The 72,089-nt window shown below is 31.7% G+C and overlaps 6 protein-coding genes across 12 annotated transcripts in view; 5 read left to right on the forward strand and 1 right to left on the reverse strand.

Moving 5' to 3' along the window:
• Positions 1-5,396: 5,396 nt before the first annotated feature.
• On the forward strand, positions 5,397-12,362 carry LOC143082983 (protein mono-ADP-ribosyltransferase PARP14-like). 2 transcript variants are annotated; one of them, XM_076259044.1, is made up of 7 exons: positions 5,397-5,657; positions 6,477-6,618; positions 7,291-7,452; positions 8,248-8,620; positions 8,910-9,058; positions 10,000-10,171; positions 11,929-12,362. In XM_076259044.1, the coding sequence occupies exons 2-7, from the start codon at positions 6,532-6,534 to the stop codon at positions 12,216-12,218; spliced, it is 1,233 nt and encodes a 410-aa protein (XP_076115159.1). In that variant the 5' UTR covers positions 5,397-5,657; positions 6,477-6,531; the 3' UTR covers positions 12,219-12,362. The 2 variants fall into 2 exon arrangements, with proteins under 2 accessions (XP_076115159.1, XP_076115160.1); XM_076259045.1 differs by lacking the exon at positions 6,477-6,618 and having other exon boundaries at positions 7,292-7,452.
• Positions 12,363-14,306: 1,944 nt separating this feature from the next.
• Positions 14,307-30,332, forward strand: LOC143081694 (uncharacterized). 2 transcript variants are annotated; one of them, XM_076257434.1, is made up of 9 exons: positions 14,307-14,450; positions 21,799-21,932; positions 22,485-22,609; positions 23,082-23,455; positions 23,990-24,043; positions 25,066-25,204; positions 27,526-27,641; positions 28,536-28,608; positions 29,613-30,332. In XM_076257434.1, exons 1-9 carry the CDS (start codon positions 14,388-14,390, stop codon positions 29,795-29,797), a joined length of 1,263 nt encoding a protein of 420 aa, XP_076113549.1. In that variant the 5' UTR covers positions 14,307-14,387; the 3' UTR covers positions 29,798-30,332. The 2 variants fall into 2 exon arrangements, with proteins under 2 accessions (XP_076113549.1, XP_076113550.1); XM_076257435.1 differs by lacking the exon at positions 14,307-14,450 and adding an exon at positions 18,244-18,367.
• A 4,828-nt stretch (positions 30,333-35,160) lies between these two features.
• Positions 35,161-42,465, forward strand: LOC143081695 (uncharacterized). Its single transcript, XM_076257436.1, has 7 exons — positions 35,161-35,261; positions 35,663-35,752; positions 38,085-38,133; positions 38,758-39,263; positions 40,823-40,924; positions 41,468-41,756; positions 42,232-42,465. The coding sequence occupies exons 2-7, from the start codon at positions 35,675-35,677 to the stop codon at positions 42,441-42,443; spliced, it is 1,236 nt and encodes a 411-aa protein (XP_076113551.1). The 5' UTR covers positions 35,161-35,261; positions 35,663-35,674; the 3' UTR covers positions 42,444-42,465.
• A 3,120-nt stretch (positions 42,466-45,585) lies between these two features.
• Positions 45,586-54,047, forward strand: LOC143082985 (uncharacterized). 5 transcript variants are annotated; one of them, XM_076259047.1, is made up of 7 exons: positions 45,586-45,669; positions 48,216-48,398; positions 49,464-49,596; positions 50,306-50,811; positions 51,432-51,533; positions 52,022-52,310; positions 52,704-54,047. In XM_076259047.1, the coding sequence occupies exons 3-7, from the start codon at positions 49,527-49,529 to the stop codon at positions 52,937-52,939; spliced, it is 1,203 nt and encodes a 400-aa protein (XP_076115162.1). In that variant the 5' UTR covers positions 45,586-45,669; positions 48,216-48,398; positions 49,464-49,526; the 3' UTR covers positions 52,940-54,047. The 5 variants fall into 5 exon arrangements, with proteins under 5 accessions (XP_076115162.1, XP_076115166.1, XP_076115163.1 ...); XM_076259051.1 differs by lacking the exons at positions 45,586-45,669; positions 48,216-48,398 and adding an exon at positions 47,898-48,108; XM_076259048.1 differs by lacking the exons at positions 45,586-45,669; positions 48,216-48,398 and adding an exon at positions 47,899-48,077.
• Positions 54,048-56,768: 2,721 nt separating this feature from the next.
• On the forward strand, positions 56,769-64,752 carry LOC143082986 (uncharacterized). The gene is made up of 7 exons (XM_076259052.1): positions 56,769-56,912; positions 57,586-57,723; positions 58,519-58,564; positions 60,901-61,412; positions 61,866-61,967; positions 62,745-63,033; positions 63,509-64,752. The coding sequence occupies exons 2-7, from the start codon at positions 57,667-57,669 to the stop codon at positions 63,721-63,723; spliced, it is 1,221 nt and encodes a 406-aa protein (XP_076115167.1). The 5' UTR covers positions 56,769-56,912; positions 57,586-57,666; the 3' UTR covers positions 63,724-64,752.
• A 5,314-nt stretch (positions 64,753-70,066) lies between these two features.
• Positions 70,067-72,089, reverse strand: part of LOC143084197 (uncharacterized) — a 6,590-nt gene continuing 4,567 nt past the window's right edge. Inside the window, exons 4-5 of the mRNA XM_076260609.1 lie at positions 71,650-71,826; positions 70,067-70,330 (exon numbers count right to left, since the gene is read on the reverse strand). Coding sequence (XP_076116724.1) covers positions 70,120-70,330; positions 71,650-71,826 — 388 coding nt within the window. The 3' untranslated portion in view covers positions 70,067-70,119. The remainder of the gene's footprint in view (positions 70,331-71,649; positions 71,827-72,089) is intronic.

Raw genomic sequence — 72,089 nt, forward strand, 5'->3', positions numbered from 1 at the left:
CATTGGTCCAAATTGTCTCTATGGTGAATTCTTGACTAAGGAAATGAAATAACAATAAACAACAATTAGTTCCATTATTGTCAGCCTTTCTATATGTTCTAGCTTTACTTTTGTTCATTCTTTGTATGTAGACTATCAAAAGATACCCCCTAAAAATTGAAACAATGGCCGTCTTTTCCCTCAGAGCTCTTCAGCTCTTTGATTGGATAGTTGTAATGCAAGCCTTTGTAATAAAACGTTGTAAGTATGTAAAATTTGTATGGAATACCATTTTTTCTGTGTTTTTGTGGCAATCATGAATGATGCAGAACTGAGAAATTCTGAATCACACGTGACAAGTCCATACACAACATGAGTTCTGATAATGAATGATAGGTTCATTTAAAATTTTTAATTTAAGAAATTCAGACATTTATTTGATTGGGCTGATAATATAAAAGCAGTCTTTTCATGTTAGAATAATAATTTAATGCAATGAAAGTGTGAAGCCCTGTCAGACTGTCTGCATAGACAGTCTGTATCCTTAATGCTACAAACATTATATTATTATTAGTACTTGCATTTGGTCTGCTTTATCAGTATGAATGTTTTGATAAATACTGATTGTTCAATTACTGATGAGCCTTCATCTTAGATAACTGTCTTAGAATAGGCTATAAGATAAAGGTTCTTTTTTATTATTCTAATCTGATATACTCTTTACTGTAGGATTAAGAATGCCTCGCAGAAAGAAATCAGCTGGCCTTGGAAGAAGGGTAAAGTACAAGTATAGGCAAAGGGAATAGAACCATGAAATATGTAAGTTTAGTTGAAATTTATCATATTCATTCTTACATTCTTGTGTTATAGTAGTCTCAGAGTACATGCACTTGGTCTGCTTTATCAGTATAATTTTTTTATAAATACTGACATGATTGTTTAATTTCTAATGAGCCGTAATCTCAGATTACTGTCGTAGAATAATGAATTTCATATGGAATAAAATTGATAAAGGTTATTTATTTAATTCTAATATTATATTCTTTGTTGTAGGATTAAGAATGCCTCCCAGGAAGAAATCGATCATTGGAAGAGGGCAAAGTACAGATATAGGAAAAGGGAACAGAACCATAAAATATGTAAGTTTAATTGAATGTAAAATAAAAATGTGTTATAGTAGTCTCAGAGTTATTATACCACTGTCCCAGGTTATGGGAGGGTTGGGATCCTGCTAACATGTTTAGCCCCGCCATTATTTATGTAAAACTATGTGCCTGACGTCACAAGTCATGAGCCTGTAATTCAATAGTTGTAATTTGTTTATGTGTTACATGTACATATTTGTTTTTTGTTCATTTTATTATAAAATAAGGCTGTTAGTTTTCTCATTTGAATTGTCTTACATTGCCATATCGTGGCCTTTTGTTGCTGACTTTGCGGTATAGGCTTTGCTCATTGTTGAAGGCCGTATGGTCATGATGGTGACCTATAGTTGTTAATGTCTGTGTCATTTTGGTCTTTTGTGGACAGTTGTCTCATTGGCAATCACATCTTCTTTTTATATTATGAGATCTTATAATGATAAAGGTTCTATACATTTTCATTGATAATATTTTTGTAGGATTATCCCAGAAAGAAATCATGCATTGGATTTGGAAGAACATTGAAGTCTACTGGACAAAGTGAAGAAAAAAAAATTATTATTTTAGAATTTCATTGTCATATTGTTATGCTTGTCTCAGTATATGGAGAAATAAATATTTATGTATTTTGATATACATGTTTATTCATATGTCGATGATTTCTAAGACTGAATTGCAGAAATTTACAAACATGTTCAGTCTGAATGACAGGTCAATTAAAAAACACACAAGTAACCACACATCTTGATATATTAAAGGGAAAGCCACTTTAAGCAATACTAATACTATTAAAAGAGGAGATGTTGGTATATTACAGTAGAGAAAACGAATAGTCTACATTAACAAAGCAATTTACAAAAAATCAGATATGGCAGACATGAACCACACCCAACCACTGAAATACCACTGAAATACAGTATGCTGACTTGAGACATAGGTGAAACAACACAATCAGAACTAACTTTAAACAAGTTGTAAAATGTTTCATTTCGGGATCATCAGACTGACTGTACATGAAATATTCATCATTGACAGCTGAGTTGTGAATTGAATTTAACTTGACAGAAAGAGTGACATCCTCTATACTATACTATACTATACTATCATATTTTATATTCTTGTTTAGATCTGACCTTGCTACATCTTTATACATTCTGCAATGTTTTTACTTCTCAGAATTTTAACATGGAAAACTGTCAGCAGATTGCTCTTTGTTTTGGTTAACGAAAGAGGGTCCATATTCCTCGTGTTGAAAAAATCTCGTTGTTTACACACATATAATTTGTATGATATTCTGATTATTTAGGCATGCAACCTGGAAGCTTTCTTCATATAGAACATCTTGTGTCATTTAACCTGGAACTGCACTAAACATTTAATGGTATATAACTAGATTTGTTACACCAAGAAATACACTTCTTCAGTTGAGGCGTGGTAATATTTGGAAATTGTCAACGAAAACAATGTGATATTACAAATTAAATTGAGTTTTAGATACTTCATGCAACCTCAATCACTAGGGTACAAAAACCCCATATTCGAGAAACATTTGCCACAGATGCTCTCATGTAGCTTAGAAATTGAAATTTGACAATTCTTCACCATACTTTTCATTGATCAAATTGAAAAAAGGATTGTCATTATTAATTCAAAATTGTTTTTGTTCTAGACAATTGCTGTTAATATAAAGCTTTTCGTTGTAAATGTTGCCATTAAACATAAGATTTTGAAACAAAAATATACTATTTCATCTATTTATATAGTTCACTATGGTATGGGTTTTGGACATTGTTCTAGGCAGTTCGATTTCGGAATTCCTCAAGTTTACTTCTGTGTTGTTTGGTCGCTGGGGAGAGTCTTATTACTTACCTTTTATCTTGATTAGAATGTTCTTTTTCTTAAATGGCCATGGAAACCAGAAACGGAAGAATAATATAAAAAAAGAAGATGTGGTATAATTGCCAATGAGACAACTGTCCACAAGAGACCGAAATGACTCAGACATATACAACTAAAGGTCACCGTACGGCCTTCAACATTAAGTATTGTCACACTCGGGCCACTGATATATATAGCTTGACGTTTCGATTGACAAGCACCTGCGGTTGCTGCAACTTTGTAGTTTTTTTCAGTCTTTGCAGCAGAGACGTAGTCATCGTCAGATTCAATATTTAATGCTGTATAATAACTCCGTTAAAAATCAAGAATTGAGATCGCTTTCATCCAAAGATTAAAAAAAAATTCATTGTGAATTTGATAATAAAAATGACGGCGATTTTTGAGGAAAATTTATTCATAATTTTAATTTGTATGGCTTATGTGTAAACTGGCCACATGCTGATTGATACTTCGACATGATTGAAGATTGAAACAACAGCAGGGGTCCAGTTTAGCTTATGTGAAATTATAACCTCTTTTCTGATCTATTACCCAAGGAAATTATTCATTTGACTTTTATAATGAAATTTTGTGTTTCTACTGTAATTGCCGCAAAATACATTGTTTGCAAAATCTTTATCTAAATTGATTGAATAAGGAAATCTTTGAATTATCATTTATTACCGACTATGAAAGGCATCCTTATTAGCTGAATCTTTAATAGAAAGCAATGACTATATGTGATCAGAAATAAACCGCACCACCTAATTATCAAATTGAAAATTAAAAAAAAAGACACAAGAGAAAGGGGGTTGAAACCGAAAAAAAATATGTATCTTCTGTATTATTATTCTCTATTCTTTAAATTGTAACACCGAATTAGTTTCTAGTCTTTTTTCTTTATTTGACGGTCCATTTTTCTCCATTCTCTACATGTTTTTGACTATTGTAAAACCCCATTTATACCCTCCTGAATCCTACCTCCAGTGCAACGACGGTAATTGACAAGGTTTACTGCAATAAATATGTAACTTGGATACTCGTAGTCAGCTGTAAAAATACCTTGTACAAGTATACCAGTTTCAATTGCAATAAACGGAGCCTCGTGTATCTTGAGGGCAACCAGCTGTGAAACAAATTCATCTCCCATGCTATTGAGACTACCTGTCTTTACAGGTAAAATCAAATATTTGTATATTAGATACAATTAACGGACCTGTAGCAAAACAATGTACCTAACTTTAAGATGGATAAGATTAATCACATTTGCATTTTCGCCGCATAATTACAATTTATTAACGATCTATAAACTGATTAAAAAAATATCTAGATATGAATAGTGATAACAAAGATATTAATAAATTATTTTCCTTTTCCCTCTAATTCAATTTTTTTTTATAATTTTTTTAATTATATCCGATACTGAAATAGACAATTAGTAGTCTCGGTGATTAGGTGGTGATATATGTCGTCTGCTACTGTTAAATACGAAACTACCGTTAAATACGAAACTACGTTATATTAACGTATCTGAAAAGGTGGAGACTCATACTACACGATAAATCGGTAGTGACCAATCTCTGTGTTATAGTAGTCTCAGATGTAATGTATCAACATCCAGCGTTTCTCACGCAAGTAAAGTTTGAACCAACTCAATACCACACTATAGTTAATCTCCATTAATCTTCTTACTCAACAATAACTCTTTAATAGGCAAAAATGCAGATATAACCAAAAAGTTTGCTGACCAATGTCAGAAAATTCTTATATACAAACAATAACTACATTCTTTGTTCACGTTGTTCTATCGTAGTAGAAGATTGATTCGCCTTTGCAAGTAGTTTTAAAAATTCTTATATATCATGAAAGGTAAATACCAAATGCATGATCGTTTTAAACTTCAAATACAATAAAATATGGCTGGTGCGGTATAATGTTTATTACCAATAGATAACGTTTCAACCTTGCAATACTTTCTTTGTAAAAGAAAAGCTCTTATTCATCGCGTTGGTCTATTTTTTCTTTTTTTGAAAAAAAAACCAGGGTAATGAGTATCACAATTACCAATTGTTAATGAGCCTTTTAATCAGTAGTATTATTTCTGTCATACCAGTCCAATATGCGGTTCAAATAGAACAAAAGAATTCGACCTCTTGTGTTTAGAAGGTAGAAAAGTGAAATGAACTTTGTATACGGTTGCCAAAATGTCACAAAACTTACTTTCCGTAAAGTCATTATAGATATTTGCATTCACGTTGTTTAATTTTCATATTGTACAATTATTAACAATACAACTTGCAAACAATCATAAGTCAAGCAGGAACAGCTACAAAAATCGAAATGTTAACTAAATTTTGATCACGAATAATCAGTTGGTTTTTATATGTATGTACAGATAAGGAGACGGAAGGTTTTTCTAAATTTCAAAAATACAAATTTGAAAAACACAAAATTTGTTGAATGTCATTTGTAGAATGACTTGACGAAGCACAATAACATTTTATGTTTACTTTCAATCAGATACCAGGGACACAGGGTGCATCATAGGTAGACAAAACGATTACTTCCCGCCACAAACAACATATACTTCGTCTATTGATGAAGAATTTACACCTAGGATCGGGTTTATGGATGCTCCTTTTGCTACTGAAAGTGCTGGTAAAATATATTTCAATTTGAATACATTTACATATTTATATTTTTGTGTTTAGATATTTAAATCGCATGATTGTATAGTCGAAATGTATTAAGATTTCCACAATCCCATATTTGTAAGTATAATATCTAAAATGCAAGAAGGGTGTTTTCTCATTTCATGTAATTGTTTGGTGCAAAATCCTTGTGTGAATTAATGAATAACGCTTTTATGCTCCCTTTACTGTTTTCTATTTCATTTGTTCCAATGTTACAACGAAGAAAAGTGGAAGATCTAGATCATATTTTATTACATTTTGTACCTGCTGCATTGTAATATTGGCAAATAGTATGCCCTCCGGAGGTCTTTTGGTTATGTAGGCTGTCTAGTTGTGGTCCCCTTGATCGAAGTGATACATTTGCGTATAAGACCAAACTAAGTGGCATTAATTTGACACAACCCAGTTCATAAAAGGCTTCTTCAGTTGAACAAAAAATGACAAAAAATATTCCCAAATATCTAGGTGAAATGAAATGCATTATTGTTTTAACAAAATCAAACCTTTCTCAGCTTTCTGACTGCATTTCTATACATTTTACTTGGGCTTGATACGGGTGATGTGTGACGTCGCCAAAGTCACGTGATGACTGCTATAGTTGGATATGTAACTAAATTTTTATCACGAATAAACGAATTGGTTTGTATATGAATGCACAGATAAGGAGACGAATGGTTTTTCTAAATTTCAAAAACACAAATTTGAAAAACACAAAATTTGTTGAATGTCATTTGTAGAATGACTTGACGAAGCACCATATCATTTTATGTTTACTTTCAATCAGATACCAGGGACACAGGATGCATCATGGGTAGACAAAATGATTACTTCCCGCCACAATGCAAACAAAATATACTTCGCCTATTGATGAAGAAATTACACCTAGGATCGGGTTTATGGATGCTCCTTTTGCTACTGAAAGTGCTGATAATATATATTTCTTTGAATACTTTTTACATATTTATATTTTTGTGTTTAGATATTTAAATCGCATGATTGTATAGTCGAAATGTATTAAGATTTCCACAATCCCATAATTGAAAGTATAATTATATCTAAAATGTAAGAAGCGTGTTTTCTTAATATTTAATGTAATTGTTTGGTCAAAAGCCTTATCCGAATTGATAAATAAATCTTTTATGCTCCCTTCCTTGTTTTCCGTTTAATTTGTTCCAATGCAACAACGATGCTGAAGTTGAAGATCCGGTTTATTACACTCTACATTGTACGTTTGATAAACAGTATGCCCTCCGTGCATATGTCATTTGTCGTTTAAGTTGTTTAGTTGTTGTCCCCCTTACGTATATTCCATTTACTCGTTTATTGAATGATGTTAACTTTACTGATAACAAATGCGCTTCTTGTGTATAAACTGCGAAATCGGATTTAGTGGTAAGAATATATTCTTATATTCAATTTAAACGATAATGAAAACACTTGAAAGAAAACAAAAGAAAAGCATCAAATATAAATATTAATACATGAATGTAAATAAATCATTCAACAAGATAATACACAATAAGATAATACACAATAAGATAAAAGATTTTAAGTAATGTTCTGAAATAATTGTTATGTCTATTATTCATATATTGACAGAGACTAGAGATCAAAATGAATACGATTATCTTAGGAGGTATCAGTTTGAACAACCAATTCAGGAGCCGTTATATAAAGAGCATGAAGCACACAGTGAAACGCACAGTGAAACGCAAATAACAGAATATGAAGTCTTAGTTCAACAATTAGAAAATAGTCAGGTTTGAACACTCTTCTTTATACGACGATCAAAACAGTTAGAGCGATGTTGCTTCAACGAGGCTGCTACATGTAACTATTTCTGTATAACAGCGGTTGTAAAATTTGTCATTTTAAAGACCGATCTATATTGACCATACATGTACAAGAGGTAATCAAACAAAAAAATCAAAATCAAAATCAAACACAACAAAACACAACACAACACAACAGAAATATTGTTTCTATTCTACAGACACAAATCACAATCAATTCCTGAGAAATTAAGGTCTTTTCACGTATAACAAATAAATTATTAGCATAGTTTGGTCAGAATGGAGACGTCAACCCCAACACCTTGTTCATTTTTTTCTTTGAGTCATCGGTTTGTCTGTCGTTTTCATATTCAATTGTTGGTCAAATAGTTATGAAGTCTTCACGTCAAGGCAAAAAAAGTAAAATAGCAATACCAAGCAAAATTTATATAGATAAGAAGGCATGGGTTTCTCTATATAATAAGCAGATAAAGTCTTCAAGTTTGCTCTCAATCATTATGAAAATTATTGCTTTCTTATTGACCTACCTGTTCCTTTTTTTTTCTTGTTTGTGTGATAAACGATTGGTTATAATCCCACTGAAGAATATCCCACTCCTCTGTTTATTCATATGAACAATTCATCTTGGTAACTAGTTACTGGACTGGTTGTAGTTAAATGACTGTATGATTAAGAGTTGGAATTATTTACTAAAATAAAAATATATACCACACTGATTCATAACCGTAATTTGAAATTAAATACTTAGTTTTCTTTTTTCAGGGTTTAATGCACTGTAAGGCAGATGGGAATGTTGAAGTTCTCAGACAATTGAATGGTAAAATAAAAATATCTGGACCAAAAGACGTGGTCTTTAAAACCAAAAGTTCAATTGTATTGTATTTGAGGAAACTTGAAAAAGCCGAGGAAGTTTCACAATATGTAGAATGGGGATTTTCTATTAATAGAGGAAAAGTTAAACCTTTCGATAAAATTCTTAACTACGAACTAGAAACAAAATATAAGGACAATGTTCAATCAACTGCGTTTGACCATTACGGGACATTGATGTTCGTGGACTACACTTCAATGCATATCTGGTACGATGGTGATGACGCATATAAATACAAAATTTCAAGAATCATAAAAGACTCTGGTGAGATAAAAACGTTTACTGAATTTTAGAAGTTGTTCCTATACCGCAATGTTTTGTTTTTTTTCGGATAAGATCAATTTGACACACGAATCTCTCAATTGATATCTAATGTTATTTGTTCGTCCATTTTAGATATTATAACTATCAAGCGTCAAATAAACCATTGCACATCATCGAACAAACCATCCCACTTCAGTCTGACCATTGCACTTCAGCATCCCCACCACACCTCCGAGTCCTACATATATATAACAAATAAATGCATAACATCTTTCTTTATGTAAAACAGTTTCATTTAATGTTGGTTTTCCATCGTCCTGGACACATATGGAACTTGGGGTTCAGTGTACAGAAGAAAAAGTAGACAGTGGAGACGAAATATTTAATTTTATTCAAAAAAAATTCTGGAAGGCCGATAGAAACATCAAAATTTTACAGGTACGAATATACGAACCAAGGAAGAAATTATTGTTATTGATTAAAACAAACACACAAACAAGCACAGATAAATCGACACAAACATGTTTCTTTAATTTCTAAAGCATCAAAAGGGGAAAATGTATGTAAGATATTAACAAAACTTTTCTAAACAAATTGAATAGTTACTGCGAGCCATTTCTGTAAAATTAAAACACATTAAAACAAAACTTTAGTAAATGGTAGCAGGAAGGAGCAATTTGACTAATGGGATTGAAAAGAAGAGATATGGTGTATCAATTCTTGACTTGTCGGAGCAAAAAGGAAAGGACCCTCGCTTTCATTGATGTTCATTACGTAAAGTCACAGTAAGGTTTTCAAAATTGAGTCACACTCTCTGCAGGTTCAATAAATGTCCCTTCACGGGATTTGAACGTGGTTCTTCGCTCCTTTTGCACACAGTACTTGCGTCGAATAAAAATGCTTGTAACATAATGTTGGTTATGACATTTTACATATCTAGCTTCAATTTTTATTTTGTCAACAAAACATGTTTTTAAATTTCTCTTATGTCTTGTAATCAACTCAAAACGTTTGTTATCTTGAAATATTGAATATAACAATTCAATCATTGAGGCCCTTAACGTCCTTACTCCTTTGATATATTCCATATTTTGATCTTAATAATCCTCTGCTTCAGTTGAAATCGTATATTTTTCACTCACATTTGAATCATAATCTAGGAACGCTGAACAATTTCTCTGAAGCTTACACAAATCATATTCGAGCTTTTAACATTTCTGTTGTCAATTGACAAAAAATGAACTTACTAATAGACTAATTATAATTATACTAATTAGAAGGCATTTTTCATTTATTGATTGGCTTATTTGTTATCTTTACCTTAAATGTTATATGACTGTAATAAGGAACAAATAACATCTTTTTATATTTGTTTTCAGATATTACGGGTTCAAAATCGACACTTGTTTTCACAGTTTAATGTTAAACAGAAAGAATTGCAGCAAAAAAATGGTACAGACTCAGAACTGTTGCTATGGCATGGTACTTCGAAAGATTGCATTGATAAAATCATAAATAATGGTTTCAATAGAAGCTATTGTGGCAGAAATGGTAATAATATGTGTCTTTCTTGATCTTATTCAAAAATTACTAACGATTTAACTTTTTTTAATAAAAAAAAAATCAGATAATTAAAAATTCTATGATAATACTGCAGAAATTTACCCAAAGGGACTTACTACTACACTGATCTTATGTAGACTTGTTCTGGAACTGTTCAAACTATTTTGAGACAAACGAGTTCTGATGGCAATGTCATACATGTATGTTACTAACAGGGTATAATGAGTTCAGAAATCTTGGATTATAAACAGTTATTATTTCTAGTGAATGTCGACTTATATAAATTCATACAGGTTCTACATCGAATTGAAATGACAGGAAATTTGATCGTAAATGATTCTTGAGATTTACTGTGCGTAATGGTGTGCGTGTGATTATTCTACATTGGTAAGATGTATAGGGGGAGGGATATCACAAAACAGTTTTAGTCCTGTCGCATTTTTGCGCCTATCCAAAGTCAAGACCTACTGGCCTTTCCCAGTCTTGTGTGTGTGTGTGTGTGTGTTTTTTTTTTTTATTAAATTGGATTCCGCTGAACTTGTTCACATTTTGGTTTAAGGGCAATCTGAAGCCCGTCTCCAGGTGCGGGATTTTTTCGCTTCAGCCGGCAGGTCATCAAAATATTATAATAGCACTAGCACTGTGAAAAAGCGTATGACTATAGCGGTATTATGTATTTCTGAAGTGTGATTAATTTTCTTATAAAATCTCGGAGATGCTATGTTCCCTTGGTATCAACAATTAGTAGTTAGTCATGATTTATCTATCTTTTATATTAATATAACGCGCAATTATATTAAAGAAATGGTTTCGTGTTTCATAAATTGGTCTGTATGTAAATCGTGGTACAACTTATTAAAGGAATAAACATTAAAAAAAAACAAGATGTGATATGATTGCCAATGAGACAAGTGTCCGCAAGAGACCAAATGACACAGACATTTACAACTATAGGTCACCGTACGGCCTTCAACAATGAGCAAACCCCATACCGCATAGTCAGCTATAATAGGCCCCGATATGACAATGTAAAGCAATGCAAACGAGAAAACTAACGTTATCATTTACTAATCATAAGGTTATTATTTACTAATCATTTTTGCTTTATAATGTATATTTCTTTTGAGATAAACTAAAAGCATATCAGATTGATTCGTATTCCGACTGTACAAACAATGCTCCTCTTATAACAAATTTTATAGTTTTACTTACATGAATCCTTAATTATTATAATGATTCAGAAAGGCTAAAAAAATAACACAAAGTCTTAATGAATATGTTTGATGATATATGCAAATATATAGATGACAAACAATTCAGAACTTTAATATTCTAGTTATAGACAATTGAAAAGAGGTTCAAGGGAATATGGCTAGTATGCTCATACCACATCTTATTATATATACTTAGATATATTGATATATATATATATATATTGGATGATACTGATAAAAGTGGGATGCTTTGTCCTCATATGGAATTTATTTAACCGTTTTATATCGTATAAGGTCACTTGCACATAGTTTTACGAAATCTATCTTACAACTATCTTAGTATAGGTGGATCATTAACATTACTTTAGAGTGTATTTTCAGGCTAAGTTTTGTACAGTAACAAATATGTATTATCAAACAGTAACACCGTTGCAAAACAAAACTGCATTTTGAATTGTTACTATTGTGTCTCTTTCTGTTAAAATAACAAAATACAGCTTCTTGTTTTATTGGCAAACTTTCTTCTTTTAGGCACGGCCTATGGCAAAGGAGTCTATTTTGCAGTAAAGTTGCGTTTGTCCTTGAAATACACATCAACATCGTCTGGAATTGGGCATATGTTTTTAGCTACAGTTGAAGTTGGTGAGAGTTGCGAAGGATATCGAAATATGCCAGTGTTGCCACCACGCAGAGAATGTGCAAGTCATATCACTTACGATTCAGCATGTGATGATCCGTATGACCCTTACATGTTTGTGTTATTTAATGACATACAGGCATACCCGTCATACCATATTGCATTCAGATATCACAACTGGTAATGATAGTCACCGTTGTCATTTTATCGCTTTTGTAACTTACAATGAATTTTGCAATATGTTTAGCACTCTTATAATTTGATAAGGACTTGTTGTTTCCAGATATACTTTTCATTGATTGTGTTATTAAATAACTGAACAAACCATTGTGATAGTGTTCATATTTATTGTCACCGATCAACGCAGTTATGGTACTGTTAACTTACCTTACAGAAAACGTTGAATATTGTAACCATTATATACAATTACAACAACATACTTCAATCGATGAGACCAATTCTTCAGAATAATAATGTTCACACTCATGACAATTCTAAAATATGTGGAACATTAGAATGTGCATATTGCCCATATTTTTTTTCCCGAATGATCTGAATGTTTGCTTTTCGTAATATTGGGAGTCGTTTTGTAGCTTTGAAGATTAGATACTGACGTAGAGGGTATTTTTAACCCCCCGCACCTTTTTGTGGGAAATTTTTTATTGATAAATTAGGGCCTCAACAAAACTTAACTGATGCGGCCCCTTTTTGCGCAGCCATCAGTGCCCCCCCCCCTTTTATGCGTTATGAAAATATTTGGATGCGCCACTAATATAATACAATATAACGTTTGCATGTCTTTTATCCCCTCAACAACTCATATAACTTATTTTCTGAAATAAAGAATCACAAGATCAAATTGGTACATATTGAGAATCTCACATAAGATAATAATATTCAGAGCTGTATCCGAGCATATTTTTTTTTTAGAGAGAATATATTATAAGTTATAGGTAAATGAATTGACCCATGATACTTCAAGTCAACTGTAAAATAAAATAAAATGTTTGTAGTTTTAAAAATGAAAAAGGTGTGTGTTGTTATTATGTTGATGAATTGTTGTATTGTTTGATTGTACCCTGCTGTGGGGATGGCTTATATTATGACAAATGGAGAAAATTATTAGTTGGAGTAAAAACATGCTATTTTTCAAAATTTCTTAAAAACAGTGTATGACAATACAAATAAACATATTAACTACGGAGCATATATTTTTTTTAAAGTTTGAATTGTAGAGATCCATAGTTTTTTTTATCCAGTATTTGCATGATATAATACACAGAAGTGGATGAAACTAACTGTCATAAATAATATATAAATATAACAAATTAAATTCAATTGGAAAATGTATCAAAAACAAAGAGCAAATGGGCCTACTCCTATGAATTGATGGTGTAAGGGTTCTGTCCCTAATGAAAATGGACCGCTTTACTCAACAGATGCCGCCAATGAATTTTAAATGAATTAGTACAAGCATTCGGATCCAACCTCCTTTTCTAAGGTCTACTATTTTCAGCTGTGTTTTGTGAAAATAACACCACAATTCATACGCGTATAAAGTTATCATTCAAATATATAATAATAGGAAATTATTTCTATAATATGTTAAGCCCTAACTTGTTTCGATCGAATACTATAGTCAAATTGTGCTTGACACTGTGCAATCAGCACAGAAACATTCAGAAACACCAATAGCAACTGACGTGGTTCCTAGATTGGAAAAAGGTATTGTACATAGTTCGATAGCACCAAATCCTCCAAATTTATATTGTTGTATCTTAATCTAGACATGACCGGGTGGTAGTTTGTAAAATCCTTACAAAACAGTTCAAATGTTAGACTAAAAAGCAATAATGTAGAGCACTTGTTCAGCATATATTTGAAATCAGTTCAACTTTTGTCATGTGCTATGTGTTTATAGATATATAATTTAAATATAATTGCTATATTTATCATAGAGAATTTCTAAATTAAAAAAAAAGTTACGATTCGCTACACTTTTCTAATATATAAGGTGAAATTAGAACATCCCTGTTTCATGTAACTTGACGTATCCAATATTTGGAATGCGCTTTAACATAAGTAAAATGGTTCTTTGTGATCAATTTTCCGCACAGACAATTAAATGATGAAATATTGTAATGTATCTAAAGGATGTTTAAATGTTAAGGCGTCCTTTTGAATTGATTTAAACTTCAAACATCTTTCAAAATCAGGCTAAGCGATGTTAAATAACGCAAAAGGTTATTGTGGTGACATTTGAAAGATTAAATATTATTGTATATCCCAGTGCTAATATCAAGACACAGATTCTTCCTTTATACATTATCGGAGATTTCAATCTTGACAAAACATGGCTCTATTATTACCACCAAAGGAAAATACAAGGAAAAAACACAGCGGCAGCAGCCTTATGGTAAATAAATTTGAAATTCATTGTTTTTTTTAATTATAATTTCATTTTTTTTAATATAGTTGAAATAATATATTTGTGGAATAAATGAGGAGTTATTATGAAAGTCATTATTGACCCTTAACTTTTTAAATATTACTAGTATTTAAAATATGAGTATAATTAGAAGATCTTGCCAATGTAGCAAAAAAAAAAACAACATTTTTTGGAGTTACGTTAGAAATAATGTTGCCGATTAAATTAGGTATGAAATAAGGTCTAACCGAAAAGATATTTGTGTAAATTTGGGCTATTTTGAAAATTTTGTCAGTTTTCCATCAATCACAATCAATTTAGCGTATACGAAATAATATTGTTTTTGAGAGGTGGAGGGTAAGTTGTTTTTCTACAGAAATGGTTTTCAAATGCAAACTAAATACAGTTTTACGCGGAGGTAATGCAGTATAAATATTTTTGATGTGAACAGTAAAACATTTTGATATGCATATGTACAAGTGAGAAAAAAAATTAACAGTAGCAACATGAGGTCCGTCCATTTTCACATAGTAGACTTTCGTTACTTACATTGTATCTCTTAATTTTCGCATTCATGGGGTGCCTGAGGGCATATGCATATGGTAACTGTTGGTCTTCGTTCGACCAGCTGTAAAACGCCTGCCAACGTGAGGGTGGTGGTCAGTAATGCAGTGCGGGATGCACAAGTACGCAGCCACGTCCAAACATAATGGAGTCTTGAATCCGATGCCTCGTGAAATGAGAGTTCCACGCTCTCTGCAACATTTGAATCATCAACTGCACCCAGACTTTCCAGTGGCAGTCCCAATTTCCCACACATTACTTGCCCTACCTATTGTATTTCCTGTTAATTTGTTCTCTTTCTGCACATACAAAAAAATGTTTGCCACTGAACGTTTTGAAAACAACAATCATTCGAGACCTTAATTTTTCGCCATTAAATAAAAAAGACGTCAAATCATCACTTGTCTAATATATCGACTGTCAATGTCAACTGGTACCTTTATAACTAGCCATTGTGATGCCAACAGATTGAACTTTTACGTCAACGATATTTAGATATATGATTTTTAAAAATTAATCATGGGTACAAGATAATTTATCAAAAAAAAATAAAATGACATGTTGACATTTTAGCGCAGACATTATATGTAAAAATAAGATGTGTATGATTGATACTGAGACAACTCGTCACAAGGGACAAAATGACACAAAAATTAACTACAATAGGTCACCGCACACGGCCTTCAACAATGAGCGAAGCTTAAACCGCATAGTCAGCTATAAGAGGCCCTAAATGACCAATACCAATCAATGCAAACGAGAAAAAACAACGACCTAATTCACCAAAAAAATAATGAGCGAAAAACAAATATGTAACACAGAAACAAACGATAATCACTGAATCACATTTACAACAAACAAAAGACATTTTAGCATGTTTAAGCGCGAGATTAATACGTTCACCTGTATTTTCGATAGCCGATTTTATCGAATACTTATAATAAAGCAGGTTGCATATAACTCACCATACTTAGTCCGTCAACAGTCACTTATGGTTCACTTGCACATTTTTTTAGTTGTTTAAATTTACAATTTGGTTAACTTGGAAATAAATGGTGTAACAAGCAAAGAAAGGAAGGGAACGTGAAAGATGTGGCTATTGTTAACTAGTCAGATGCAATCATTAAATTACAAACAACAGCATAACCTAAAATAAGAAACATCCATGTATATATATAAAAAAAAGATGTGGTATGATTGCCAATGAGACAACTCTCCACAAAATGACACAGAAACTAACAACTATAATAGGTAACCGTACGACCTTCAACAATCAACAAAGCCCATACCGCACAGTCAGCTAAGAAATGCCCCGAAATGACAATGTAAAACAATTCAAACGATATACATTGTACCTAACAACCTAATGTACATGTATGTACAAAAAATGAACGAAAAACAAATATCTAACGTATAAACAAACGACAACCACTGTATTACAGGCTCCTGACTTGGGACAGGCACATACATATTAATAAAAACTAGGAACAGGTTCTATCACAATTTGGTTGATAATATTGTAAAAAGGGGGTTTATCAAGAATAGAATTGAGAAAGGAAACGGGGAATGTGTCAAAGCGCCAACAACCCGACCATAGAGCAGACAACAGCCGGAGGCCACCAATGGGTCTTCAAAATAAAATGTGGTATGATTAATACTGAGACAACTCTTCACAAGGGACAAAATGACACAAAAATTAACTGAAATTAATCAAAAAGAGACCATTTCGGGCGTTCACTGGAACATAGATTTAAGAATAGTGCTGTATGTTTAATGACACGACATTTTGTATATTGTGCACTCTTGATACAATTAAAATGTCTGTATTTGAACAATGAATACATTTATGTCGCTAAAAGGACATTGAAAATTACTCTTTTTCTCCAAAATGAGTCTAAAACATTTGACGCTAAAATGGGCTATATATTTCAGCTGAAACGTCTGATTTCTTTCCGCTAAATTGTCATAACAATGCTAAAAAAATGTCCTCCACTGTTAAGTGTACAATAAGATAAGGTGTTTGCCTGATGAGTTTATTTTACCTGCTTTAAAGGATAGGATACATAGTGCTCTGCTTTTTCTTTTTTTTTTAAGAAAAGTACATAATATCACGTGAAACTCTTATTCGTCCCGCTGGACGCGTTACAAAGGAGAAGGTTCACGAAGGGTTAAAATTGGCCCTAAATTTTTGACGTTTTTAAAATGGGGCCAATAAATTACAAATTTTGCATAGAAAATAATACTTGTGATAATACTATCAATAAAAAAATATATTTTATTGGCACCTTCCTTTAAAATTTATGAAGCTATGACCCCTGAAGTATACATTAGTTGTTTTTTATGTCAATTTTGGTCAATTTTTTCCACAATTTTAATTATTTTTCGAATAATTAACCTTGGCCTCCATCCACGATCCGAAAAGTCTTTATATTGATAAATTCTATATCAAAATTGAAATCTTTTGGCCAATGTTTACCTAAAGCTTTTAGGTCTGAAATTTGCACAAAATCACCATATTTTAATAAAATGTCCAAAATTGGCCTACTTTGGAGAATGTTATGTACTTTTTTGAAAAGAACTGATTTATTTAGCTTTAAGTCTTTTGAAATAGACCCATTTACGAATCAAATTGTGACCTTTTTGGTGTTTAAATAAATGATAAAGTTGATATTTAAGGCAATATTGTGCCATTAGTGAACCTTGTCCTTTATCAACAAACACAGATCTGCCACGCCTTCCAAATTCTCTAAAAGACAAAAAAATAAACAAATAACCGATTGACAAATACTCAAAACGTCGAATGTTTCAAATGAACATAATAATTATATAATAAGATCAAATATATATTAATATATCATGCAAAAGTAGGTATTTAAAATTCAATCTATAAATGTATCACCAAATTTAATATTGCATTTAAAATATTTCATGTCTGCAGAAAAAAGGTTATTACATAACTGTGACGTGTTTTTTTTTTTAAATTTTCATTATAAATTTATTGACTTGTCATGCATGCATACATTATAAAGATTAAAGTGCAGGTGAATAACAACATGTTTACAAACGTCATTATATCCTGCAGGTACGATACACATCATCAAACCCTAAATGCGAAGGTGTAAAATCGTACTTTTATTCATGTCTGGTTTTTATACACTAATACCCAACCATTCGTTTAATATATGTTTTACATCATCAAAAAGTAACTCCTTGTTTACAATGACAAATTTCAAATTTTAAACTTTAAACTCGACTTTTCAAGTGTTAACTTTACCCCATGTAAAATTATCATCCGACACAAACGGGAATCAGATTTACAATAATTTCAGATGGCATTAGCGGTAGGTAAACATTCAATTTATTTCCGTCAAATAATTTTAAAGGTGATATTTAGAATTCAATTTATCATGAAATTTACATGTCGGATTGAATAAGATGTTTTAAAATTAACATAGGTGAAATATATTTAATTATTTTAAAAAAATCACAAAAATATAGTCATAGTATTTATCATGACTACGCCCGTTTGCATCTAAAATGTTTTTTTTTTTTTTTTAAACAGCAATTTCCCTATCAATGTATTTCACTCTGGAGGGATTTGTAAAATGTTTCTGATTTTTTTCTCAAATATCCACCATATCACGGCTTCTTTAGAGAAATAATGTCGTATGTTCAACCTAATTTATTAAACCCTGGTCACAACGAGCTCACGACGCATCTATGCAGCGGCACGACATGAAATTTTGTCACATCTCGGGTATCTGTGATCGTCGTACGACAGTCGCACGATATTTTGAGTATCGTGGCACTGTCGTGTGTCGTGTGACGAAAATCGGACATGCACCTTTTTTGCTCTAAGATTTTGTGTCGTGTCACTGTCTTGTGGCTGTCGTGAGCGTGTATTACCACAGTCGTGCGACTGTCGTGCGATAAACAAATTGTCGTGGGTACCAATTTTGATAAAACAATCGCACGACTGTCGCAAGACACTCGTGATACAGTCGCACGATTGTCTCACGAATAACAAATTTCGTACGATGCTCGCACAACATTGATTGTCTGTCGTACGACAGTGGTACGTTCGTCGTGCCACATATTTTATTTTCATTTAGAAGAATACAATTCGGCGGGAATGAATGTGTGGAAAAACACACCGTCTGCCGTTTAAAGAGGGTGGCTATATCACCAGAACGATTACGTTTGGTTCTGCTGAATAGGCCACTTGCCGAACTCCAACAAGAACAAAATGTGGTCATGTTACCGTTGATTCCAGCTCATGAACAGTATAGGAACTAGCCTGACGTTGGTAGGTTAGGCCATGACTCGAACGGCGCCTGATGTTCGTATAGTACACTAATGAAAGAGTTGGAGAATATGCCGGTGATTTCGTTGGATTCATGCGGATGGAGCCTGACAGTGACACGACAGTTACAAGCGCATCCCATGGCATGAAAACCTAAAAAAAAAAATAGCCCCAAACAACCCAGGATTGTCATACGACTGTCGTAGGACTGTCGTACGACTATTGCACGACCGACTTGCGATAAACCCACGACAGTACAATTTCAATTCTTTTTTCTGTCGTGTACCCACTGTGGAACCATCGTGGAACCATCGTGGCATGTCGTAGCTGATATGACCACTGAAAATATTTTTTTGTCATTATGCACGACAGTGCTACGACAACTATTTTATAGATCTTCCACCACAAAAAATACGATCTGTTGTGACCGGGGCTTAAGTATACAAGTAACGTTCACATATGTAGCTAGAATATAGCCAAATTTTGAATATCTTATATATATAAAAAAAAAAAAAATAACGACAACAACAGAAACAAAAATAAAAATTGATGAAGAAACCAAATCCAAAACTTCATCGGAATAATTATATCAATAAGCAAAATTTGTATAATAAGCAAATTAAATCACAGATTCGTTTGAAGGTCGAGAAGCAATAATTTGTCTAAGTCACAGATTTTGGTAAATGTTTTGCATACAACTTTGGCTCGTAGAACTGCTATTGATATTGAAAACTGCTGTTATCTCTTTAATTATGTGAAATATCTCTCATTGAATTCTTTTAAGATATGTGAAGATGGGTATAGAAAGCGCATGAAATCGGCAGATTTTTTTTTTCGTCAAAATTAATGTTCAATTTGAGTACCAAAATTTCCTTAACAATTATATGTTGTTGATACATATATTTAAGTTTTAAGGATATAAAATACTCATAAATATTATTGTCTCCGACGTCGATTTTATGTGCTTTCTATTTATATTATCACATATTTTAAAAGAATTCAATCAGTACTATTTTAGAGATAAAAAAGATAAATCTATTTTTCTAAATTTTCATTTACAGTTTAACGAACCAAAACATTGTTCGAATATATAAATTACTACATGTACCACTTTTAAAGTTCTTAACTTGAACAGTTATAGGAACTCGTTGCAAGAATAAATCATTTTTAAATCTCAACCCTCCCCCTTTTTATACTTAATCAGTGCGTATTACCCAGAATTTTCTCAAAACAGTCTTTTGCTCTTTGTTAGGGGTGTTGTCTCTTTGGCACATTCCCCATTTCCATTCTTAATTTTGTTAAACGATAAACCTTTTCCCATATCTGAAATTAAGCTATTTCTAAATGATGTATTCAAAGAAGCGAACAAATTCAGCTGAAACAATAAAGACAGCAGTAAACATGTGACTCTAAATACAATAAACAATTAAAACAAAAATCCAACAAAAAGACAGATATACTGGCTAGATTATATATTTACAGTAGCAATGACGATATTGGTGGATGTTCAGATATTACAATTAGAAGGCGTTCATGGACTTGATTTGTTATCTTATTATTAAACTGTTTTCTTGTTTTATAAAAAGAAATTGTACTTTAGTGAAAATTCTTCTCATAAAGCATTTTATACTACTAAACATAACATAAAAGAAAAAAATAGATTGATGATGTGCAAGTATATATAGTTCAAGATATAGGACATATTCTAGGCTGTGTATTAATACTTGAGTTCACACTGCATTTGTTGGCATGTCATTCATATATTTCATGGTCGTTAATCCGCTACCATTTTATCAACAACCGCATGCATATGTATAGTGTATAGTGTATTGTAACATGTAGATTATTTCTATAAATCGACCATAGTTGCCCTTTTACACTTTATATCAAATTGTAAATTTGGAGTATGACACGTTTGTGAGCATGATCTCTAAATGTACAAATGTCTTTCATGATATTCATCCTGGTACAATCACATATTAAAGAAATGAAAATGTATGGCAACAAGGTATCATTTAATTCATGTTAATATAGAAGAGTAATAGTTATTCTGTAGGTAGTGACTATTAATTTCTTTAAATATTAGTAAGCTTCGGTAATTATTTTACGCATATGTTTTGGTATAAATATATGAGCCATCAAAGTACCTCCTATCAATCTCAATAGAAATGTTGCAAAAGTTCTTTGAATAAATTGTTTATTATTTTGCGAAAATACACTTGCTATCACCTATCAAAACCCAGGATTTTTAAATATGGTATAATATCTACCCGATGTCTCTTCCAATGCAACCATATATATGGTAATTATGGTCCAAACCGAAAAAGTTCAATCATAAATGTACATCCGAATATCAAAATTTAAAGAGAAAATGTAATATTACTTAAAGGATATTATAGACCGCGGAAATATCTAACAACTGTTGTTAGTAAATCGACAATTTTAATACGTTCGTTTTATTCTATTTAGGCTTTAGCTGCAGGATCGCTGTCGTTTGCAAAGGTACACGCACATGATGTGGAAACTCTAGAACAGACAGAGAAGAGTCTTGAGAAAGAAATCTGTAGAGAAAACAGGACACCTCCGAAAGGTTCAGTCGCAAAGTATGTAGCTTAAACAGTATCTCAAACAAACAATATAAATGTGCATTGAAGCATGATCGTAAGCGAAGACAAGACACTAAACTAGATATAAAAAGATTCATTGATACTACGGTTGAAATCTCAGGAACTGTTAGGAAAAAAAAGACTTATTAATTTTTTTTTTTTAATTCGCTACTGAACAGAAAAGTCATGTTTCTTAGGCTTGTACAACTAAATTATATACCATGAACCTTTAATAACAAGCATATTGCTATTGAACGTCTTGACAGTTGTTTCAATGTCTAAAACGTTCATATCTTCTTAAAGCTAATCAAAGATAGCAAAACATCGTACAAAAAGTTCATGTATACAATTAATTAAAGATGACCTTACTTTGAGTCTGTTATAGGCATGGTAAACAGTCCTTTTGATATACGCGGTTTCATTGTATGGTTGTTTTTAACAAGCTGTTTGAACGAAAAACGTAAGCTGTTTATAATGAATCTAAGTGTAAAATTATAAATTCACAAAACAAAGAGTGCATGGATAAGAATACAAGTTCCGATTTTGTAGGATAAGACATCACGGCGAGAGATTTCTTCACAGCAAACAAGTTCTTATGGTTGTAGTGATACTGAACATTATTGACTGTATACTGGTAATGGGAGAGTTAATTTTTGATATTCATTACCTCGTTGGTATGTAGAAAGTACCTAGTGCCATAGATTTTAAACTCTTTATTATTCCTTTTAACTCTATCGTTCTAGAATCTCTCCCTTCTGCCACTTATATAGAACATGTTGAAATCTATACTTCAGCATTTGACTCTCATACTAATAAATACTAGATGAAATTTAGAATAATTATGTTTTTATACTAAATTAAATTTGGAGCTATTCAGTCTTTTAACCTAATAAATATTATGTAGGTCTTAGATCGTCGTGTTTGTTTAAGAATCATTCTTCGAACACCTTTTTACTATGTGGAAGGGTTAATATTTAGTCTTTGCTATTATTTATAGGTAATATTCCAAAAGATTCAGAACCTAATATATGAGGAAATTGTCCAAATGCCATCAAACCAAAAACATAAATTAAGAGTCAATTACAGGTCTAAACACGATTGATTTCTGGACATAACTTTGATCATCATTTTTTTTACATTTTGCAGATGTTTTAGAGAAATCAGAAAACATATCAGACAGTTTTATGTACAAAATGGAAACAAAGTATCCTATTGATCTTAGAGGCATTGATGATATCTCAGATCTTTATGACAAAATAATACATTCGACAATTCACTGGAATACGTCTGAAGTCAATATGAAAACATCGTATGCCAATGACAAAAACTTGACATACTTAACATTAGCTGGCAATGACAGCTTAAACATACGTTATAAACGAAGAACAGTGAAGGATAGTCAAAAAGCTTCAAACACAAATAGACGCAAGAAACGCCACAAAGAACATACAATTGAGGAAGATATAGCTCATGGATTTCATAAAGCTAGCATTACAATACTAGCCATCCTTGTGGTAGAGGTAAATTAGTTTAAAATAACCGTTTGGAACTGTGTTTTGTATTCCATACTCTGCACTTCGGTTTTCAGAATTGAATCTGTTCGCACAGCTGTGTGAATTAAGTTTCAAAGACAAAAAAGAGTAGAAATATTGCTTTTAACATGAAAATTACTCTAATTTCGATAATGAAATTGCTGTCTAATATAGATGGAGAGTTTATTTTACGTTTACTTTTGATTCCTTACATTTATAACTTGTTCTACCTTTAAGAAGCAAATTTTAAACGTTAATTTATCAATAAAAACGATCAATCAGAACTAAAATGTCATTACGAGTTCACTAGATTGGTAATATTTTATAGATATCTATTTCACTTTGAAAACGAGTATTTCTTATTTTAATTCATTATTGGGAAAAACGGTTTTGTATCGGTTATCTTCGTGTTTTTAAACTTTATTCAAATTGTGTACTTGTTGTATAATTAAGTATAATATTCATCACACGCCATAAAATTGAATCTTCCGTATTTTCTAGTTGTTTGTTGTTTTATGTTAGACAGGGTTGAAGATGTTCTGCTTAGGTGCACACATGTTGGAGAACAAGTTAGAGGTAATATCATACTATATTCGATGGGTTAACATGTTTATAGGAATTGCAATTTACGCGTATACTCTTCTTTTTTTTAAAGTTGCAACGGTAAAGACATATGTTCAAAATAAAGAATCTGATAAACAAAACAAATCGTACGGTGATCTAAAGTGATTGACAGTTACTCTTCAATTGGCAGCACCCGTCGTATTGGTCATGACAACCCCATACGCAGGTTTATCCAGAATTTTGATAAACATGTCTATTGAATGGATTTGTTTTCTCTCAATCGATTTATGACTTTTGAACATTTGAATACTGATGTTGCATTCTATTGGGAAAATATAATTCATCCGTTTTGTCGTAAATTTTAGGTCTAAAAAGCTCACATTATTTATTTCTAGATGTAAGTCAGAATAAGGAATGGTCTTATATCTGTGGTTTCGTATAACCATCTTTTTATCAAAGACATGGTTCGATATACATACAAGCGCTTAACTTCGTTGAGATTAATCATTTTGTTGCTGTAACGTTGGTTTTCTATTTCGGATTGATTGCATAGCTTACTATACGGTATGTTGAAGATCGTACAGTAACTGTAATTATCTTTTGAGCGTTGCAAATTTGTCTTGATAGCAATCTCACAATATCTGATTATTTATATTTAGATAACTCAAATTGAGGATATTATGCATAATTATAGAGAAATGTGAAAATTAAAGATAATGCTAGTAACATTTCATTTTCAAAGGGACGCTCACGCATGCTCACGTATGAAGTCTTTCTCATACAAATAAAAGAACAATAATATTGTCAATAGATTTAGCAGGGTGTCAAATGATTAATGTACATGTCGTATTGTATATGAGATAAATTATATCAAAATAAAAATATGCTGAACCAATGATGGTTAGGGACTTTCATTTTGGAATTTTCTCGGAGTTCAGCCTTTTTGTGATTTTTCTTTTTATCGTATTTCATTTTAAACTATTGCAGATTTTAAAAAGTTGATGACAATTTTCTTTCACTTAATTTATTAACAGGTATTTGATGGCTTCATTGTTTTTGCATCGTTCATCCTGGACATTGCATTCATTAAAGGAATAACAATATACTCCATACAAGAGTTTGTCTTCATTTTGGCATTTTTAGTGCCATGGAGAGTTTTGAGAGTTGTTAATAGTAAGTACAATTATCATTTATTAAATAATATTCTTAAAATTGTGTAATAAAAGTATATATGTTTATAATATTGCATTTCCACCTCAGTAAGGTTGTTTTCCTTCATATAGAGTGAAGAAAATACGGACCAAATGGCATTGACATACATATTTTAACAATTATAGATGAAAGCCTGTAGTTACAGATACTGCAGACACAGACGATTAAAACACCAATACTTTGTAACGAATTTTTAATATCTCCAAACATAAAAGTGTTTATATTTATAAAAAAAAAAATAAAACATTTCAAAGACGCAATGAGACAAAATTTTCGATGACTATGATTTAACACTTCATACGTACTTTTCGTCGTCTTGAATACGAGAGAGCGTTCGAATGTAAGCAGATTGAAGGCCAAAGCAATTGCAAAATTGAAGAACATGATGAAGAAAAAATAGTTTCCACGATGGCCAAACAACGAAGATGGAATGACAAATACAAGCATTTGAGTAACGCAGACTCCACTGTCGGGTGACATTACATGCTCTAGACGGATATATTGTTTGTTATCTATTTGCGATATCTGGTGTGTTGTTCATACAAGTAGATTCTATTAAAAGAGGGACTAAAGATACCAAAGGGATAGTCAAACTCATAAATCTAAAATAAACTGACAACGCCATGGCTAAAAATGAAAAAGATAAACAAGCAACAGCACACATGACACAAAATAGAAAACTAAAGAATAAACAACACGAACCCTATCAAAAAACTAGGGGTGATCTCAGGTGTTCCAGAAGGGTAAGCAGATCCGACTCCACATGTGGCACCCGTCGTGTTACTTATGTGATAACAAATCCGGTAAATAGTTTAATTCGGTAGGCCACATTCATGAAAGGGAAGGGGATTGTAGTTACGACGTAAGGAACATATCCGATATTATTTGTGAAACGGTTATTCCATAACCGTCAACCAACTCGTGATGGCGTCCTTAAAATTTACGAAGGGATGATTTCAACTTCATCATTTGGAACTCTTGGTTTAATAGCTTCCTTGTGAGCAGCAACCCTCTATCAAGAAAATCATGATAGGAATTGCAAGCACGGGAATATCGTATCAATTGGGAGATATATACCCCGCATGCAGGTGCTGCTGGAATGTTGCTACTTAGAGGAAAGGGAAAGTTCACAATTGGAAAGCTGAAATCATCTCTTTTGTCGTAAAGTTTTGTTTTCAACCGGCCCTCATTGTCAATTTCTAGATGTAAGTCAAGATATGAGGCCGACTTAACTGTATCTGTAGTATCTTTTATCTCTAGCTCGATGGGATAGATGCGTTCCATATAGTTATCAAATTTTGAATTATTTAGTGAAAGAACATCATCTATATAGCGGAAAGTAGAGTTAAAGGATATTGCTAACTTCTTATCTTTCTTCCTAATAAGTTCCTGCATGAAGTCAGCCTCATAATAATAAAGAAACAAGTCGGCAAGTAGAGGGGCACAGTTTTTTACCATTGGAATGCCGACAGTCTGTTGAAAAACACGTCTTCCGAACGTAACAAATATGTTGTCAATCAAGAAATCAATCATCTTGATAATATCAGTTTCAGAGAATTTTTTTTTTTTTGAATCAGAGTGATCCTTTACAAAGTAGGATTTATCCCTCACTAAGGCAAGATACTTGTATCTACGTTGGCCATTCTTTTTTATGAAGCAAAGCAATACCAACTCTTTCAATTTGTCTCTTAGTTTGGAATGTGGAATACTTAAAGCGACGTTTAAATACCTTATGAATGGCATAGACAAACTTGTTAGTGTCTTTGTTCATTGAATTAAAAAAAGAAACGTTGGCATTCTTTAATGAGATAGCCACTGCACTTCAAAAATAACAAAATTGAATCGAGAAGTTAATTAACTCATCACAGATACCAGGATAGACTAAATCAGACTCATCAGTGACACCCGAAACAAAACGTTAAAAAAAGCGAAGTAAAAATAAAGTACGAAGTTAAAGAGCTTTAATGATCTCAAAAGGTTTTTCTAAACATATATTCAGGTGTCTATTCAATGTGTCAAGATCTTAATGGTTGTTGTTCCTTATGTATGAACATTGTGAATAAATTTACTTGCAACAACAAAAAATCAAAAATTTTACCGTAACCAAATACTGATATTTGGGAATATACTAGTACAACAGTTCCTGTACTTTGGGTTTGTGTGGCAATTTAAGTAATCTTTATTCTCTGGATGTGATGTCAACAAGAGCGTACTATCTATAAATATAAATATTTATATTTTTATGAAGTTATCAACATAACTTAAGTTTATCTTTTCTTCAGGCCTCATTGTAGCAATCATTGATCACGAACATTTCCGAATGAAGCTTTTATATAAACAAAAGAAACAAATATCAATTCAGATGAAAGATGCCAAAAAGGAACTAAAGTTATATGAGGTATGGTTTAATACACACGTACTTAAAAAATAACTAAGTCTTTAAGATATATGTTCTAAAATTTTCAATTTATGCTTGATAGTTTATGACACATTTCTACAAACGATCGGCATGAGTTCACTTGTCGATTGACTGTCAATATGCCTGTCATGATACATGCTTAGGATGACAGGGGTGAAACTGACTTGAGACACTGCCCCAAACAAACTGCTTGTATTACAGAAGAGCTTGTAGAATGATGTTTATAGACTTGATATGTGATAATAATAATGTCCAACCAATTGACTTCGTAGATCAACTGCAGAATAAAGATAATTCATTAGAATATGTTAGCATAGAATGTTGCACTTTTTTCATAAATTCAAGCTGTGAACATCGGTAAATAGTTATCAAAGGTACCAAGCTTATAATTTGATACATTAGACGCTCGTTTCGTCTCCATAAAACATCACTAGTGACGTTCAGATCAAAATAGTTAGAAAGCCAAATAAGAACAAAGTTGAAGAGTATTGAGGTCCTTAAAATCCAAAACGTTGTGCCAAATACTGTTGAGGTAATTATTGCATGGGATAAGAAAATCCATAGTATTTCATATTTTTGCAAATATTAAATTAGACAAAATACTCTTTGGATATTTTATAACTTTGTTTTACATAATCGAGACATGATGTCTGGCTTGATCATTTTTGTTTTACCATTGATCACAACTTAAACCATATATGTAGTTAACTCAATCAGTCCTAGGAATAACACAATGTAACAAATTCAGACGTGAAAACCATATGAGGTATTTATGCTTATAACATTAAACAAAAATATGAATTGTCAAACATATATGTCAATTTGTTAATGTAAGAATCAAGTTATATGATTTAATATTGATTATCTTTTCAGAAAAGTTTGCAGTCTGTTGAACAGCTATGTCTATGTTCTGGGATACCGGAGTACAAAGTTAAGAGTTGTTCAGGTTTGTAAAATGTAATACCTACCTGTAAATTAACTGTTAAATTAAGAATTGAAATGGGGAATGTGTCAAAGACAACAGCCTGACCAAAGGACAGAAAACAGCTGAAGACTGAAGTTAAGTTGATACAATTATTTGAAACACTAATGTTTTCATATCTTAACGTAGATAACACCTTTGAAAAATTGACAGAACCTTTTGAAATTGTCGGGGTTTTGGCTTCAACTTCGTAATTGTATTTAATATTTAACTGTTCTGATTCGAGCGATACCGACAGATATGATATCATTAATGCTGTCCCTTTCTGTAAATTAACTGTCAAAAAGATTAAAATCATTGGAAACGCTTAACAATTATTAAACATCCTTAGATGGTCTAAGCGCATAATTAAGCAAAATGTTTTCTAACTTTTACAGTTGTCAATTATCTTTAATTTCGTTATTAATTTACACTTTCAATTGTCAAACTCTACTAAAGAAGTGTTTTATAGACTTAACGCACGAATGGCGTATTTAATCAAATCATTTATTTAATATAATGTTTCTATAATAATTCAGGTTCATTCTGATAGCTGTTTATTTCAATACTTTTTATCAAGTTCATAATAGTTTTGTTAGTATACTACAATGATATTTGTTTTCAGATAACATTTTTTTTATTGACATCAACCCTTTATTGTCTTCTGCAATCTTATGAAAAAAGTTTTGAAATTAAGCGAAATCAAATTATCACTTGTAGGCAAAATGTCAAATGTATTTCTTACCTACAAATCTAAATAAAACATTTCCTTAAACAGCTTGTGTTTAAGAGTATTCAAAAGATAATATTTATGTACGTACAGTTTTTGTAAGTTTATTTATATAGCATCATTTCGCTTTACATTGTAATGGGAAAACTGCAAATAACAATTTTACATGGTTCAATTCATCCGTTACGAAATGTCTCGAAACAAAAATGTTAAAATAATCTTTAAGTATTGAAAATGTATAAATATGTGGTATTTTCAGCTCATCTCAAGAGCAGAAAGAAAAAACTTATAGGATCATGTGGTTCTTTACAACGGATTGTTACTTTCGAAGCTGAAGAGCGTACACCTATGGTAAAAGATTATGAAAGTAAAGATGACAACAGTGATACCTTTAAGATGGATTCTAGTAGAGCTAACAGTTTAGACGATGTATATAATCCTTGATATGTGACAATTCTATTTATTTTTCTTTGTGAGTTCACACCAGAGTAACTACATGATAAAGAGAAGTCATAGGAATATGTTAGCATAGAATATGCGCAATTTTTACATAAATGCAAGCTGTGTTAATGTGAATTTATAAAACATGTAATGATTCCTTTACAATAGTCAAGTTGGGATATAAATTAAGGCAGAATTCGCTATCTTTTTAATTTGAGTTCAGATTAAATCTCAATTTCCTAAATGCTGTATCAGGCAAGTAAACTTTTCAATGTCATAATTTTAGTCAAAAGTTTTAACACAAACACTATATTTCTATTTTCTTTTTACAGTACAAAGCTATACAGCATAGTATTTATTCACAATTTACTATATTTTGCAATACGATACAAGGTTGTTTCTTACTGTCTCAAGTGTGATTGATGGCATAAAGTTAAGTAAATCATTTTACTGCAATTACATCTATATCTATCTACACGGAAGATTATATCTATATTGAAATATGAATGTAAATATTGTTAATAAAATTTCTACTGCCTTTGATTGTTTGTAGCTGTTTAACTTTTCAAAAAATTTAATCACAAAAATACTGAACTCCGAGGTAAATTCAAATCGGAAAGACCCTAATCAAATTGCAAAATCAAAAACTTAAACACATCCAAGTTGAACCATCAAGTGTGTGCCTTTGGAAGTGTTAACGACCGCAAGTTAAACTTTGAAACAAACGATTATATATTTTCGTCAAATTCAAGTCGTCCACAATACAAAGCAAGGCCAAAGGAACTATAAAATTCCAATATAGTTTTGTTACCTAGCGGTATAGGTATTTTCTGAGTAAGAGTTACTGCCTCTCGTTACTTCGATTTTGCATTCGTCTTTGTTAAAGACCACATCAATAGAGAAATTGTTATACCGCAATTCCACTAAGCCACGATCGCACTACAATCTGTACAAAAATGCGATCGTGCAGATCGCAGTAAGGTCGTAGTACCTAGTACTGCCTTCATGATCGTGAAGAGCGTTGCCTACTTTTAACATGTTCAAATCAATTCTTGTGCGGTGCGGCGAAATTTGGTCGAAGTAGAATAATTTACAAATACAAATAGAAATATAATATTTAAAAAGGATTGACAACAAAAAGTAGGTATTATAAAGAAATTATTCAGTGACCTTGTCGTAAAAACGCAAATTAAGATTTGGTGAGAGGCTCACATCTAAATTAGCTAACATTAGGCGAGCATTCTTCAGAAATCTAAATTTATAACATTTTTTTTTCATAATCCACAATACATGTAGCCAATTCGTTCATGCGGTTGTTCGTACAATTGTTTTGTTCATTTTGATATAGTTACAAGACTAAACTTCTGGTGATAGGGGATTCTTATATCTCAGTTATCTCGAGCATTAAATTCTTGGATACTGTTTTGTAAAATGCTGTTTGTCATTTCGTGACTTTTTCATAGGTTACTTGTCCGTTGACATGTTCCCCTGGCTCTACCTTTATTTTATATATATATATTAATATACCTTACCAATATAATCTTTTATATAAGAGTTTTAGATGAACAATGTACTCAATTCATGTTCATACTCTTGTCAACGAAAATAAGTCAAAACAAAAGGCGGGAAAAATGGCAATACTGGGCCACCATGTAAGCCGAGATAACAATTGTTTTCCAAATCCATGGAAAAATTCCCCGGCAATAGCAGCTTTGTTGTAAACTGGTATCAAAACGGGAAAACTCAATTATGGGTGTCTTAGTCAAAGGTAATGCTTCTTTTCGCATTTGCGCTCTATCAAATACTTATTCTATTTGTTTGTAACTTATGTTGCTCTTCGAATATTTTGACGGTTTCCTCTCTTTTTTCGTTATTGTTATACCGGTACACGAATTTTTCGTTTCAATTTTAATGATTCAATTTGATTTATTTTCGTGTGTTTAAATTCGGCACTTTCATTGGAGGCACCAAATAAACCAAATGAAACTACAACCAAAATCACCCAATTTACGGTATATTATTAGTGAGATACTAATAAATATATTTTTTAACATTAGGGAATAAACAGGTGTGAACAGAAATTACACATCCTTCTCTTTTTTGCATGATGACTTTGATTGATTGCATAAAATGCATAATCCAATATTTTGTTTTACTTTGTCTAGCGGTATACTACTGTTGTCTTCATTTATGGACAGTTTTCATCTGATATAGGGTAATGATTCCAACATTCTAGGTGGAATAGAAAAGGAAAGAAACCCTCATGAATATCTGTTTTTGTTACAGCATTTTGATTTTTCTTGTAGATGTCTTCCTCTGCTACCATGTTGCGTAACTGTAAAAAGAAACCAGAAACTAATTCAAGCAATAACCAGACTTATAAACATCTATTAACTTTAAAATTACTGTATTAATGTAGTGATTTCAGTTTTTGGTGTACCTTTTGAAGAATGAAGATTTAAAAACAAAATGTTGTATATCTGTTTATGCTATAATGCCACCGTTGTTTTACATCCTAGTCTTTGTTAAATATTCACTTTTCAAGAAAATGCCCATAATTATCCTGGTTTCAAATTAAGAAATACTTGGAATGATTAAAGTTTTATCTTGTCCAGCAATACAATCAATTTTACACATAACATTTCATTATATATAAGACAATAAAAATCATTGGAAACTAACCAATCACATTCCCATCCCTTTTTAAAAACTTTAGTAACCATATTACCTCATATTTTAAAATATAAAAAAAAAACACCAATTAATAAAAGAAATGTTGTTTAAAACACTCAAGATATACATGTATTTTAATGACTCGGAAATTGTTTACTGCAATGAAATGAAGGATTAATTTCCTACACCTGACAAATTCAAGAAAATATTTGTTTTACCCTATTACGTACGCAACAGGATGTGAAGTACTATGAGTTGGTTGTATAACACCTTGACCATAACCAGTACTTAGTCAGGAGCTTGTAGTTCAGTGTTTCTGTATATCATATTTGATATTTGTTCATTGTTTTGTACATTAATCAGGCCTTTTGTTTTTCTCTTTTGAATAATTATACATTTGTCATTTCGGGGCCTTTTACAGCTGGCTCAGATGATTCGGTATGGCTGCTGCTTATTGTTATAAGCAGCACAGTGACTTAGTGACTTATAGAAGATAATTTGGTCACTGGTGAAGAATTGTTTCATACCAAATCTTATTTTGTATCTTATATTAAATAAGAATGACAAAGAAAGCTTCTAAATAATACAGTAAAAAAAAAATGACAACAGCAATGGCCTACAAAATCCAAACTTTTCTAATTGGGTTCCATTAAAACATATTTCAGAACTAGAAATGACAGACACGGTTTTCTCCGCCTGATTTTAATACTTATAACCCCGTCAACACAGCATCTGAATTTAACGAGACAAACTTATTTTTTGAAAATTGTCAATTTTCTACACCTTAGTAGCTCTATATACAAACTCCACTTGCATATTGGATAAACATTTTCCAACTCATTGGGTAACCAAGTGCTTGCAGCTCCTACGCTGATTTTTTTTTTAAACGGCACCAGTATCTGAGTAGAAAGGTGATGAAGCAGTGTTATATTTAAAAACACCTCGTTCTTTTTCTAAAACAATTTTAATCGGAAGATACAAAGACTTTGTAAATAAAAAATTAACTTCACAAATAGAAAAAAAAGTAAAATCACAAAAATACTGAACTCCGAGGAAACTAAAATCGGAAAGTCCCTAATTACATGGCAAAATCAAATGACAAAACACATAAAAAAACGAATGGACAACAACTGTCGTATTCCTGTCTTGGTACAGGCATTTTCAAATGTAGAAAATGGTGGATTAAACCTGGTTTTATAGCACTAAACCTCTTACTTGTACGACAGTCGCATCAAATCTAATAGTATTCATAATGATGCGTGAACAAAACAAACAGATACAGTAGGTAAAAATGTCAAAAATAAAGATAAAAAGTCTAATTCGGCAGGTCATATTCATGAAAAGGGAACGGGATTGTAGTTACGACATAAGGAACATATCCGATATCATCTATATAAACAGATATTCCATAACGGTCAACCAACTCGTGATGGTATAAAGTCTAGGTAGTGACGATCGACGTTGATTATCATCTGATTTAAATGAAAGTATATTGTGTTCTTTATTTGTCTTTGTATATTTTTTGCATTACATTTTTAGTCCATATGTGGAAATATCCTTTTGGCGTGGCTCGGTTTTCCTTTGTTGTCATAGTTGTTTGTGATTGTAGTGGTTAGGACACAATGGTGACTGCTGTACCCTTACTTTTACGTATTATATCTGTTTGTTTTGCTCCCAACTCGATACAAGCATGTTTTAAGATGAACAGCTATGTGCGCACATCTGCATTTGTAATTGCATCCTTAAAGAAGTTGATTCAAAATCTAAATGACTATGGATACTTTCACTTTTGTTTTACTCCAAAATGAAATTAATTTCATTGGTTTACACAATCACAATATTTTGAAGTTTGCTTTTGGAAAGTATTACCAAGAATCATTTAATTCTAAAACGTTGAACATTCTTACAAAGAGTATTGCAGTTTTGAACTACTGATACTGACTTCAATCACGCATACTGCTGCTGACGATGTCCCTGAACTATTGATGTTCAATTATCCACTAAGGTGTTGATTGTATTCAGTGAAACTGGCCGAGAGGCTAATAATTCAATCTCGACTAGTTAATCATTTGCCTGTTTAATCTTGCTCAGGACAGTTGTCCAGTATTTTTCATTAGTGCGCAAGCTGATGTTTGGCATGACGTGACCAACACAGGAAAAATACGCCTTAGTATTATAAATATCGCCTGATATTGTACATGTACTGTACACGTATGAAGAAATATTACCCAACAGAGGCATGCCCTTAAATCATTAATTAAATAATTTTTCGCTATACAATCGAGCTATGATACATTATAGGTACACATGTAAGATGTCGACAACCATTAGTAGACATGTATAATCTGATAACAACATATAACGTTTCCAAATTCCAAATTGTTTTTTTTTTTCTTTTTTATTTATATAAATTCTAATATAATGCTTGTTAGGAGATTTTTCTTTTAAAAGATTAAAGCCTGTATACTTACCTGCCAAATGTAACCGGAAGGAATTTGAAGGTGAATCATTGTACCTAGTCGAAAAGTAAAAAAAATAATATAACTTAAACTAATTTATATGAATTTCAAGTAAAGATTTCAAAATGGTTTATATATATATATATTAATATATAACATATATATTGCCAAGTTTAAAATTATAAACGATATGAATTTTATTACTCTGCAGAGGTCTATTTAATTTATATATCTCTAGTATATCTATATATCTATATTTATATGTTTTGTGTTGACGAGGAAGTGATTACCTCTTTCAGGCTGTTTTCCAAATCAATTCTATATAAGAGAAAGAGGTGAGTAAAACTTTTTCTTGTAAATGTTATTAGAAATGTTCATATGCACGGGGTATTCGTCTTTTGAATAATAAACTAGTGTCAAATATCCTCATCGCCCTACAAATATATTCAAATCTGACTATTGGTAAATTTCCTCAAAGTAATCAAACAAAAAACATTTGCATTTACAAAACGTTATCATGTAAAGAGTTGTAGAAATTTGTTTAGAAACGGAGAAATTTATCCTTTATATTGTTAGTTTCTGTAATCTTACATGAATCATATGCATTTACATTAACGTTTTCTAACGTTTATCTACGGCTCCCAATTATAACTAGTGAAACCTTTTAACATGTCTATACCAAAAAGAAATATTTTAAACTTGCGTTCAAAACATGTAAGTTTTATTTTTTCTTCAGAACTCTAACGTTATGGGGAATAAAGAAAGCAGCATAATATCAAAAAGTGGTCCATCATCTGAACCAAAATCCAGCAACAACAATCTAGAGGTAAGTATAACAAAGACCATGTAATATACATGTATCTTATGTAATTAATTCCATTGAACAGTGAGTTACTTTTGATTTTGCCATTTATTAGGAACTTGAATTTCCTCGGAGTTCAAGTTTTTTGTTGATTTCAATTTTTACACCCGTACGACTGAACTATCTTTCAGGAACAAACATTTGTTAGTATGTATACTTCAATGAGACAGCAAGTAAACGATTAAGCCCCAGAGACATCAAATGGGCTCATCAAAAGATAGATGTGTATACATTTTGTCGCGTTATTAACCGTCCAAGGTCAATAAAAGTTATGCATGCATAAACCAGAAAATAGCAAAGATTTCAGCACCGCATTTGTCGAACAGAAACACTACAAATAAGGTAATACCAGAACAAAATAAAAACACACTTTAATAAGACAACCACTAAATGTTCACATTTAAAACACGATATATGATTGCACAGTTCGTCTTATAAATGATCTTGTATCGCTATTTCATAATATAGAATATGTCTTAAAAAAAACAGAACGTACTTGCGTGATGGTTTCACTTATAGAGTTATAGGTTTTCAACTCATAAACTACTAGGGCAATGCTAGAACAAAGAACAGCTTAAATTATCATCTTCCAGGCTATTGTGTTACCATCACAATCTAATTGTTCGTTTGAAACATGGATTGGTCCAACTGACGAGTAACATGTTTCGTAGATCTCATATATATTTGTAATCTTATATTTCTACTTATTTAACATGTATATTGCTGTTTTTTATTACATGTACTTGATGGTATTTAAGAATAGTGCAAGGAATGATCCATATATCCGTTTTATATGCGTTGCACTGGCTTTGGCTAACACGGCTGTGTATTTTTATAATATATCCGTGTTTATTCTGTAGCTATTCACCACTTCAGTTTAATCATGTATATCTTTCATATAGTCATTTTATAAAATTTACTGTTTGCAAAAGTATGAATTTTTCGAAATAATTAGGATGTTCCTGTCCCAGTCTAATACCCTGGCGTATTAGTCACAACTTTTAAAGCGGGAGGTTTGGCATGCAACAATACCAGGTTCAACCAACCAAGTCAGGATAATGGCCATTGCTATACTATAGTTCGTTTCTATGTGTTACATTTTAATGTTGTGTTTCTTTTGTGTCGTAGTTCTTTTATATTTGATACGTTTCCCTCAGTTTTAGTTTGTAACCCGGATTTGTTTTTTCTCGATCGATTTATGAATTTCGAATAGCGGGATGCTACTGTTGCCTTCATATATAGCAGACGATTTTTCAAGCGTGTCGACGTACATGGTCTGTAAAAGAGTCAGGTTTGAAATATTTTGATTGTCTTCCTTTGGTCTACTTTAACTAAGACTTACGAAACATCAATTTAACCATAAACATTATATTAGCACTCACATAAAGAATAATCATATATTTTTGGAATTATAGACATTATACGGGAAGTTATTGTTTCGTATATATATGGTGACAAAAGATCACGCCCAGTTAAACATAAGATAAAAAAAAAATACAGATGTATGCTAAATAATTGTTATCAAAGGAACCAGGATTTTAATTTAGAACGCCAGATGCGCGTTTCGTCTACATAAGACTCATCAGTGACGCCCATATCAAAATATTTATAAATCCAAACAAGTAGAAAGTTGAAGAGCATTGAGGATCTAAAATTCAAAAATATTGTGCCATAATAATTTGCTATGTAAATATATTAATTTGGTATTATCGTTTGCATGAAAAGATGATTACCAAATATAGAATCAATACAAATATTAATACGACATAGAAACATGAAAAAAAATGTTTTGAATATCTTTGCAAATCAAAACTTGAAATAATGGCGAACAGACGAATGGACTTAGCATAAAGAATTTCGATAAAAATACTTACTTGAAGAGAAAACGTGCAGTTAAACATATAAGACATGGTTACAGGAGAACGTATTACCACTTGAATGAATGACAAAACTAGTGTCATAAAAAGTAAAATAACAAAAATATCGAACTAAGGAAAATTATAAGCGAAAAGTCCCTAACAAATGGAAAAATCAAAAGTTCAAAAGCATCAAATGAATCGATAACAACTGTCATATTCCTGAGACCTTTGATAAAAGCGTAATATATCTAAGGTCAATTAAGTCCGAGATTGAAGGAATGTTAGTTTCTTGATGATATTTAGATTAGTCAACGTCGATTTAAAAAAGAATGTAAAGGTGTTTTTTTTTTATTTACAACAACTGCAAAATGTATGCTATATGCACTGTGGTATGTATAACTATGACTATATTATTTATAGTATGATATTTGTTACAGAACTTGTTACGAAATGCCATACGAATAGCATATAGAATTCCAATTGCAGGTACGTTGCTTTGCTTTTGATAAAAATTGTGGGTTGTATTTGCTGTTAATAATTTTTTTGGTGGTATGCTGTTTTATAAATATAGTCATAGTTTCTTTTTTTTTAAATAAAGTAAAATAAGGAAATTGGTATATGTTTCTATCCGATACCAAGACATCAATTGTATAGATATTGTTTGTTTTATGTCTTAACATAAAGTTTATAAGTAGTAAGAGATGGAGATATCTTTTGTATTTTTATTGTAGTGCAAAAAATTACGATGTTACTTTTATATAATTAAGAAGTCAAACTTGACATATTTGAACACGAGTAACTGTGTATTGCATTTACACACATTAACGTCTTTTAACAAGCATAACGACATTAGTAAAGTCATGGCTCATAGCTAAATATGAATGCAAAATTTCATTATGAGAAATTCAAATTTCAAAGTCTATAGCACCAAATATGAAAAATAAAATTTAGAAAATTAAATACTCAATATGTTACATAACATTGTCCTATGTATATCCAAAGGAGAGTATTTGGTAGATTAAAATTGTGAATGCATGGTTTTGAAAGAAAATTGCCTGGTCATTTATTCTCCTTTTCCGAAAATATATTATATCGTCATTGCAATTTCAGATTTATATGTCTATCGTGACGAAATAATACCTTTGATTGACAAGATCATAGGTAAAAGAGAAAGCATGATCACTATCAAAATTGACAGAAATAAAATATTTGAAGAAGCAACTGGTCGATTTGTTGGGAAAGTAAAACAGCTTGCTAAAATTAGCAGTCCAGTCCATGAAAAACCTGTTATTACATTCAATGATACCGACATATTAGACGTTGACGGAAGTGGATTCAGAAGAGAGTACTATTCGGTATACTTTCGGAAGTGTATCGCTAATCTCTTCGAAGGACAAGGAAGACAAATGTTACCAAAGAAAGACTGTACCAAGAAGGATGAGTTGAAAGCTCTTGGGATAGCCATTGTTGAATGTGTTTTGAATGGTGATTGTGGATTTCCTTACCTACACAGAGGCATTTATAAAGCTATCATTGGGTGTGATTCTGATGAAATAGATCAGCATTGCAATTTAAACGATATTCCAGACGGCGAGGTTCGAATGGTTGTTCAGCAAGTAAGTTTTAAAGTCTTCTCTCAGCCTTATTTCGTGATGGTCATTATAAATGTCTTTTCTCCCTTGAACTGTAACATTGTTGATATAAACACATTAAGGGGGCTCCTGGGTATAAATCAATTTTTTTTTCTAATATAGGATTTTGCTATATTTTTTTCATAAATGAACTTTATCATATACTTAAAAGAAAAATGAAATAAGAAAATGGGGTCACCGTTCATTTCAGCTCACAATCTGCCTCTGGAAGAAGCATACATTTTTGTTAATGTCTTTTTATTCTGTTGAACAAATAGGGGAAATAGAGGTAATATCGAAATAAAAAAATAACCTTATTACAGAAATCGCTTTAATTTTACAATTATTTAGTTTATTTTCAGCTTATTTGAAAACAATAATAAAAAGTATAGGTCACCGATGAGTTAATAAAGATATTTCAAATCTAATGCCAGAAAATGGCATTTTTGCACCAAAGGGAGATAATTTGGGGCTTATTCAATGATATAAACATTTTAAAAGTCATATGGGGCCAAACCGAATCAATGTTTTGGGTTGTTTTTTTACCATATCATAAAGTAATAACTAATAGTGTAATAAATGAAATTTGTAATGAAAAAATAAATGTTTAATTTTTTGCTGAAATTTTTGTACCCAGGAGCCACCTTTATGCATATGGATTTATTGAGGATTTGCAATAAATATCAATCTAAGGTACACCAGGTGGAATATATTCCATGAATTGACTTTGGTATGTATGAAGCCACTTTAAGTGTATGTTGTATTTGAGCTGTTTCTATTTTAACAACATTACACGAATAAAATGTTTTTAAAAATCTATAAGCAAGAATAATTATTGTATCGCTACCTCAGATGTTCTTCCCGACCCAACAATTGCTGTTTTTATTTCCATTTTTAGAGTCAGGTTATATAACACATAGGAGTACCTATTTGTTGATAAAAGCAAAACGCAATTCGTTTTTAGATTACATTCAAAGTTGTCGTTTAACAGATTGTAGTTGTTAATATAATTTTGTAAATATCAGAAGCGTATTCATAGTGTTAAAATAGGAATTCAAGTTCTGTACACACAACTTAAAATCATATGTGACAGGTATGCGCGAGGCCAATGGAATTTTATTCAAATAAATGAAGTTGTTTACCAAGAACTGAAGAGCAAACGTAACATTGGTCAGCTTTGCACGAGGGAGTCACAACCGTGGTTTTAGTTTAATCACTTTAATTTTATGAACTAAGTCGTTTCCCTTTGTTAAGCTTTTTAACTTAAACTTTTAAAATCACATTATGTAATGTAGTCCTAAAAAACCTTGAAGGGGGCGTGCAAATACACTTTATTGTTGTTTTTTGGCTTGTTCATACTTTTATAAGCCTAATGTCATTGTAAAATTATTTGTTTTGTTTAAATTGTGGACAAAATTTCTCTTTCAAAATTTCAATTTGGGAGCCTCAATGGGGGAAATCCCCCGCAAATAGTGACAGTTGGCAGGTATGTATACCAGGCATTTGTAACATTTACTAACATGTAACTTTTATTTTCTTCACAGTTAAACGATGCAAACACTGAAGAAGAAATAACCGAAATCCTTGCGAGCGATATAGCATCCTTCATTAATTATGTTGGGTGGCCAGTTGGAAAAGCAGTAACGGTGAGAATGTTGGTTGATTACAAAATAATCTCAATGTAAAAAGATGATTTGCTGTTATTAAAATAAAATAAAAACATCCATGGGATTATTTTCAAACACATTTAAAACAAAATGAGGCAAAAGATACCCCTGTGACAACCAAACACCATGTCTTTAAAAAAAAACGAAAAAGTTTGGCAAATAGAAATATTTCATGTATTATTTTGTCGTTTATAGTTAAGATCCTAAAATATAATGATACATTTACTTCTTATAAGGCATAGCAATCAGTAATAGCGATAGTTTTTGTCTTTCTTTTTTCTTCATATTGTTAATTTTCTGTGTACTTAGAACCGATTTAATGAATAAGAGATGTTTCCTTAAGTTTTTGTTGTTGTTTAAGTTGTGCTGTTTGGTCAATGGTAGGGGGTGCTCACAAACATGCATTATCTACCAAAGTCATCAAGAATTAAAACGTGCACATATATATTTCTTCTCCTTTCTGATAAATGAACCTTTATATGTAAATGTTGCTTAGTGTAATCAAATCATACTATATTTTAGATGACAAACCGACATGTGTTGCTGCAGTACATACTCCGATGGTTTATTATAGACCACAGACAAAATGAAATAGACCAGTTACGTCATGGTCTCAGCTACATGGGCTTCCTTGATGCAATAAAGTCAAACGAATGGTTTGAACCTTTATTTGTTTATTCAGAACAGTACAGCATTACAGCAAGATACATGAAAGACAAGCTTAATCCAGTCATAGACAAACTGTTGGCCAAAACTGAGAAGGAAATAAACTGTGTAAAGTTTGCTAAAGCTTGCATTGATTCCCTAGATGGTACGAATAATAAGTTTGTATGAATATGAACATTATGGATTTTAAGATATTATACTTATTCAAACTTGAGTTTGTCCATTGAAATCTTAATACGGTCATCTGTAAACAGTTTTCAATTAATATGTTATAGTGTGTCTTTCTATGTTGCAATGTTTCACTATTACTTCAGGTAAACTTTTAAACCAGCTACATTTGTGTGTACCTGTGCTTGATTGACAACAGCAATAAGTCCATTCACGAAATAAAATACACTGAAAAAAAATAACTCATGTGTAAATCGTCACGAGTAATGTGCCTTTTGGCTTTCGATGAAAGTGTAATTCAATATTGCAATGGGATTTAGTATCATTTATTTACATTGCTTACCTACACAAAATATTTGAAACAATTTTTTCACTTTTTGAGAAATTAGTGAAAGGTAGCTGAATTGATATTTGTGATATTCAATACAGTTTTACACTTTTTTCTGTTTCAGATACGCAAGCCAGATTATTATTTGCCTTTATAACAAACCTTTATGATCCACCATTAGAGGAAGAATCTATGGAAGTCATCTTTAATACACACAACCCTGATAGACTTCTACCAGAGAGCTATACGTGTTTGAATAGACTTCTCCTTCCACTGGGGAATAAAGATATTAACCACTTCAGAGAATCTTTTTTCAAGGCAATAATGGAACAATGATACAGATTTTTGACATACCAAATTTGTTTGTTTTGTTTTGCACTCAATGTTGTTACATGCAATAATAAAAAAAAAATATGAATGTCCTCTGAAAATAAAATGTTTTACCACTCATACATAAGAAATAAGATGGTACTTTATGAAAATCAAAATCAGGAATTAAATGACAAGGACAGGCTAATCAGTTGAATAGTTGTCATCAGTTGATTGCAGTTCTAGAGCGCAAAACATGTAACTCGGGAATACCCTAAAATAAATTACACTCGATCACCACACGAAGACACGTTTGGAAGCAAAAAATTTAATGACACACAGCTTAACATACTTTCTTAAAATGTCCTGTACCAAGTTAGGAATATGGCAGTTGTTATCAAATAGTTCGTTTCTATGTATATATATTGGCTTTGTTTTTATTGCACTTCTGTGCTCCTGTTGTTCCTCTGTTTTCTTGTTATAGTTAATGTGTTTCCCTACGTTTTAGTTTGTAAACTGGATTTATGTCTTTTAATCACCGGAATACTATTGTTGCCTTAATACTATTAATACAATGTTAGAATCAATTGCGACGGCTCTGGTTTGAGACACCATACAATAATAAACTCTACGCATAACAAAACACGTCTCTCAAAAAAGGATGGTAACAAATTAAAATACAGAGACAAATACAAAACATGACTTTTCTTAACAAATCCACCTATGGGTGTGTTCCAAAGGGAATGTGGATCACAAAATTTTATGGAACTTTGGTGAATTGTTTATTTCTGTTGACTTAATCTACCTTTCAAAAATTAAAAGAAACTATAGGTCACCGTATGGCCTTCAACAATGAGCAAAGCCCATACCACACAGTCAGCTATAAAAGACCCTGAAATGACAAATGTAAACCAATTCAAATGAGAAAACAAACAGCCTAATTAATGTACAAAATAAAAATCATTTAAAGCATAAAGACAAGCTAAAAGGGCAACGGGCGTATCATGTGCTTTTAGCGCAGCTCTGTATTTTCTTAATGCTCTTCCTATTGAAACTTCAATAAGATATGCTTTATTGAACATGCTAATTTTGTTTTCTTTTTTCAGTGGACTCTTTCTATAAAGCAATCTGAGAAGACGTTTCTGAACATCACCTTGGCGACTTCCTTTTTTGTTGGGGGGGGGGGGGGGGGGGGAGGAGCGGAACCATTCAGTGTGTAGACCTGCTGCATGCTTTCAAATATTATCTTCAATGTTCTGGAGACTTCATTAGCGGATACCTAAACGATTTCTTCCACGCCAATCCTTACATTCTTAAATATAAACATGACTAAATGCAACTCATTCTGGGTTCATTAAATGTCGGATTGTCGCACCAGGCAGAGCCTTTTGCTTAAGAGTGATTGATTGACTCATTGTTTGGTTTGAATAAAACACACTACAAAATTAGGATAAAATCAAACATTAAAGTTATCTTAGGATATTGATATCCTTTTATAAAATGTTAATTGCCATACTTCAATGCCAGATTGACTTCGGACTTAAAATGAATCACTTGACAGTACCTAGGTGTATTCATATGGTTATGGTACAGATCTCAAGAGTAGATGGGTTATGACCCAAAACACTGTTGAAGTGCTGTGTTTTATCAAGTTTTACCTTATTTTTTTTCTAGAAGTATATCCGGATATTGTATATATCATCTTCTGAAAGTATGAAAAAGTAAAATCACAAAAATACTGATCTCCGAGGAAAATTCAAAAACGGGAACTCCCTAATCAAATGGCAAAATCAAAGGATAAAACACATTAAACGAATGGACAACTCTTGCCACATTCCTGACTTGGTACAGGCATTTTCAAATATAGAAAATGGTGGATTGAACCTGGTTTTATAGCGCTAAACCTTTCACTTTTATGACAGTCGCATCAAGTTCTGTTATTTTTACAATGATGTGTGAACAAAACAGACATAATCAGTAAAATAGTCAAAACAAGGTTACAGCAGTCATCACTGTGTTACAATCTCATGACAAACAAACATACAAAAAACACAAAAAAGTTGTGCATAGGATGTTGTTGGTTCATATTGATTACGAAAATTCTGGGCACATTCTACACATGAAGACTTCAAATATTATTTGAATGTGATCATTTTGGTTTGACGATTAGCTTAGAAACATATTAAATTAAAGAAATTAACATCCCAAGAAAAATTAATAGCATAGTGTTATAGAAGGAATGTGTCATATCCGCAGTACAAGCATTATTCGGATTTTTTGCAAATTAAAACCGTATACAGGGACTGTTGCTTTTGCAAAGATTTGTGTAAACATATAGGGTCTTTTTCGGTCCGTTCTTGCAAGTTGGAGGAACTGACAAAACCTTTTATTTGCTGACTCTCAATTATCCAACACATACATTGCTTTTGTATATATACGTGTAGCACTATTTGTAATAAATATTCTGTATCATTCTAATTTGTAACCTTAGGATTTTTTTCTCCAGTGGTCCGTTTATAAATAGATCTCACATTTTTTTCTTTAACCCTACCGCATTTTTACGACTGTCATTAGTCAGGCAACTCTAGTCTGTGTGTGTATTTTTAAATTTTGGTTCACTTTTATGTTTGTTGTGGCAACCATTTTAATGATCTAGTATACATATGATTGTCTAGCAGTCAGATGTAAACCGCCTACGTTAGCAGGATTTTCTCGCTGCGTTGAAGACCAGCGTTGGTGGCCTCGGGATGTGTTTTACTCTTTGGTCGGGTAATTGTCTCATTGGCAAATTAGCGTCTTTATCATATGTATAATATGCAAAGAGGTTCTCAGTATATATATATATCGTTATCGTTTCGTATGACAATCAATCAAAATCGAAAAACTAAATTAAAGTTCTATTTAAGACGTTCCATTCAAGTAATTAAAATAAATACGTTTGCACTTTGTATATGATTAGTACGTATTATATGTGCATACAAATGGATAAAAAATATACTACAAAAACCACTCTATGGAGGTATGCATTTTGAACTTTAAATACTTTGAGCAATATACATTTCAGCATAGTTCAATGACATTAATTTGAAAATATTTGTTAAAAACGTAATATAAATTGCTTTATTAAATCCTCTGTTGCGTAATAAGATACGAACACAAAAATCAATGTAAATACATGTACATCTTAAAATCTATTTTAACAAAGTACTGTCATCGTAAATTATACAAGTAAAGAATTACGAGATCTTACAAGGTAAGTTAGTTTCGGTTTACCAAGTTTGAAAAATATCAGGAGTAATGTTTGAAGTTCAATTGGACACATGAAAATGATATTATGGTTTTGTTGAATCAATCATTTCGCAACTATGCCTTCTTTTGCATCATTAACTTTTTAAATAATATTGACAATTTTGATAAAAATAGCAAGTCACGTTTAGGGGTTATTAATTTTTACATTTATTTCTTTTCTGAAGGATTGTCACGCTGATTCCCCCCTCCCAAAAAGTAAGAATTGAAAACCATTTGTTTTGCGTTTAAAAGCTGATAGGTATATGATTTTTTTAAGGTGGGATCTTAATTTCAAATATAATTAATACTGTCTAAATTTTGAGATCGAAGGTTTAGTTATTTTTTGTCAACATGCGACAAACAGCTACCTACATACAACGTACAGAAAACTCGAGAGCATACACGAACAAAGCATTGGTTATACAAAAAAGACTGTTACTGCAGTACACGCATGTCGCCTACGTTTGCAAATCCGACATCAATTTGAAAGGAATTTTTATTTTCAGCGAAAAGGAAACTACCATCATTCCAGCATAAAAACTAGAGGCTCTCAAGAGCCTGTGTCGCTCACCTGTTACTGTATTTACTGATGTCGGCCATCTTGGTTGGTAGGCGGGGTCATTAGACACTTTTTTAAAATAGATACCCTAGTAATGATTGTGGCCAAGTTTGGTTAAATTTGGCCCATAGTTTTAGAAAAGAAGATTTTTGTACAAGTTACAAAAATGACGAAAAGTTGTTCAATATTGACTATAAAGGACAATAACTCCTTAAGGGGTTCTCTGACAATTTTGGTCATGTTGACTTATTTGTAGATCTTACTTTGCTGAACATTATTGCTGTTTACATTTTATCTCTATCTATAATAGTATTCAAGATAATAACCAAAAACTGCAAAATTTCCTTAAAATTACCAATTTTAGGGCAGCAACCCAACAACGGGTTGTAGGATTCATCTGAAAATTTGTGAGGGGATAGATCTTATTCTGATGGACATTTAAATCTTGAAAGATTTGCCTTAAATGTCTTAGTTTCAAAGATATAAAGCAAAAACTGCATTTTACCACTATGTTCTAATTTTAGCCATGTCGGCCATTTTGTTTGGTAGGTGGGGTCATCGGACACATTTTTTAAACTATATATCACAATTATGATTGTGGCCAAGTTAGTTTAAATTTGGCCCAGTAGTTTCAGAGGAGAAGATTTTTGTACAAGTTACAAAAAATGACGAAAAAGTTGTTAAAATTGACTATAAAGGGCAATAACTCCTTAAGGGGTTGACTGACAATTTTGGTCATGTTGCCTTATTTGTAGGTCTTATTTTGCTGAACATTATTGCTGTTTACAGTTTATCTCTATCTATAATAGTATTCAAGATAATAACCAAAAACTGCAAAATTTCCTTAAAATTACCAATTCAGGGGCAGCAACCCATCAACAGATTGTCCGATTCGTTTGAAAATTTCAGGGCAGATAGATCTTGACCTGATCAACAATTTTACCCCCATGTCAGATTTGCTCTAAATGCTTTGGTTTTAAAGATATAAGCCATTGAAATATACATTTTACCCCTGTGTTCTATTTTTAGCCATGGCGGCCATCTTGGTTTGATGGCCAGGTCATCGGACACATTTTTTAAACTAGATACCCCAAGGATGATTGTGGCCAAGTTTTGTTAAATTTGGCCCAGTAGTTTCAGAGGAGAAGATTTTTGTAAAAGTTTACGGACGACGGACGACGGACGCAGGACGCCGGACGACGGACGACGGACGCCAAGTGATGAGAAAAGCTCACCTTTCAGGTCAGGTGAGCTAAAAAAGAGATTTCTATCTGTATCAGATTTTTCTCTGAAACTGTTAATACATCATTGTTTCAATTTACTGCAGTGAATTTATTACCATCTAAATGGTGTGTAGACCAAGAAAACAGAAATACTTTTTACTAAATCATTTATAATGTTTTGATAAGTGAGTGCATTCAAAATTATTCTGCAAAGAAAATGAATATTAAATTTATTGAAATTCATAACACATTTGATCCTAAATTAAACCATGTCTAAACGCATTTGAATTTAAATAATAAACAAATCATATACACAACAGTGTATTGAAAATGTTCAAGGTATATAGGTTTAACGGTTTAAAGTAACTGTAAACACAGGCACAATATGACATATAATATAATATATGTCAAAAGATTGTGTTTCACTCGAACTATTTCAAAACAAAGCTCCAATTAGTCGAAGATTATAGATAAAAACATACGTCAATTGAGGAAGTTAATGTATTCATTGGAAAAGTTGTGGAATATCTGGAAATATAAATTATATTTATTTCACAATAGTATATGATGAAAGATCTAAAAAGTTCAAAGGTAATGGAATACTTTTAAAAAGTTAAACCAGGTAAATATATATATATATATATATATATACACATGTAAAGCAATGGCTTTCACATGTTGAATGTTTATTTGAAATACCATAACTGTGCATTTGAATTGTATTTGTAGCGCAAGTAGTTGGTTAAAACAAAACTTTATATAATTATATCAAGTTCCTGCACTGTAAAATAAGTTCTGCTGAAAATGGACTAAACCAACCACTGCTAAACACAAACGTGAAGAGGAGATTTCGAAAGCTGGTTACGAAGTTTCTAAGTTTGGACAACAAATAATTATTCCAGTACCCAAAAGGTACATATGATCTTTTCCATATGGTAAAAAGACTTCTTACAAAGGGCTAACATGCAAAACAAACTGGACAATACCTGCTTACCTTTATAAATGTATGTATTCAATACCATGTAACAATTAAAGAAATGCACAGGATCCAGTCGAGTACATGTATACTCGATACAAAAAGATATCACGACGATTTACGCTTCATATATAAGCGATACTTTATTTGCTGTGATTGATGATTGATTGTTTGTTGTTTAACAATATGCCATGTATGTTCAAGAACATTATTCAATTTGAAGCTTTTTATTTATGTTGCTGGTTTTTGCTATTGTTTGATTTAAATACGATGAAAAATATTTAAACATTTTCAGTGAAAAGGGATTTGTGCTTGTGCTTAAACTAACGTAGCAATTTACGCAGGCACATTTGTTTGTAGATGTCTAATTTCGATTTTATTGATTCTCTCCACCTTTTTTTCTATATTAAAACGTTTGGTATCGAGCGTACATGATGAATGTCATTCATGGAGCAACTGAGTACTGTGGCCGTTGAAATCATAGTAAATATTGTTGGGGTTAGATATAAGAAGATGTGGCATGAGTGCCAATGAGGCAACTATCCATCCAATTCACAATCTTTAAAACCATTATAGGTAAATGTACGGCCTTCAACATGGAGCCTTGGCTCACAACGAACAGCAAGCTTTCAAGGTCCAAAAAATTACTTAACTTGTGTTAAATCATTCAAACAGGAAAAACAACAACGGTCTTATCTATATAAAAATCGAAAAACACTTATGAATCACATTTTCAAACGTCCATCAATGAATATCAGGTTGGTTTTTTTTTGGTGTGTACATGTGTGTTAAATTAATACGTTTTTTTTTATTACATGCATTTTACATTAATACACTTACTCCTATTTCAAATGTCAAAATATACAATGATATTAAATTGGCTTTCCAGATGATTTATATCACCTGAGACGATATGTATTGTGCAATGATAAGAGATTAAGATATTATCCCCCACTGATTGTTTGATATATATTCAATTCAAAAATATCATAACATTTCAGGCATGTGAAAGTTTTAGAGATTACTTTTATCTATATTCGTACATGTAGTAGAGAACAACAGAAATGGGACAGACTTCGTCTGTACATAGTCCTCGTATTGATGCAGTTCCTGGAACCTCCAGGGGCAGAAAAGGTTTGTTTTGTTAACGTTTTCATTCGTGCATGCATTATCTTGTTCTTTCATTAATCTACACGTCAAGTTAAAAAAAAAAGGTGCATGGGAAAAGGATATATTATCAAATTGATTATTAAAAATCAAAAGGATGACTTACAAACCGTCAAAACAATGAAAATTTCGCATTTATATGTAAAATAATTAACAGCAATTAACAATTAAGTAACATGGTAAATTTGCACTGCATAAAACAGAGCAAACCCGGAAGATGAATAAATACCCTTTTCAAACATTTTAACATATGTATCTATATGAAATTCAGCATGCAATTACATCTGTGGTATTGCTTTACTTATCAGTTAGAAATTGCTGATTGAAGGAATGTCATTATAGTTTTCACAAATATTTATATTATTCAATTGTTGAAGGCTTTTTTTTTTTCTTTTACGTTATAATAATAATAATAATAATTTTTTTATTTAAAGAGGGTAACTCAATTAGAACTAGTTTAATTTTTACTGAGGCCCTCAAACAAAATACATGCATACAGTTAACATACATTAAAATATAATATATCTTAAAATATATATAACTAGTATATACACAATTCAATCATTCAAATATACAAATGGTAATAATTTATTTTTTGATGTAACGCCAACGCGTCTTCTTTCACTTACATTTCAAAACTCGCTAACACATTTCAGGAACTTTTCTCTTTTTACAGCTTCTGTTCCAGAAACAACCGATGGTTTTAAAGCAATAATAGAGAACATTCGCCAGCAACAGCGTGGGAGAAAGAAAGTGATTTCTGTCAACAGAGATGACGTAAAAAGTGTTATGTTTCCATACTTAAAGACACCAAACAGTGAGTTTTCTCCTCTTGATATCACCTTTGAATGTGATGGTGTTTCGGAAAAGGCGGTAGACCTGGGAGGACCCAGCAGAGAATTATTTACACTTTTATTTCAAGAATTTTTGCAATCGAACTTGGGACTTTTTGAAGGAAAAGGAGGATATGTGTTACCGGTGAACAATAAAAAGGCAATCGATGCTCACGTCTTTCGTGCGTTTGGCAAAGCCGTTGTGTTATCGCTAAGTACAGATCCTCATGGACCGGGATTTCCGTATTTTCCATCATTTATTGTGAGTTACCTCATTGGAAGAGAGTACATACATGAACTGAGCTCATTGTTCCTGGTCAACGAATTTCTTAAACAGTTTATAACAGATGTAAGCTTTTATATTTCTACTTGATGTATAAGTTTAATATTTCTACTTGATGTATAAGTTTAATATTTATACTTGATGTCTAAGTTTGAAATTTAATTTGTAAGATTTTGTAAGTTTTTAATAAGCATATGTTACTTAAATAGAAATTTGTGATTTCACAACACTTAAGGCCATTGTTAGCTGTTTCGCTAATCTGAGTAGCAGGCACTCTCAGTACATGAACAAGGGAAAAGACGATTTAAACAAATATGAATGTTATTTTGATTGTTATCAATGTTATCTGTCAAAATTTGGTGGAGTATTTATGTGTACATATTTAAGTAAACTCTTAGGGGTGCACTTCAAATACTTTTTTAAACGTCTGGGGAAATATGTTTGTCATCCCTAAGGTCTTATTCCATAAGTAAGACATTATGTTATTATCAAAACTTGAATTCACACAATTTTCTTTTACATGAGTAATATTTTACACTAATATCGTACTCGACAAGCAGTCAAGTTGAAATGATGCATCAAAATGGACGGAAAGTGAAATGACCTGTAAAGTTGTGAAATTTAGATCATAGCTTGCGTGTAATGACTTCTTATCTAAATATCCATTTTTGATAAATAATTTTCAGATTACAAATGCAACCACTCAGAATGACTTGGATGAAGTTATGGGTAATGACGACGAAAGATTTACAGATAACTGTGGATGGCCAGGAAATGAGAGGGTTACAGTGAGCATGATTTTTTTTCATTTTTCTTTACAATTATCTCTTGCTTTAATGGGAGTATTTTACATTTTGACATTACTGAATGTTGCATGTTTTCAACACAATAAAGATATCTTTTTTTTCAAAATATTGAATAAACAATCACACTTAGCCATTTTGCAATCATTGTTTTGTTTCAATTATGTTTTATGTATATGTTTGAAGTAATTTTGTGTGTCTAGCATGTTAAACTTCATGTGTACACCGGATATCCCGATCCAAATTCGCGGAAGTATATCCGAATCGCAAGGTGCAATTAGTGCTTTCAATTAAATCTAGATTAATTCCAACAGAGGATGAGGCTCCGTGGGAATCGGATAAGATTTAACATACCCACTGTGTTGCTGTCTCGTGTTATTGCTTCTCTAAATTAGGGTCCCTCTGCGGATTTCGGATCGGGATACCGGATGTGACGTGAACTAGTCTCATTGCATATTAATATTATCTTTTAGATGTCAAACAGATGGTCATTTGTGCAAACTTTACTACAATGGGATTTGGTTGATAAACGAAGAACTGCTCTTGAGGATATGAAAAAAGGATTAAATACTTTCAACTTTCTTGATGATACTAAGTCTCTCCCCGAATTTGAACGCATATTTCTTCTGAGAAATAAGCAAGAAACAACGGCGAATTTTATACAGAAGAAACTAATTCCAGAAGTTAAAAAATTACATACCGAAAACCAAGAAGAGGAAAAAGCACAACAGCAAACAGTTAAATGTCTTCAAATATTAGAAGGTGCGTAAAATGCTTTTTGCCCTAAACTATTTTCAAAATGAAATATCATTAAAATGCATATTTCGATGTTTCAATTTTCTATAAAAATGTACTTGTTTATGTATTTGTTATGTCGGTAATTATTTAGCAGATACATCAAATTTAAAGTTCTGAATTGAAACAAAATTTAGAATCGGTTTCATAACAGATATAAAAGAGTAAAAGTACAAGCAGGTGCACGAGAAGAAAAAAACGAAAGTTTAGGTATTCAACATTTAAATCAACACGCAAGGTTTAGTCCTCTGCTAGTTATTCGTATTTTTGGATTAAGGCGTTTAGAACCTTTGGCGATTCAACAGTTGTATAGATTTTAAATTCCTTGTATGAACTTAAAATTATTTGCTTTATTTTCAGACGAGGAGGCTGCATATCTTTTTCAGTTTATTACCGGACTTGACGATGTTCCGCCATACAACTTTTCCATCCAGGTGGCGTTTAATCGGAAGAATAAAAAAGCGACATTACCGGAAGCTATAACTTGTATTCAGAGACTTCTCATTCCTCTGGGTAACAAATCGAGATTAGACTTTTATAAATCATTTGACATTGCAATAAAAATGGGCAGACTTGGATTTTCAGATGATTCATAGCACTGTCCTTACTAGTGAATATAATTCAGGAGATTATCTATTGCACAGATAAATGTTTATACATGATTTAACGTGAATAAATAACATGATTTGTGATCACTTGAAAATTTTCATGCAATTTTTAATTGCTCTACTTATGTACAGTGGCGGATCCAGAAATTTTCATAAGAGGGGGCCCACTGACTGACCTAAAAAGAGGGGGGCGCTCCAGTCACGGATCAGTGATTCCATATATAAGCAACCAATTTTTTTCCAAAAAAGGGGGGGCGGGGCCCCTCTAAATCCGCCTCTGATGTATTAAATTGCAAATGTTTAATTAATTACCAGTCAGGAATTAACATGTTCTTTAACTGAATTTCATAAAAGCTATATTTGAAAATATTGATAGTATATGAATATTTACGGTGAAAGTATTCTATGGAGTTCATGTCAGCAAATTTATATGTGTACCAGTGTCATAATATTCGCGTTTGTATTTTTCAAACTGCGCTTTGAAATCATTATGTGATTATATTTTTATTTTTATTTGTTATGTTTATGTTTGTGTATGCAATCTTACATTAAAACAATGTATAGCGTAGGTAAAAATATTGCAATACAACACCATATTGGACGACTGTGTTGCCTTATGTTTGTATATTAAATGGGACATATTTATTCAGTTTTCATACTCATTTCTTGTTCGAAAAAGTAGAATTACAAAATATTTCAATGCTTATCAAATACAATATTGGAATAGATTTAATGGAAATTTCTGAAATAAAAAAAAAACCAATTTGGACGTTTTATAAGAAAACCAGTTAAGTACATAGGCGGTACTAAAAATTATCACTGGTATAGTCCTTACATGTAGTATGTGTTGCATACAGCATTATTGAAAAAAAAACTGGAATTCAGCCCAGATATTACTCCTACATATTCCCGTCAATACCTTATAAGCCACATCAAAATGTTTATTATCTAAAAGCATTTAAATAACAAAACACGAGAAAACAATATGTGCAATGTATTCCAATGTCTTATTCTTCGTTGTTGTTGCTTTTTATTAAATGCATGTTTTATATGTATAGTATTATTGAACTGTGCATTAAATGTTTACAATACTGTGCTTGCGAGTCTAAAAACATTGTCCTTAGACACAAATGCAAGCCAAATACCCAAAACACGAAAGCAAAAGATACAGAGTACCGATATAAGAGATCTTGCTATTACTGAAAATCTTTCAAAGCCAATTACAACTCATAAATGAATAAGTTCTCCCACCTGACTAACGTTTCCACCAGTGAATGGCCAACGGATTTAGTGAAAGAACGTCAAAAACAGACTGATAACAGCATGCCAAATAAAAGAGTAATAGTATCATCATGATTATACCACATCTCCTTATTGTCATAGGCAGGGGATATAAAAGTAATATTCAAACTATTGAGTCGAAGACAAACAGACAACGCAACGAAAAAAAATGACAAATGACCACAAGACAAAAATGTATACAAAACTAAATATAGAAAATAAAAACTTCGCAACACAAACCCCATCAAAAATTATTTAAAGACTTATATATAAATTAACACATATAAAACAAAATGTGCTAACTAAGCAAATATAGCTTCTGAACTCATTTTGAAACGAGAAGGGTTAGATTCATCATCATCACGTACAATAGTCACAACATAGGAAAGTCCAACTTAGATTTATTGAAATTTAATATATTCGATTTCAAAATATCAAGGCATCAACTACGACATTTTCTGAAAACAAACCTCTTCACAACACACATGGATTTTTCAATAATTTCTAAAAAAAAAAAAAAAAAAATAAAAAAACAACATTGACAGATCTTAAAGCTACAGTTACAGACACTAACTGGTTTAGAAAACTAATATACAGATGTCAATAAAAGTATGTGACAAATGTTTGCAACTGTCCTAAGTCAGGAATCTGATGTACAGTAGTTGCCGTTTGTTTATGTAATTTATACGTGTTTCTCGTTTCTCGTTTTTTTATTTTATATAGATTAGACCGTTGGTTTTCCCGTTTGAATGGTTTTAAACTGGTAATTTTGGGGCCCTTTACAGCTTATTGTTCCGAGTGAGCGAAGGCTCCGTGTTGAAGGCCGTACATTGACCTATAATGGTTTACTTTTTTTAAATTGTTATTTGGACGGAGAGTTGTTTCATTGGAACTACCACCACATCTTCCTATATCTATTAGAATTTACATACGATTCAATTATCACTGTCCTTTATTTTAAAAGCTCGTTTACAAACGATACTAGAAGTGTGTCATCATTAACAGAAGAAAAATGCCATAGCTACATGTGAACAATACATTTCTTTGTCATTTAGTCTCTTGGAGAGTTGTCTAAATAGCAATTATACCACATCTTCTTATTCAAAATTGAGAATGTAAATGTGGAATATGTCAAAGAGACGACAACCCCACCAAAGTGCAGAAAACAGCCGATGGTCTTCAATACAGCGAGAGAATCCCGCACCCGTAAGGCCTTATTCGGTTGGCCCCCTCAACAAAACTATGTACTAGTTTAGTGATAACAGACCTCATACTAAACCCTGAAATATACACAAGAAATTAATTTAAAAATCATACAAGACTGACAAAGGTCAGAGGATCCTGACTAGGGACCGGCGAAACAATGCGGCGGGGTTTAACATGTTTTTTGAAATCTCAACCCTCTCCAACAACAATACGCACAGAAGTCCGAGTCCGATGTCAGAATATGAAACAAAAGAAAATAAACAAAATGACAATATTAATAAATAACAACAGCCAATGTAGAAAAACAAACACACAGCACTAGGCGAAGTAAAACCCAGTTTAAAAGAAGTCCGAGTCTGATTTCAGAATTGGTTACAAAAGAAACTTAACAAAATGACAACGATACATACATTAACAAAATGACAACGATACATACATTAACAAAATGACAACGATACATACATTAACAAAGGACTACTAGCAGTTACTGACATGCCAGATCCAGACCTCAATCAAACTGATTGAAAGATTATGTCTTCATCCTTTACACTTTAAAAAAAGGCTTCAAAAATAACGATCAACAAGGAAAAACAAATGAAAAAATTAAAGGATCAAACAAAATGGAGACAACCGTTACTTTTGAAGATTGATGTCTTGACTTAATAAATTTTCGTGAAATTATTGCCATCATGATTATCATAAATTATTGGTCACAATGTTTATGTCTGCAACTTGGCAGATAAGTTATAAGTTTGACAAAATTAATAACCGTACTGTGGTTTCAATATATGCCCGACAGACAGACAGACAGACAGATTAAATAAAATTACATCTGTCGAATTTTAATATGATACATAGAGAATAAATTAATGATATATTTTTATTTGTGCTTTTAAAAGAATTCAAAGGTATGAGTGTTTGTAACGGATCGTTATCCATGATAGTGTTCCATTCAATTTAGATTACCCATATATACATATACACATTCATTTGAACGACTGGCTGGTTTTTTACAATTCACGTACATTTATTGAATAATTTTGTGATTTTTCGTTTTAAGATCTTTTATCTTTGTGTATGTAACGGCTTTTGGTCCGTATCTTTTTTTTTCAAATTGCAATAGCTTATGTTATTTAAAGATATATTGATAGCAAATTAATACAGTCTCGACATAGATAAAAATAACATATAAACAATTTCATTCTTCAAGATATATCATGTTTCTCCTTATTCAAACTGTATATTATAGACAAATATTTAAATACCTTCAAAATTTGAGGATTTGGAAAATTGTCAAATATTGATCTGACACATGTGTGATAAATCATTTTCCAAATTTGAAAATTTAAAGCCCTGTTAAGTTTGTTTTTATTTATGCTACCTGTACCTGTTCATGTATATATTTACGATATATTTATATGCATAAATTGTTTATAAACGTTGGTCTTATAAACATGCAATGAATTCATTCAAGGTAAGTTTAGTTACTTTGTTTTAATTTATGCCATAATGCTTATATCTATTTTTGCCACGCCGAATTGGTTATTTCTAGTAGAATTTCCATTTTTTGTCCTAACTTCATTTTCACAATTTATAAACCATCGAAATTGTTGAAAAAATATGGCTTTCAGTTTTATTCTGTCAAGGTAATATGAAACATGCAAATTGAACTACAAATAAATATTAATGAAATGCAATGCAATAAGTCCAACCTGAGTAGTTAGTTCTAATTTATTTTATAAAAAATGAAGAAGAAAACACATTATACATTCAAAGAGTCAAAATTTTACTTTCTGAATTTACATTCATAAGGAATGATCATAACCCGAATGAAAAATAAGGGCATGTCAAACTCTAAACTACATAAATAGATTTATTGATATAACAAACGAGTATGGTTCCGCAAAATACATTTCTGAACTAAACATTTTAAAAAATGGTTAAAAACCTTTTGAAATAGTTACTTCCTGTTATTTTTGCAGTGCCAGACAGGTTTCAGTTATTCCAAAACAGAAGTTAACTTTACCTGCCAAATGATTCTTTTTTTTACTTGCTTAACAATTATGTACAATGAATGTACATATAACTCTTAAATTAAACATCTATTTCGTGACGACACTAATTTCTATTTTTTCGATATTTTTTAGGTCTATCATAATAACAAGATCATGGTTTTCTCATATTAAACTTCACCCAAGAATTACAGATTGGAAAAAACTTGGGAGAAAATGGGTAACCAACCACCAAAAGGGAAAAACCCCGGTGGTCCAGTTCGTGGACTAGAGGTACACCTACTAATTCAAAAATCTATCAGTTGCTTTTTGATTGCAAACTAAAGGCTACGGTAGTGTACCGCTGTTCAATAGTCATAAGTCGAATCCGAGGGAACACATCAACTTTAAGTGGAAAACAATGGAACCACAGAAACGCTGAACTGCTTCATAAGAAAATGACAACATACATAAAAACGGAATATTTGATAACAAATGCCATATTCTTGACTCGGCACAAATGATGGGTTGAACCTGGTATATGGCTAGCGAAACCTCCTGCGTAAATGGCAATGTAAACAATACTGCAAAATGACAACATTATATGACTGGAATACAGCACAAATAAACGCAAGAACAATCAGAAGACAGAAATACATTAATAAATAATGTAACAGTATTTTTACAACATGTAAACAACAGAATAACAACGTACAAACTTCAGATTATTTCCTTTTTTTCTTGTAAAAATATCTACATACGGGATTACTTCACTAAAGAAAACATCATCGTCTATTTCTGATTAAATTGTTATATCGATATTGCTCACAATAACATTGAAGTCGTCATTTGGTCTCTGGTGGAGAGTCTCATTGGCAATCATACCACATTTTCTCATTTTTATGAATCAAAACCGAATCTTAACTATGTTGTGGTTTGTAGATTTTAGTTTTGTCTTTTGGTATTTTCTATTTATGTGTTCGAATATCTTTTTTATATCTTCCACCTCTTACTTGCATCATTTATTTGATTTTAGATTTTAACACCATTTATTGTCATAATATGAAATATATTTTTGTTTTATTATAGGGTCTTTTAAAGGATGCTATGAGGTTAGCCCATGTTGCAGTATCAGGTAAGAGTACACATTATCATTTATATCGGGAGTATTAAATTCAACATGTTCAATACTCATAGTTTTGCATTATATTTTCGAACTTGAGAACTGTGACAGTTAAAAACGATATTTTGTATAATAAATGCAAAAATAGATTCCGGTATTTGCTATGTTTTCTATGATCCGTCAGTTGTATTTCTCACTCATTTAGAGAAATATGTGTGAGTCTATTCAAGTAATATTGACTTTTTATATAAACTCTTTTATCGTTCCGATATGGCTGGTTCGATTAAGGATGGCATTGGGCAGTTTCAACTCTGAACAATTGTACTCCATGCTGAACTATTAAATTGATATAAATCTCGGAAACCAGAGTCGTCATAAGTTGCAAAAGCTAGTCCTAGACTCATAGTCAGAGTCGGTGCTGATTAGTCGTATTATTTATTTCATGTGTGTATGATTGTAGGCCAACACACATAACACATTCACAATATACAGATAGTTTCATATTACGGGGCGCCGAATGGGACTCTTGTGGTTTTGTACTCGAAATTCAATTTTGTGCGGACAAAAGTGAGTTTTGTTCAACAAAAATAAGTTAAGTTGAACAAAATTTGTAGCATACTACAATTCGTAAATTTGTAGCATACTACAAATTTAAAATTTTGTCATACAAAATTATCTTTCAGTGGACAAAAGTTACTTTTGGCATGACAAAATTCATTTTTGTAACACAGACTTTACTTGTGTTACCTAATTTGAAAATTAGGCGACAAAAGTCAATTTTGTATGCAAATTAGTTTAGGTTGGATTCTGTGAACTAATTTGCATACAAAATCGACTTTTGTGATGAATTTTGTCTCACAAAATTGAATTTTCAATTGTCTCACAAAATTGAATTTTGTCTCACAAAATGTATTTTGTCTCACAAAATTGTCTTTTGTCTCACAAAATTGAATTTTGTCTCACAAAATTGAATTTTGTCTCACCTAATTAAACTGTCTCACAAAAGTCAATTTTGTCTTTACAAAAATCAATTTGGTCGTCACAAAATTGACTTTTTTGAGACAAAATTCAAACAAAATTGAATTTTGTCTCACAATAGTCAATTTTAACTCACACAAAAGTCAATTTTGTCTCACAAAAGTCAACTTTGTCTCACAAAAGTCAACTTGTCTCACAAAAGTCAACTTTGTCTCACAAAAGTCAATTTTGACTCACAAAAGTCAATTTTGACTCACAAAATTGAATCTTTTCTCACACAATTGAGTTTTGTGTTTTAATTTCCATATCAGGTTACAAAGTCAATTTTGTATGCAAATACGTTTATATTTGCATACCTTTTTGACAAATTTGACTCTTGTCATGACAAAAATGAATTTTGTCTACAAAAATGAATTTTGTCTACAAAAATGAATTTTGTCATGACAAAAATGAGTTTTGTCATCACAAAATTGAAGTTCTCATAAAACAAATCTGTATCACATAGTTTTGTAAGACAAAAATGATTTTGTTATGACAGAATTGAATTTTGTACAAAACCACAAGTCCCATTCGGCGCCCCGTACTGATTGTGACAGTATTCTGTTTTTAAACTATAAAAATACGAAGATGTGGTATGATTGCCAAGGAGACAACTCTCCACAAGGTACCAAATGACACAGATATTAGCAACTATGTTACAGTACGGCCTTCAACAATCAGCAAAACCCGATCCGCATAGTCTAACATAAAGGGCCCAGAAATAACAAACGTAAAACAATTCAAACGAGAAATTTAACAGCCTATTTTTTGTTCTTTTGATAACAGTTAGCATGGGTTTAGAATGATATCAACAAATTCGTGGCTATAACACCTGTCATATGTCAACGAATGATCCTTTCCTAATGTGTTACATTTTAAAATTTGTCCACCGAATAAAACAATACATGCCGTTGTATTTAGAATGCTTGCTTTAGAGAGCTACCATTTGATTTGTATGGGGGAAAGGGGATGTGGTGGGAGGGGGGATGATGGGCTAGGATGAAATTAAAAAAAAAGACAGGACAGGAAAGTAAAAAAAAACCGCAGGATGAGACACTTTGCAAAACAATAGGCAGGATGGAATTTTATGTAAAAATAAAGCCAGAATAAATAAACAAAAAAAGGCAGGACCGATAAGGGTGAAAAATAAAAAAAGCAGTACAGAGATTACAACTTGAAATAAATGCAAGGCAAAATTGTTCTTCCTAGCCCCTCCCCGAAAAGTCAAATGCGGTAGCTCCCTTACTGGCAAACAGTTAACCAGCATCATAGCATTCAAATTTGATATGAATATAATTTGCTTTATTTTACATTTAGTTTTTTCATAACAGATATATATTCCTACCGAGAGGGTATTAAACCAGCAATCGACAAAATAACTGGAGACAAAGAAAAGGTTGTTCAAATGAAGGTCGACAAAAAGAAAATTTATGAACATGCAATGGCTCGTTACATTGGAAAGATTCGGCCCATGCGCACTGGAATGAAACCTACGCACGAATGTCCTGTTATCACTTTCACCGGAGAAGACGAAAATGAGTTTGATGTGGACGGAAGTGGATTTCGGAGACAATATTATTCAATTTTCTTTCAAGAGTGCCTGAGAAGACTTTTTGAAGGTTCTGGTAGAAACCAGCTACCAAAACACGATTTAACGAAGAAAGACGAATTTACTGCCTTAGGTATTGCGATAGTTGAGGCAATTTTGAATGGAGACTGTGGATTCCCATACCTAAACAATGCTGTATTTATGTTAATTCTTGACAAAAGTGATGATGAAATAGAACAAAGTCTGAACATTACTGACATACCCCTAGGTGATGTATGGAATACAGTTAAAAAGGCAAGTATATGTGTTCACTAGTTAAACATATAATTCTTAATCCCCTTTAGTCTTAAATATTTTTCGAATAAATATTAAACGAATAGTATCGAATAAAACATATTAATACCACATTTTCCAAATATGGGAAATATTAAAATAACGTGAAAGACTATCAATTCTAAACTCACGTTGAAACGGTGTATGGATGTGCGGCGTGATACACCTAGCTGTCTAGTATTCAACCTTCACGTTTTAATCTCGACCAGTATAACAACAGATACTGATCCAACTACACACCATGCACAGCACAAAAAAAGTCATGTAACTTTAAAAGCCAACCTTTTTTTTTACAGTAAACAGAGGCCTTTGTTTTACTTAACAAAAAGTTTTTTTTTCAAGATTAAGATAAAGTTTTAGGCAAGAGTATGGAAAATTCTTTTGTTATTACCATGTATTTAATTTAATTTGTAGATTCAAGATGCCAAAACAGAAAGTGAAATGACTGAAGCCATTTCCGAAGATAGTGCAAACTTTTTGAATTTTATTGGTTGGCCAGGAGGGCAATTAATGACGGTAAGTGGTTTCCGTCTCTTGACCTGTAAATGCTGTGGTGCTTAATTACTGTCCAATCAAACCGAATGGATATATTGCAAGAAAAGAAAAATAATATCAGTTTGCATTTACATTGTTACTACTGCTACATATGTCATCAACAAGTGTCTATATGCAATATTTTTTCAGTTCTATTAATATAAAAATAAGAAGATGTTGTATGATTACCGATGAGTCCGCTGTCCACAAAACACCAAATGACACAGGAATTAAGAATTTCCACAAGACGCTAATTGACACCGGAATTAAATAAGAACTTTCACACATGACACAGGCATTAAGAACTTTAAGCAAGAAAACGGCATAACTTGTGTACAAAACATGATACACAGCTATAAATTGAAAACCAATGAAAAACATGCTCCTACCAATGAACAGACACCGTCAGAATGTGACACGGTTTTATAGTTCGAATTTAATAAGACAGACCGGTCGGATTTATGTATGCAGTCAACACTATTTACCTACATAAAAAATGCATTGAGATGTTACGAAAGCAAACCACTGACTTAGTTCCTGACTATGTACAGGCAAAGTTTATGGAACGGTTAACTTAGCTTAATAGGTTTTTTCACTCAACTTTTTCCTCTGTTATAAATCTCTATCATTGGAGTTATATTTCGCACGTATATACATGTAAGATATACAACAAAAGATCAGTTCACTATTTCTAATATGAATTAAATTATATTATTAATAATTTCTTAATATGCAAATTAATTTTATTTCATGTTTTAGCTTAAAAACAAACATTCTTTGCTACATTATATTACAAAATGGTTTGTAATAGATCAAAGACTTTCAGAAATTGATCAGCTGAAAAAAGGTCTTAACTACATGGGTTTTCTTGACACTATCAGAGAAAATACGTGGTTTGAGCCGTTATTTGTGTATTCGGAGCAATATAGTATCACTTCCAATTATGTGAAGCAGAAATTAGAACCACTGTTGGATAAACTACCTACAAAAACAGATATACAAAGAAAAGCACAGAAACAAGCAAAAGTGTGCATTGATGCGCTTGATGGTTAGTATGATTATAATTTTATACTAAAAGAATTCAATTAATTTGACTGAATATAGCATTCTTAATCTGATATTCCAATACACCTCAAACTACCGAAATTTTCGAAAACTGCATTGGATTTAAAAATTAAAAATAATTTAAAAGAGGAATTTTAATCCTCAACAATTGGTACCTATTTTAATTAGTTCTAGGTATGTTATGATTTCAAATATTTTGGCCACGAGCATCGCTGAAGAGACATGTATTGTCGAAATGCGCATCTGGTGCAGGAAAATTGGTACCGTATATGTTATTATGCATGTACAAAAATAAGAATAAACCATTCATCATTCAATAAATTTTTAATTGTCAAATAGAATACAATCAAATCTTTAAATGATTCATTTGAGCCGTCCGGCTGACGCATTTAAAAAAAAGTAAAGTAAACCACCCAAAGTAATTATCTATGTTCCAATCTGTTGTTTATTTATTTCAGAAACGCAAGCACGACTGTTGTTTGCATTCATTACAGGACTTTATGATCCTCCAATCATAGAAGAAACATTCTGTGTAGAATTCAACACAAATCAGGATATGTGTTATCCAACAAGTTACACATGTTTAAATAAACTTTTCCTTCCATTGGGTAATAAAGACATTGACAAATTCAAGGAATCTTTCTGGGCAGCACTGTATGACGTTCAAAGATAAACCCACTCTGCAGATAAAACAATCATTTGAATGAATTCTGTATGCAACTACTTTGTCAATTTGTCAAACATATATAAGGAGTTTATTTTTATATAGTTGTAATACCAAATTTGTTCAAACAAAAAAAAGGACAGCTCGTGTGGTTCTACAAGCTGTACAGAAGGAATTCTGAATACTTTTAAACGTATTAGATATTATGAAAATAATTTTGTAACTTAAGGTGATTTAAAATATTAGATAAATTTTCCTTAGAAATATTCTGGGCAAACCATTTCAACTGAATTAGCTTCGTTTCAATTCAAAATTTTTAATAATATTTGCAACGTTCTCATTGAGCATTTTTAGGAAGAGCAATATGAACTGTTTACAAATAAAAGATCACCGCTTACTATATAAATCAACTGAAAGCTCTACTAGCGAGGGGAGAAAACTGAACAAACGTCGACTTTGCAATCGCACTGTATTTTGTTTTTTTAGCATACGTGTTGATATAGTGTTTTAACAAGAACAAATGCAATGTAAATACATTTTTAGTTTAGTTGTTGTTTAATTTGATATATATATAGTCTGTACCACAGTTTAATATATGTACTCTGATAAAAATAAAAACATTGTTATATTCTATATATGAGTTTCAACAGTGCACTGACTTAATGTTTCATTCAGTAGAATAACGAAATCACAAATATGAGAATGAAAACAACAACAAGAAGCAATTCTTGTAATTGCAGACATGAAAATTATTAAATACTAGAGCACACCCGTGATATCGCGGGTCCGTGACTGAATTAAAGTATATAACTATGCGCAAGCCTTATTTTAGTATTATTTTTTATCTGATAAAGTCATGCCGATAATAAGATACACAGTTTTCTCTGCTTTCAAATCTTTCTGATTGAACCCGTCGAACTGGAACTTATCAATTATTGGTAATATTAATTATTTGGATAACAAAAGGTCCTGGAATGGAGTAATTTTTAATCAACAGCATTGTCCTATGTTAGTTATAAATAAAGTTGAATTATTTGATTCACTGTTTTATGTCATGCCCGCTAACAAATTGAAAACGGTTCCTATATACACCTTATTTTAAGTCCAGATTTTTAGTATTCGTATTGTTATCTTAGAAAGTCTTACTGATTAAAATACTACAATAGGTAACAATTTGACAATGATTGAATTTAGTAGTGTCAACCCTGTGATTATGATCCGTGTATATAGCATAATCCTAAATACACCGTTTGGTGTTGCACCTGTTAGATGCGGAACGTACAGATAAGGTAATAAGTAACAGGTGAATATACTATTGGCATCGGTATCGGACTCGGCCCGGAACTTCTTAATTATTGGCAATATTAATTACGTGGAAAACAAAAGGGCCTGGAGTGGTGTAATTTTTGATCTACACCTTTGTACTATATTATATATATATAAAGATGAATTCTTTGATTCGTCGTTTTTACGTGATGACGGCTGACAAATTGGACCTCGTAATTTTAGTATTGTAGAAGAGTATTTTTTTCTAGTTAGATTTTTTGAAAGACTGCAATATTAACTCAATGTATGTGGATCTTCCTTTTAATATCGTGGTCAACGTTTTACATCAATCCTTAACTTTATTTCACATGTTCATCATGAGTATCATTAGACGTCACTCAGGTTGAATTCTTGTAATTGACTGTTCCATACAGGTGACGTGTTAAACAGTTGATCCATGAATTTGATTTTAATAGAAAAAAAATCTACATACACACTTTTGTTCATGTGCATAGTAATGTCAAATTGTGATTTAAGGGAGGATAAAGTACCTCATATCACAAAGAATAAAAAGATTAATTTCTGATGTCAAAACTACTTTCTGTTTGCTGGTTAAATAAACTCATCTTAGATACCAGGGACCTGTTTATCGAAGCTGTCTTAGGATTAGGACGTGTCCTAAGACCATCTTAGGACACATCTTAGTCCTAAGTGGGTTTATCAAACATGTTGCAATTTAGAAAAATCCTAGAAATTGTCCTAACTTTAGTATACCAATTTAGGTTTCTTAAAATGGTCTTAGGATGGTTCTAACTTTAGGATACATTCGAATTTCGTCTTTTGATCATTTTCAAGCGTATTATTTTTTTAGCAGTAGTAAAAATAGTTGAAATTCCCCGTATTTATATGAAAAATGCACGAGATTTGCCTTTGAACTGTTAAAGGATGAAACTGTGACACTTCGAATTCAACTGACTCAAGAACATGTTATGATTTTTACGGATTATATATCTAGTTTACAATTAGTTTGTTAAATTTTTATATAATACGTAGTTACTATTTTTGTCTCATGTTTTTTTCCCATACAGTTTAAATGTACAATTCTTAATAAAAAATTATTTAATACCTTTAATTTAAAACTAGTTATTAGTTTCTAATTAACCATATTCAAAAATAAAAATTTTGATAAAATATGATATCATATTTTATTTTTTTCATATTTAATTTGTATTTTCTTTTCCGCCAATATTTAGGACAGCGGTTAGGACGTTCTAGCTAAGATATTCTTAAGATAGCTTCGATGTGCATGCTGAGACGTGCCGTAAGTCGGTCCTAACTTTATCCTAAATTATGTCCTAGGAAATTCTTAGGACCGATCTTAGGACAGTTTTTATAAACAGGCCCCAGGATTAAATTTTGTATCCACGCCAGACGAGCGTTTATAACTGGTCTGTACCACTTTAGGTAAACGTGATATCCTTCGACACTCCTGGTTAGTTATCCCCAAAAAGATGTAACATTTGTTTTTATATCTGAATAGATGTTTCAATGCAGCATAAACTATTAAAATAACAGAAAAAAAGACTAGACTTTTGTATTTCACTCAATGTTTTAACACACGAGTTATAAGATATTAATGGTACAACACTAATCGTGTGTGTTTGTTTTTTCGTTAACTTAGTGAGCATACAGGGCAATATAAGACCTGAAATTAACTTTCATCTTCATTGCAGTCTTTCAAAAAACAACTAGAATATACCTTTGTTTAAGAGTGTTTTTATGTCATGTTTCAATCTGAAAAAAATCTTATTAATTGACAAATAAAAAACAACAACAATAGTTATCTTTTTTCATCGTGATAAAGTTCACAATTTGTAATATGGAGGTTAACATTTTGATAAAATTTGGTGTATTCTCTTGTGTTTTGGCACATTTAACTTCTAGTTTAGTACTTTATAGGCGAAGTCGACAGTCGAATGATTTTACACGACATTGAAAGGTTACCAATAGGTGAATTGAAGTCAACTATTTTTTTGAAAAGTGAAGCTATTAAATGAATTTCTCAATTCATTTGAAAGAGTAAGTATGATGCAGAAATAGTATTATACGCGGTATTCTTTTTTTTTTTCTCAAATGGATAGATGCGATCATCAGATAAACAAACTTTTAGATAAAACAGCTGAATGGAATATCCTTTCTCTGACACAATAGCTTCTTTTCGTTCTTCAATAGAAGCCAATTCATTGAGAGTTCCTTTTAGAATAATCTGTTTATGTTTATCACAATTATTAAGTAAAAACGAATTTACACCAAAGACAATCGATCAACTGGTCAATGTGTTTTTGTATTTAAAAAAAAAGAATTAAAAAGATGTAAAACATTGTTGCAGTATAGCAAAACAGCTGTTTAAGGATTAATTTTTTTCGAACGAATGACGACGTCATTTTAACATTCTTTTTATGCATCATTTGATGAACACAAACATGTTTGCATTTATGAATATTTTTTTACAAAACTGTAATATGATTAAGATGTTTCGTATGATTACCATACAACTGTTGTGTTCTATATATAAGTTTTGAATAAATATGTTGATAGTAATGTGCAACCTGAATTTAAAAAAAAATAGGTAGACATGTACAGTTCATGTTCAGTCATTCTGTGTCTTTAACTAAGAACAAAGCTAACAAATCTTTGTGGAATAATAGCGAATCATTACTGTCTGTTTACATTTGTCAACGTTTTCCTTCAATTTAACCGCAATGATTTTGAAACTTATCTTTTATTGCAGATTGATGTAAAATATAAATCAAGGAGTCATTTTAAAATATACATCTATTTCAACGTCAGTGATGAAGTCATCTGTCAGTCAGTAATATTTTTGACTACTTTAGAAAGCTCAGAGATATACACGTTTGTCGTTTGCCTTCTCTTTTTTATTTGGCAACTTGGTAATCGTGTTGTCAAATTAATTCAAGTAGGATAGGATATTTCTTATTTTAATCCCTTTGGTATTTAATGCCTGTTTTGTCTATTACGCTTGAATAGTTTAAGATCATAAAAGAATAGCCATGAATGATTTGTGTAAGAAAATTTATCTATTAATGATTTAGTAAGAAAAGTTTTCAATGAATTATTTTCAAAATTGTAAAATTCATGCTCTTTAATATTGCATGTGTACTAGACAAGTTTTCAATGCATTCTGACAATAAAGGGAAACAATATTACTTCGTGCGCATTTCATACATTTTCATGTGAAATTAAAAATGATTAATGGAAAAAAACTCAATACATTTCTCTTTGATTTCAATAATAAGAATTGGGCTTTATGAACACCCCCTTTTGTAATCTACCTTGAAGCTCGATAATTTTTTAATACTTTATAACAAGAACCAGGGGTGGTGTTCTCGAAAGTATCGTAAGATTCGTCCTAAGTCATAGATAAGACCAATTTTAGAATGGACTTAGGATCGACTTAGGATACTCTTAAGTTGTGTCTCGAAACTATTTCAGACGCATCTTATGTTAGGACGTCCTAATTAACATTAAATAGTTAAAGTAATTGTTCGATAAAACATATATTAAAGACAAAACCAATTGATAAAATTTTACGAAATTTTGCAATAATATGTATTTAATCAAATGCATGATTTCAAATGTAATTATAAAAAATATTTCAAAAAGGATTGTGATTTAAAGTGGAAAATAATTTGTTTTGAAATGAGAATATTGAATTCGTAGTGTCATAAAAGACGAAGTTCAAAGTTTAAAATCATGCACCATTTCTTTATACGAGTTAATAACCGATGTTGCGTTTCATTTTATGTTCATCTTCAGGTAAAAAATAGAGAGAAAAAAAAGCATGCACAAAGTTAGGATGTAGTTATGATGATCTTAAGACCCCTAATTGGGTGTCCTAAAGTTAGGACGAAAAACGACACGTCTTAATCCTAAGATAGCTTCGAGAACACCACCCCAGGTTAACTTGTAGCTAAAAAAAGATTGGTTCGTTGAACAAAAATTTAACGTTTTTGTAGTTCTCTTAGTTGTTTTTTTATTGTATGTTTTACATGAAAGGTATAAAAAAAATACTGAACACCCAGGCTAATTAAAAAACGGGAAGTCTATAATAATTGACAAAATCAAACGCTATAAATCAACAAAACAAGTAACAAAAAACAGCTGCCATAATCCTTGTACCTGATACAAACATTATTTGGTAAAAAATTATGGGTTGAACCTGGTTTTATAGCTTGCTTAACATCCTACACGAATGAAAATAGATTATAGTTTCGTTCTATTGACTAATTTGCATTATCGGCTGAGGTGACCCTTATTGATATTCAACAATCAAAACTGTGTAAACATGCATCATATTCATACAACATAACTGACAAACAATTTTTTTTAAAACAAACAAACAAATTAATTTAACAAAGATTCAAAAACAAAGATGTAGCAAATAGTAATAACTCATCACAAATGCAAAAACCATATATCTGTACACCAGAAGCACGTTTTGTCTGAAGAAGACAAATCAGTTGCGTTAATTAGACAATGACGTCATTAACAAAAAGAGCATTTGTCGTTCATGATAGTAAATAGAATACATTTTCTCGATTAGACTTAAGAAAAGATACAAGGGTCAACAAATTAGAAATTACACTGCAAAACCCTTTTGTTTTCGAATTAGTTTAAAATTTAAATTCAATAAATGCACTCTTCTGAATTGTCTTATTAAAATCAATCTTAACGATGTATCTACGCTGTTAACATACTTCAATGAGATCAACCGACTCGTGCTTGATAAAGTAAGTAACGCAAAAACACACTCAAACCGCATTGTGAGTGAGCGATCATTAAAGATACGAGTATAGTTGAAAAACCAAGAAAAAGTTCAATCAATTGCATCTTAAAAAAAGATCCCATGCCTCTTTGTTTATGCAACTTGAAATATGTCGATACATAAATTAATAACAACACAAATCATTTTACATATATGTGTATTTTTCAAACGCTGACAATTTTTTACTTACGAATTTAATCATTTGTTAATTGACATTGAAAGTGAAATAACTGAGGTATTTTAAAGAAGTTACAGAAATGCGTATCAAGCACTAGGAAATCAATTTTGATTATTCATCCTTTCGTTCGACATTCGAATCGAACACATGTACAACACTGAGGAAGAGGAATTGTAAAATGCTTCATGTGGTATTGACGCCTTCTTCTGGTTGTATCAACACAAAACGCATACACTTTTAGTAATCTCGGATTGGTGGCTCGGCACTTAAATTGAGTAGGGACAGGTCTATTATCTGATGGTGGTACTTGACAGTCATCTCTGCCCCTAACAAAATAATGTTAAAGTTCGTATATCAAATGGAAGCATTCTATAGAATATCATTACACATAGTTTTTATAATCAAAAGGTGTATAAATAATTCAAAATTTGGTGACTATGTCGAATGCATCTATCTTATTGAACTAGAGATAAAGGATACAACAGATACAGTCAAGACGGCCTCATATCTTGACTTACATCTAGAAATTGACAATGAGGGTCGATTAAAAACAAAACTTTACGACAAAAGAGATGATTTCAGCCTTCCAATTGTGCACTTTCCATTTCTAAGTAGCAACATTCCAGCAGCACCTGCATACGGTGTATATATCTCCCAATTGATACGATATTCCTGTGCTTGCATTTCCTATCATGATTTTCTTGATAGAAGGTTATTGCTGACAAGGAAGCTATTAAATCAACAGTTCCAAATGGTGAAGTTGAAATCATCTCTTCGTAAATTTTACAGACGCCATCACAAGTTGGTTGGCCGTTATGGAATAACCGTTTCACAAATGATATCGGATATGTTCCTTACGTCGTAACTACAGTCCCCTTCCCTTTCATAAATGTGACCTACCCAATTAGACTATCTACCGGATTAGTTATCTCATAAGCAACACGACGGGTGCCACATATGGAGCAGGATCTGTTTACCCTTCCGGAGCACCTGAGATCACCCCTAATTTTTGGTGGGGTTCGTGTTGTTTATTTCTTTAGTTTTCTATATTGTGTTATGTGTACTATTGTTTGTCTGTTTGTCCTTTTCATTTTTAGCCATGGCGTTGTCAGTTTATTGTCGATTATTTAGTTTGACTGTCCCTCTGGTATCTTTCGGCACTCTTTTATATAAATATATGCAATGCTTTGATTGAGTTAAGTCTACTTTTCAAATCAGGATGTTGGTAATTTGTCAGCTAGTAATCATAAGAGAGATTTTCACCACTGCATAAAGTGTAATACGTGATATTTTATATCGGGATTTTTTTTAATTTAATACGAGGTAATGGCTAAACTTTTATCTTTTTCAGCGATCTATAAAAGATTGTGCTCGTTTTATGTGACCTCACTGGGCATATTCGCTAAATATGACGTCGCAATGGCAACATCATAGACAAAAACTCATCCAAAACATCCGGGTATTAATTTGATGCAAGACACTCGATCATCAGTTGTGTTCAATTACAAAAGTTGCATGGAAAAAAAATATTGATATCGATGTTGATAGGATATGACTAATGAATATAAGTAAGAACTTATCTTATTTTTGATATTATAAATTTGTTGATCTTTTTGTCGTTTCTTTTCCGGATAATTCTACTTACGAGTTGCATTGCACATAGCTACATCTCTTAACTTTGCGCCAAGCTTCCAATATCCAACATTTAAGGCCATCAATTAACACTCTATCTGGTATGGTAACTTGTGTGTCAAATGGAGAGCATGTTTGTTCTGCTATCAGCATTGGAGGCAGATCGGAAATTTGAAACTTTACTTCTCTCCTGCAAATAAAAATGAAAATGAAAAACATTACGAATACAAGGAATAATAAAAAAGGGGGGAGGGTCTAGAGTTATTCAATGTTTAGAAAACCTTCTCTTTTATATCAGTTTCATATTAAATTTATCCGACATATGTTAATTTTGTAAGATATTTCATTATAGAGATTAGATGTGAAAAGGTAAATTCAAATTAATAATAAGAAATATGCTGTTTCTACATTTAAAAAAAAACTGTACCAAGACAGGTCTATGACAGTTTTTTT

The sequence above is a fragment of the Mytilus galloprovincialis genome, chromosome 7 (genome assembly GCF_965363235.1).
Source record: "Mytilus galloprovincialis chromosome 7, xbMytGall1.hap1.1, whole genome shotgun sequence".
Taxonomy (NCBI): domain Eukaryota; kingdom Metazoa; phylum Mollusca; class Bivalvia; order Mytilida; family Mytilidae; genus Mytilus; species Mytilus galloprovincialis.

Coding starts and splice junctions, on each gene's coding strand:
- LOC143082983 (XM_076259044.1), top strand. CDS start 6,532: ATGCAAACAAAATATACTTCGCCTATTGATGAAGAAATTACACCTAGG. Junction 9,059..9,999: donor GAAACATCAAAATTTTACAG/GTACGAATATAC, acceptor ATTTGTTTTCAG/ATATTACGGGTTCAAAATCG. Junction 10,172..11,928: donor AAGCTATTGTGGCAGAAATG/GTAATAATATGT, acceptor TTCTTCTTTTAG/GCACGGCCTATGGCAAAGGA.
- LOC143081694 (XM_076257434.1), top strand. CDS start 14,388: ATGGCTCTATTATTACCACCAAAGGAAAATACAAGGAAAAAACACAGC. Junction 21,933..22,484: donor CCGAAAGGTTCAGTCGCAAA/GTATGTAGCTTA, acceptor CCGATTTTGTAG/GATAAGACATCACGGCGAGA. Junction 22,610..23,081: donor TGATATTCATTACCTCGTTG/GTATGTAGAAAG, acceptor TACATTTTGCAG/ATGTTTTAGAGAAATCAGAA.
- LOC143081695 (XM_076257436.1), top strand. CDS start 35,675: ATGGGGAATAAAGAAAGCAGCATAATATCAAAAAGTGGTCCATCATCT. Junction 38,134..38,757: donor ATATAGAATTCCAATTGCAG/GTACGTTGCTTT, acceptor TTGCAATTTCAG/ATTTATATGTCTATCGTGAC. Junction 40,925..41,467: donor CAGTTGGAAAAGCAGTAACG/GTGAGAATGTTG, acceptor ACTATATTTTAG/ATGACAAACCGACATGTGTT.
- LOC143082985 (XM_076259047.1), top strand. CDS start 49,527: ATGGGACAGACTTCGTCTGTACATAGTCCTCGTATTGATGCAGTTCCT. Junction 49,597..50,305: donor AACCTCCAGGGGCAGAAAAG/GTTTGTTTTGTT, acceptor CTCTTTTTACAG/CTTCTGTTCCAGAAACAACC. Junction 51,534..52,021: donor CAGGAAATGAGAGGGTTACA/GTGAGCATGATT, acceptor ATTATCTTTTAG/ATGTCAAACAGATGGTCATT.
- LOC143082986 (XM_076259052.1), top strand. CDS start 57,667: ATGGGTAACCAACCACCAAAAGGGAAAAACCCCGGTGGTCCAGTTCGT. Junction 57,724..58,518: donor GTCCAGTTCGTGGACTAGAG/GTACACCTACTA, acceptor GTTTTATTATAG/GGTCTTTTAAAGGATGCTAT. Junction 61,968..62,744: donor CAGGAGGGCAATTAATGACG/GTAAGTGGTTTC, acceptor TTCATGTTTTAG/CTTAAAAACAAACATTCTTT.